Genomic DNA, 72,089 nt, shown 5'->3' with positions numbered 1-72,089 from the left:
ATAACGTCCTACAATGGACAATTCACCTAACGAAGCTTCTCATTTGTTCCGCTTATTTTTCTAGTCTGCCATGGTTGAATGATGGAAGAAATAGTTTACACCTTGCGGGGAGTCGTTTCAGAGGAACTGCTGGTCGAGTCACCTGCTGCCAGATTGAGCGAGGGACCACCCAGACGAGAACCATTTCCGCTTTCTTCTTGAGACACAACTGGTATCTTAACAGCTGCTCTTTCCATCTCTTTCTCAAGCTCTTCTTCCCTACGCAGAGCAGTAAACTGAGTATCCAGAGACCTGGCTGCAGCTAACCATGCAAGCACAATCACCAGAAGGGTTCCACCAAGGTAAGGAGTTGAATTGGCAAGTGACCCAAAGGACAAGATCATAAATTGTTGAATCAAAGCTCCTCCAGACTTGCCCAATGGATTGCATACGACATCAATGGCTGCCTTCCCTTTAACCTACAGCATTAATTGGAGAAAAGATGAGTGAACAGCAGACTTCAAAAGCAATATAAAATTGGTCAACTAAATGAAACTTTGAAGATCTCAACTCCTTGAACTTTGCTGTACTAAGTTACAAAAGCATCAATAGCAAGGAAACAAACCTTGGTCTCCTCATCCAAGGGAATATAGGCCATCTCTTTACATGGGTCAAACAAGCTGTACTTGGCACTCTTGCTGAATATGTTTTGCATGGCACCCACATATACAGCAGCAAGAAGAGGAGTCATCCCAAACTGTGCAAGAGCTGGTGCAAGAGGACCTCCAAATAAAATCAGTGAGAAGAAACCAACTCCTGTCAGAAGTAGGACTGTGGGTGTGATTTTGGCTGCAACTCCCCATCCATATTTGTCAAATATAAATTGGCTAAGAAGCATCATAGTGAATGTTGCTATTCCAGTGGCAGTTGAAAAGTCACCCATAAAGGAAGAATACTCATTTGGGCTGGGGAACTGCAAAATGAATGGCATAAGTCGTAAGAGAGAATCAATTATTAATGGGGAACATATAGACATAAACCAAATTCACTTTACCTGTGCTTTGAGCTTAGATTTCCAGGTAACCTCAACCAGATTGATGCTAATACCATATGCAACCACCAAAGTGGCGAGATCTCTAATGTATTTCGAAGAAACCAGGAATTTCAAGCTCTCCATTGTACCCATCTTTAGCTTTTCCTGCAAGAGGATTTTTCAGTAAGGGTAAACCAATTTGATTGAAGATCTTGATTTATTATGTAATTACCACAGAGTCTCCAATACCCAAGCACATATATTGAATCTCATTAGTCAGTCTTTGCTAATATAAAAGAGTCGTTTTTGCACATTCCTCTCTAAGTTATTGAACTGATGCAGCACGTTTATTGACACAGGCAAGATACCTTTGGTAAAATGATACAGGATTATTTCCATGCCCTTTTAGTTTCTATTCACAAGGTACCCTTAATGTTAATAAAAATAGCCATTTCAGCATCTTAACTAAATATTAAGACAGTAAGAAAAAAGAAAAGGTAATTTTAGGAGAAGAAAGATGCCTTTTCACCTATACTGAAATGGTAAGCCAAAGAAGTAGTGAACCATAATCAGCATTGCATGAAAAAGGTTCAAATAGCTTAATAATCAGTAGCAATTGTCACATGATGATCTTACTCATCACGTATCTTAGTAAGCAGTTCCATGTAAAACATAATTAAATATATAGGTGCCTCTGTGTGTGTCCATGTGTGTTCATGCATGTTGAACAGAGCAGGGAAATGTGCTAATTGAAAGATTTAGCTTCAAATCAACAGATACAGGTAGCCGAAGGATATATATGGTTTAGGCATCTACAGTACAACATACAATGAGTGCGGCAGAAGTGTGGATGTTAAAATAAATGTTTCACAACATAATAATGAATAATATTATGAATAACTACAACCACCAAAGGGTGCACATAGCACACATTGTGGATAAAATGAGGGAGGGTCGATTAAGTTGGTTTGGTCATATCCAACATAAAGTGTGATAAGTTAGTGATGGAAGGAGTGATAAGGAAAAGGGGGAGACCTAAAATAATGTGGAGTAGATGATATCAAAAGATATAAAATTTTTGGATATTGATGTGGAATTGGTCCAAACATAGTTAAACAGAGAAAAACGATCTACATAGCCGACTCTAACTAGTTTGAGATTAAGGTTTAATTGTTGTTGTTGTTGTGGTTTGGTGACAAAAAAAGGGGGAAATGAAATAGTAACTGCACATAAGATTACCTTCTTCTTCTTGCTGCGGGTTGGGAGAGCAACAAACTTATTCACCCACCAGTAAAGGAAACAGATAGCAAGTCCCATCAACACCACAATGCTCATCATTCCTTTGAGGGAGATGGCCCAGCCATCGACTCCGGGACCCAAATTTTTTCTCAAATTAGAGAAATACTTCACTGTTCGGCCAGAGAAAACTAGGGCAACGTTTGCCCCAAGTCCAAACAAAGGGTAGAATCTTTTTGCTTCATCTACAGTAGTGATCTGAACAAATGCATGCACATATTTAGTTGCAGCTTTTATGACCAAGAATCAGAGGTGGATTAGAGATTTAATAAGAAACACTTATTAGAAAATAATGGTAATTTAATTAAGCCAACATGGGAAAGAAAATTTGAATCATAATACCTTTTGAACATATTTGTCACATCCTGGAAACTCTTATGACAAAAACAAATTGTAACAAAACATTGTAACTAAAGAAGAAGCAGAACATCTATTCATGACCACTCCAGCACTGAATGTGGCAAGATCATTCTAATATTTACATCATCCTTTGATGTTCACAATGTCCATTACATTCATCCTCAAAGATTATTCAGCAATGACATTTTTTCCATAAAAGTGGAAGGAAGAAAAAAAAAAAAGTGCTATAAGCAGGAGACTAGTTCCTTGTTCAAAGGAAAAAGGATTCATATTCACAACCCTTTGGGCAGATTCAAGGCAATGAATCTAGGCACCTACAAGTTCATGGAAGCACTAAAAAAAACTAGGTGCAATGAGACACATTGTAAGAAAAGTAGAATGACCACCACCAAAGTAGGACAACTTCACATCAACATCAGCAAAATCAAAAGTATTATTGCATGTTCAAATCAATCAATCATTAACAATGTACAACTGAAATCACTATAAAAAGCAAATTTAACAACACAAAATCAAAAAAAATTCCAAACACACATTGTTGATGGTTACCCCACCCCCCATGTCCCTACTAAAATTTAACCCTGTTTCAAGAGATGAGGGAATTACACCTCCGCCATATGATGTGAGCCCTACAACATGCTAAAGACCAGAAAACAAACACTTCAAGCAACTGAAGCAGTCAATTCCAATTCAGCTTAGTTAAACACTAAATACCAGAAGTGTCACAACAAAGTGCAATGTTTATTCCTTCATCAAGAATTAACGATTTAAAACCAGGATCATTCTCATAAGAAAAATCCAATTATGCATTCTACAGACTTCTAGAAAAAGAGCAGCACTTCTAAAATAAAGATATTACCATTATGGCGGTCATCATCCTAACAACCTGACATATGATATTTCTTTTAGTGTGCCATATAGATAAGACAATAACTCCTCTAAAATAACACCAACCTAATGTCTAGCATCATTTCGCACCTATCCACATAAACAAAAGCACGAAAGGTAAATGGACAACTCATGCATCAGTTGGGAAAATATTGATCCAAACAAGAAAATCATTGTTTGAACTAATATTCAAAATCAAAATAGGCTTGACCACAGAGCTTTATCTTTTTTTTTTTTTTACCAAAACAAAAAAGAAGAAAAAGGAAGAGAAGCGCCCTGGGGGGGGAGGAGGAAGGATCCAATCCTTTACCATAATTCTTATAGATTAAACCCAAAAATAGCTCCAGACGTCCAGTTAAATATAAAACTATAGACAACCGAATCAAGTAGAAGACTAGCATTAGATAATATGCCAAGCAATTGCAAATGATAATTTGGACAAAATAGGCGTTAGTTTCTAAGCAGCATAAAATAAAGCATAAAATTACAAATTCAAATTAGAAATCTGTAACAGAAGATATTTATAAAACTCAACTCAACCCAAAAATTTAGGTTAAATCCTCTATATAATGTTTCTAGGTTACGTTGTATTACTCTCTTCCAAGTCAATTTAGATCTGCACCTAGCATGCTCTACTTGTCTAACTAGAGACTCGAAGCCTCCGTAATTACGGACTTTAACTTTATCTAATATAGTATATTTATATCTTATCTTCAAGAGAAGATATTTATAAATTACATTAAAAATTTAAAAATACAAATTCTGATACCAGAATCAAAATCAACATCTGAGACCAAGATAATAGACAATCAAGCAGTTAAATTTAAATCCTAAACTGAATTTAAATTTAAATCCTAAACTGAATCCATATCAAAGAATATATACCTGATTGGCAAATCCCCAGAAGAGTACTGAAATCACCACACTCCCCCACAATTCAGCCATGACATAGAACAAACAGAAAGTCCAAATTCTCATAATTGCAATTGGACCGAGAAACCTTGGACCGAGTACATTGAGAAGCTTATCAGCAAATGCTTGAGGGTGGATGTGATTGCTAAGAGGATACAAAAGAAACCCAAAAGCACCGAAGAAGGCAATAAATGGAACAATTACGGTGTAAAAGAGAGCCTGCTTAGACAAAACGTTAGCCAATTGTGTGTACAACAACATAAATCCAATAGCCATAGGCAAATTCACCCAAGTTTTCAGAAATGGTATAATCTCTGCACTACTCCCTTTAGCCGTCACGACCAACACATCTTTTGTGTCTCTGAGAATTGTGTAATTAAAAAGAATACAAAAGAACATTAATCCCAGTGGGATAATTTTCTTAAGAGTCGAAAGCTCAATACCCAAGAGCTTAGGCTTCTCAGCTTCGCCAAATAAAGGTTGCCCATCAGCAGCAGCCGCAGCCTCTGCCCTGCAAATATGCAAATTTCCGTCTTTTGTGGGAAACCCATTTGGTTTCGACACAACGCTGGGAAATCTAGGAAAACCATTTGAAGATAAAGAAAGCCCAGAAAGGGTTTTAGGTTTAGCAGCAAAAAGCCTGCGCTTTAAGCCCTGTGAGGGATACAAAGAAGCTCTGATTTTGGGATTTGGTGGCAGGGAAAGAAGCCCTTTGGTCTGTAGCACAGCCTCCATGTTTCTCCTTCCTATCTCTCTATCTCTCTATAGGCCCCTTAAAGAAAACCCAGAACTTGGTTTTTCAAGAGGAAAGCATGAGAGACAGACACCAGGATAGATAGAGAGATAAGGTGGCTAAAGGAGAGAGTTTTCGCAGAGAGAAGAATCTGAACGAATATAAATATCCTTTTATACCGAACTCCAAAAAGCCTCAACAGTTTTTAAATACAAAAACAACCCCACCCATAAAACGACAGACTTCAAAACCAGAAAAAAATTTTCACAGAACGAACTCAACTTAGGGGGTTTTTTTCAATTTTTACAGTGCCATTTAAGAGGAAGCTGTTTGGTGGCAGAGTAGTTGATAAAGGTTTCCAATCTGTTTGGTAAGAAGACAAATTGTGGCCGAAAATTTGTTGAAAAGGAAAGGTTCGAAGCAATGCAGTGAGAAGTGGAGAAAGTGTGGGTGGGGATGCAGTCAAGGAGAGGAAATGTATCTTCGGAGGGATCTTCGCAAGTGTCCAAAGAAGAATCAATTCACCATGTGCAAGGTAAATATTTTTATGACCAAAATGCCCTTTGGTCAATTACTATATGACTTAAAAACCGTTGAGATATTTTCCTTTTTTTTTTTTTTTATAAAATGAGTTGCATGGAATTGGGGATTGAAAATTACACGAGCTGTGAAGGTGGCCAAGTATCATGCTTTGTCTGTGGGGTGTGCTTGCACTTACAGGCTGCAGCTGGGTGTCCATTTGTGTAATGAAGCTTTTTTTAATTATTAATTTTTTTAAGTCATTCTGGTATTATTTTAAATATGTGTTACCATTTATAAAATATTAATTTTTTAAAAAATTTATAATTATCCCTCTTAATAATATTTTTTTAAAAATCAAATTTAAATTCCCCTTTTAGAAATATAATTGATCTTATCACTATAATCATTATTTATTGATCTTTTTTCTATTGAGAATATGTAATTGTGACATTTTTACATTAAAAAAAAATAAGGATGAGTGAGAGACACTGAAAATGATCAAAAATTTGTATCCTTAAAGTTTTTTTATTATATGTGGTATCAAGCCAATGAGTATGTTCTTTCATAAGGTCCAATAAAATATGATCTTTAACGAGTAGTTTCAGAGGGCCGATGTTTCAATAAGAACGAGTATGAAAACGGTGGTTGATGATTCCTGTAATTGTTTGACACATGGATGGAAGAGTCAGGAGACTCCTGATAGACCCAATGGAGCAAGAAACTCTTAGTAGACCCAATGGAGCAAGAAGACACTCGTCTAGAAAAGAGCATACTGATACAGTGGGAATAGGAAGACACTTTTATGGAAAAGAGCAAACCAATAGAGCGAGGACTCTCTATACAGGTGATGGCATAACACTTTGATGACTTTGATATGGCCATTAGAAGTGTATGTTCTAGTGGATTTAATGGAGTAATTGAGTTAGATGCTGTATCAAGCCCATTAATGTATTATTTCATAAGGCACATTAAGAATAATTCTCTCTACGTGCTTTAGACTTCCCATATCGCTAACATTTTCATTATTATTTATAGATAGCTCAATTGTATATTATTAAGATATGGTACTTACCTTTTTCCCTAATTACAATATATCTCCGCAAGATTAAAATCTTTCCACAGCTCTAAAAGTTCAAGTTTAGCTAGTTGGAGTTGAACAAATGGTATCTCTTCACCACCAAATCATTTATCACCTCCAGGATCATGCTGTTGATTTGTCTTAATCAGAGTCTCTTCAGTGTATATCCTTTCAGACACGAAGTCCACTCCTACTGTTATCTAGATATAAGAGATTCTTCTCCAAATTCTAGTCCATGGATCAACATTAGAAAAGAAATATCAATTTATGTTATTATTTTTATAATTAATATATTTTAAATTAATTTTTAATATTTTTAATTAATATAATTAATTAAATATTTACATATATACAAGACATAGTTAATTAATTTTAACACCATTAAATAAATTATTATTTAATTTTTTTATTCAATTAAAAGTTATAGTTTTAATATTAAATAATTAAATCTTAATATTCTAATTCCATAGATAAATTTTAAGCGAGCAATGACCATCAATGAACTCCAAATAATAATATGGTTCTAGTAATATGATCAATTAATATAAATAATTAAATTTACTCTTAATAATCTAACTAGAGGAACTGTTAATTAAAAATAAAAATTAAAAACTTTTAATTAATAAATTTAAAATTTCTTGATAAAATAAAAAATTACCTAAATTCAAAACTTTTATTTTTATTATTTTTTTTTTTTGCAATTAGCCGTTTATAGATTTATAGTCTGTTAGCATAATTACAGCAATTAGCATGATTATAGGAGATTTATATAGCATAATTACAGTAATTAGCATGATTACAGGAGATTTGTGTAGCATAATTACAGCAATTATTATTCTTGTCTAAATTAGCTCATATTCTCATGTATAAATAGAGGTAATATCTCTGTAAATAAGACACAGATAAATACACAATCATTTCCTTCATTATTTGTATTCTTTCTTCTAACATGGTATCAGAGCCGTAAAGTTTTTATTTCTAGTTTCTGGGGTCTCTCTTCTCTCTCTACAACCTGTTTTGGTACATTTTTTCATTCTTATTATTATACCATTTTTTTTTCTCCTCATCTTGTTATCAATGGAGAAATCTGATATTTCAAAACCTATTACAACAGTTCTAACTGGTTCCAACTATAATATTTGGGTTCAAGGAATGAAAAGTTCTTTGATAGATCGCAAGCTTTGGCAGTTACCGGAGATATCATTACGCCGACAAGAGAGAACGATGAAACTGATGCAAAATTTGTTGACCGTCTTGAGGACTGGGATAGTAAAAATCATCAGATCATCACCTGGTTTCGCAATACCTCTGTCTCATCCATCCACATCCAATTTGCTAATTATGACTCTGCAAAAGAAATCTGAGATTTTTTGGCTAATCGATATCAGACCACTGGACTTGCCCACTATTATCAATTGTGAACTACTCTTCATAATCTGAAACAAGAAACAGCTCAATCTGTGAATGATTTTCTTGCCCAGGTCCAACCCATTTGGAATCAAATATCTCAAGCCAAAATCAGTGAATATCATCTTCATCTCATTCAAGTTCTAATGGCTCTTCGATCAGAATATGAGGCCGTTCGAGCGTCCCTGTTACATCGAAATTCACTCCCATCATTGGATACTGCTATTCAAGAGATTATTTTTAAAGAGACTCGTCTCAGTTTGGATAAAACTTCTCAATTTGAAACTGCTCTTGCAACTACTCAATCCTCACATCAGAAATCTGGCAATCAACTCTGTAAGAATTGTAATCAAATTGGTCATGCTTTTGTATATTGTCCTACTATAGAATGCAGATATTGTCATGGTTGTGGTCTTATTCTTGAACATTGTCCCACATGCCCTCCAAGACCAAAAAGAGGGCATTCTAAATTCAAGAATGTCTCAAAGCCTGGATCTTCCTCTGTCACTGCTGTTGCTGCTACTGAGGGTTCTACTGCAATCACCATGAGTGATCTTGAGGCACTATTCAAATAGGTTATCTCTTCTAATTCTCCTGCTGTCATGTCTGCCACTCCGGGTAATTCTTATTGACTTTTTTACTCTGCATGTTGTAATCATGTGACCACTAATCTTAAATTCTTGTCTTCTGCAAAACCTGTATCTTCCTTACCACTAATCCATACTGCAAATGGTACTAAAATGAATATCACACATACTGGTCATGTGTCTACCTCAAATCTTTATCTCCCTGATACCTATTATATCCCTAATTTGGCACTCAATCTTATTTCTGTTGGTCAGTTGTGTGAAAAAGGACTAAATGTTTTTTTTTCTCCCCATGGTGTCTAGGTACAGGATCCACAAATGGGACAAATTCTTGGGGAGGGTCACAGAGTGGGTCGATTATTTGAGCTTGCATCTTTACATCTTCCTCAGAGATTTGTGTCTGCAGCTAAAATTCCTAATTACTCCATTCACCAATGGCATCTTCGTCTTGGTCATGCTTCTGCCAGTAAAATTCAACCTTTAATTTCTCGTGGATTATTAGGATCCACTAAGTTTGAGTCATTTAATTGTTTAAATTGTCAGCTTGCAAAACAACCTGCATTATCTTTTACTCATAATAATACTACTTCAGACACTCCTTTTTGTTTAATTCATTCTGACATTTGGGGTCCTTCTCCTATTTCTTCAATAAATGATTTTCGTTATTTTGTGATATTTATTGATGATTATTCTCGGTTTACTTGGATATATTTTTTGAAACATCGATCTGAGTTATCACAAATTTACATCACATTTGCAAAAATGATTAAAACTCAGTTCTCTTGTGATATTAAAATTCTCCAAACAGACAATGCCATGGAATATCGGGATTCTTCTTTACTTCAGTTTCTTAGTCAACAAGGCACCGTTGTTCAACGTTCTTGTCCTTATACCTCTCAACAGAATGGGTGAGCCGAACGCAAGCATCGCTATATTCTTGATTCTGTACGTACTCTTCTTCTTTCTGCCTCATGTCCAGAAAAATTTTGGGGAGAAGCAGCTCTTCATACTGTTTATATTATTAACTGTCTTCCTACCTTGGTTCTTCATAATTTATCTCCTTTTGAAAAGTTGTTTGGACAACCTCCTGACTATTCCATCCTCAAACCTTTTGGATGTGTTTTTTTTGTTCTGTTACAACCTCATGAACATACCAAATTAGAACCCCGTGCCCGTCTATGTTGTTTTCTTAGTTATGGCATTGAACACAAAGGGTATCGTTGTTGGGATCCTGTTTCTAATAAGTTATGTATCTCTCGTCATGTTACCTTTTGGGACAATACTATGTTCTCTTCTCTTTTTAAATTTCATCACTCTGTCAATACTGACTCTCTATTTTTCACTGACTCCTTCAAAGAGCTGTTTCAAAGTCCTGATCCAGGTGATTGTGATGTGCTCAATATTAGCCCAACTACACCTGCCCTTGTTGAATCTACACCAGTTGTTGATCTAGTACCTGCGCCTGCATCTCCTCCTAGCATTACTCTTTGTCGTTCTACTCGTGTAAGAGAAACTCCTCATTATCTTTCTGATTTTCACTGTTACTCTAATATTGCAACCCTTCATGAGCCTCGTTCTTATCATGAGGCAAGTACTGACCCTCTTTGGCAGCAAGCTATGACCGATTTAACTTGGACTTTAGAGAAAACTCATACTTGGGATTTAGTTGATCTTCCACCAAACAAGACCCCTATAGGTTGCAAATGGATTTACAAAATCAAGACCCGTTCTGATGGAACTATTGAACGCTACAAAGCTCGCTTAGTAGCCAAAAGGTACACTCAAGAGTATGGTATCGACTATGAAGAAAATTTTGCTCCAGTGGCCCGATTAACTTCTATTCGCAGTCTCTTAGCTATTGCTGCAGTTCGTAAATGGAAACTTTTTCATATAGATATCAAAAATGCTTTTCTTCATGGTGATTTAACAGAAGAGATTTATATGCATCCTCCTCCTGGTTATCATTCTCCTCATAAGGTTTGCAAACTTCGGCAAACCTTATATGGATTAAAATAAGCTCCCAGGGCCTGGTTTGCCAAATTTAGTTTCACTCTTGCTCAACTTGATTTTTTCTCCAGTCCACATGATTCTGCATTATTCACTCACCGAACTGACAATGGTATTGTTCTTCTGTTGCTTTATGTTGATGATATGATAATAACAGGAGATGATTCATCTGGTATTTCAGAGTTACAACATTATCTCAATCAGCATTTCTCTCAGCTATTTTTTGGGTCTTGAAGTTTCTCAAAATTCTGATGGCTATTATCTATCTCAAGCCAAGTATGCATCCGACTTACTTTCTCGAGTAGGCATCACTGATAGCAAAATAGTATCAACCCCATTGGAGCTCAATTGCAAACTTACACCTCTTAATGGCACTCCTCTTGATGATCCTACTTTATATCAACAGCTTGTCGGGAGTCTTGTTTATCTCACAGTTACTCGACCTGATATTTCATATCTTTGTTCATCCGTCACCGGTTTATGTCTGCTCCTCGCTCAACTCATTTCTCTGCAGTACTTCGAATCCTTCGTTATATCAAAAGCACTCTTTTTCATGGTTTGCACTTTTCTGCTATCTCCTCCCTAGTATTATCTGGCTACTCTGATGCTGATTGGGCTGGTGATCTGATAGATCGTCGCTGTAAAATTGGTTATTGTTTCTTCTTGGGTAATTCTCTTATCTCTTGGCGTAGCAAAAAGCAAACTGTTGTTGCACATTCTAGCACAGAATCTGAATATTGTGCTCTTGCTAATGCTACATCTGAATTACTTTGGTTACGGTGGTTATTAACTGATTTGGGTGTCACTCATTCTTCTGCCACAATGCTTCATTGCGATAATAGAAGTGCCATACAGATTTCTCATAATGATGTATTTCATGAGCGTACCAAACACATCGAAATTGATTGTCATTTTGTACGTTATCATGTTGCTCATGGCACCATATGTTTGATTCCTGTCTTCTCTGTCAGCCAAACCGCTGATATATTCACCAAAATGAAGGAACAGAAGCGTGAAAAACACAAGTTTATATCATTGAATTCAAAATTTTTCACCTAGGGTCACATGCATCATGCAAGATTTATTTTTATCTATTTTATTTTAATGATAAACAACATATTAAAACTCTTTTAATATGTTTTTGGATCTGTATTTGCCATTTAAGATTTTAAAATTAATCAGATTAATTTTAGAACCCTAGATTAAATCAAGAACGATTACACTAACCTCTCGATGCACTGCAGCGTGTCTGCGCCTTTGAGATTCGTTTTCAGGACACCAGATGTTGTCCCTCTAGCTTGTCCACACCAAGAACACCTATGGCAGCCCTTGAACAGCTTCTAAAGCTTTTTCTATTAATTAGAAATTCAAGTTCTGCCTTTTAAGAGATTAGAGATGTAAACAGGACACTAGAAACAATTTCTAGTGTTCTTAATTCAAGAGATTGATGGCTAATCTCTTTGAATTGATGAGAGATGAAGAAGAATAGATGAAAAGCCTCAAAGTGGCGTGACAAAGGAGAGGAGTGGCTGCTGGTTGCTTTTCTTTTCATAACAACACTTAAATAGCTAGGTTAACACATTAAACCCTTGCCACATGTCACCCTTTGATTAGCTCTAGGTTTAAGTGACCCAATCATATTGTGCCAAGTGTCAAACCTATATTTAATCTTGATTTTAATCATCTTACATGATTAAAAAATATTTGGCAAGCTTATGTGTAATCCCATGTGTCACCATCTCATGGTGCCACGTGTCACACTGTGAAATGACCAAAATGCCCCTGTGTCTTAATTTTAAGTTCTTAACCCAAAATAATTATTTTTCTTCTTCTAATTAATTTATATCAAATATAAATTAATTAATTAATCTCTATTAATTAATTTCTCATTAATTAAATTCATATTTAAACACTTTAAATATAAATTTAATTTATACTACACATCCAATAATCTAGATTTGGTTTCAAGTCATGCTAGGGACTTTGCAATTTAATTGCAAACCAAACCTATTTAATTAATCAATTAAACTCTTTAATTAATTAATTAAATCATATTTAAATAGGTGATAACTTGTGCATGTGTGTGACTTACTAGGCTCATCACTAATTGGCAATGAGACATGATATCAACTCTTAATATCATCAGAACTCTTTTTTACCATAAATAATTTCTCTAAATCATTTTATGCACCTCATAGACCATGGTTAACACCTAGTATAGCATGCCATGGCCACCCAATTAGTAATAAGGTTTACCTTAAATGAACCTATAATCATATGTTACCATGCACTAGAATCTCTCTGTTACAAAATCCCAATTCAAGCTGGAGTCATGGTTTATGTCAAATTCCATTTGCTATGAATATTATGTTCTCTTTTAATTCCAGTTCTTGATTAAAAGATTTTCTCATCAGAAACTCTTTTCTGAATAAATCTATCTGTCCTGGCCAGGAACTTGAAACATCAAGAACAATTAAATGAACATAGGATTTTATCTCTATTTACTTAGAGGAACAGATTCCATCTTGATCAACACCTACCTCCATATATAACTAGTAGGAGCCAACACATGCCCATATACCCATACATAGTACAAGTATGAAAGCAGTATCAAACTCAAACTACCCATATATAAGATAACTGTGCTATCTCAGGTCTAAAGATTATATGCACTGATATGATTTATGACAAAACATTGACAAGAGTAAACTCCATGTGCTTGTCATAAGTGTCACCGTTCGACCTACTTATCATTTATAAGTGCCTATCATGTTTTTTATATGGCATGAGACTCACCATTCCATCTTATTTATATCTCATATAAATAACTTGGGAACAAACATGAATACAATCTTTCTGGATAAGTCATGTCCTTATTATGAAGTATCCTCGATTGTGAACCTATTTATGATACTTTGTGCTAGAAATATTGTCACTCATGTTCTTAACAACTTAAGAATAATATTTCTAACAAAATATCAATGGACCTTTTCTATTACACATAAATATATTATGTAAACGGAAAAGTGGAAATGCCTTTTATTAATAAAAATATGTACAAGATACATACTAAATGATATGCTCTAGGGCATACTACTAACAATCTCCCACTAGAACTAGAGCCATTCATTACAATATCTTAGACCTATCTTCTCAAGATGTCGGTCTAACTGAGTCTGTGACATAGGCTTAGTGAATGGATCAGCTGGATTTTCAGCTGATGCTATTTTCTGCATGGCTATATCGCCTTGCCCAACTATATCTCTGATAATGTGGTAGTGCCTTTCTATATGTTTGGATTTTGGGTGATACCTTAGTTCCTTAGCTCAGAGGATCGCTCTCCATTGTAGTCACGTGTAGTGGAACCGCTGACTCAATGGAAGGAACTACTGTAAGTTCATCACGAACTTCTTTATCCAACGACTTCCTTTGCAAAGATTCGATGCAAAGAATATACTCGACCTACGTAGTGGAATCTGCAGTCGTGCTCTGTTTGGAACTCTTCCAATTGACTGCACCTCCATTACAAATGAACACATCTAGAAGTAGACTTTCTATCATCAACATCTGATTGGAAATCAGAATCAGTATAACCATCCAATTGCAAGTCTCCACCTCCATAAATCAAGAATAAATCCTTAGTTCTTCTCAAGTACTTAAGGATATTCTTGATGACTATCGATGTTCCAAACCTGGATTGGATTGATACCTGCTAGTCAAACTAACAGCATATGCGATATCCGGCCTAGTACACAACATTGCATACATTAAACTTTCAATAGCCGAAGCATATGGAATCCTGGCCATCTTATCTCTTTCTTCAGGTGTCTTTGGAGATATCTCTTTAGAAAGGTGGATACCATGTCTCACTGGTAACAATCCTCTCTTGGAATCAAGCATGTTAAACCTCTTTAACACCTTTTCCAAGTATAGACTTTGATATAAACCAATTTTTTTTTTTTTTTTGCTCTATCTCTATAGATGCAAATCCCAAGAATATAGGTTGCCTCCCCTAAGTCTTTCATGGAGAATGTATTTGACAACCATACCTTTATAGTCGTCAACATACCTGTGTCATTACCCATCAACAGTATGTCATCCACTTATAAGACAAGGAAAGTGATAGCACTGTCACTAACCTTCTTATATACACATGGCTTATCCTCATTTTTTATAAAACCAAAGGATTTAATGGCTTCATCAAAATGGATGTTCCAACTCCTCGCAGCTTGTTTCAACCCATAAATGAATCGCTTTAGCTTGCATACCTTGGAACCATCTTGGGATTCAAATCCCCTAGGTTGTTCCATGAAAATGTTTTCTTCAATGTATCCATTGAGAAAAGCTGTTTTGACATCTATCTGCCAAATCTCATAACCATAGTATGCAGCTATTGCTAATAAAATCCTAATTGATTTAAGCATGGCAACAGACAAGAAAGTCTCCTCATAGTCGATTCCTTGCCTTTGGCGAAACCCTTTCGCTACTAGCCTTGCCTTATAGGTCTCTACCTTTCTATCAAAACCAATTTTCTTCTTGAAAACCCATTTGTTCCCTATAGGTACAATACCTTCAGGTGGGTCAACAAGATCCCAAACTTGATTCTTATACATGGAATCAATCTCAGATTTCATAGCATCAATCCATTTTGAAGAGTCTATATCTGATATAGCTTCTTCATAGATAAGTGGATCATCTCCATGATCTACTTCTTCATGAGTAGACAACTCTTGTTCTTCTTCATGAAGAAAACCATATCTCACTGATGGGTGAGATACCCTGGTTGTTCTACGAGGAACAGCTGTAGATGTTGAATCAACGGGTATAGGTTGACTAGATGGATCTATATCCATCTGATCTGTTGGTTGGTCAGAATTCTTCAATTCTAACTCTATTTGCCTTCCTTTGCCTCCTTCCTGAATAAACTATTGTTCAAGAAATGTGGCATCTCTACTTATCACAACTTTTTGTGAAGTAGGCAAATAAAAATAATATCCAAAACTATCTTTTGGATATCCAACAAATCGACCTTTTTCTGATCTGGTCTTCATTTTATCAGTGTTCAGCTTTTTGATATAAGCTGGACAACCCCAAATCTTAACATGCTTAAGACTTGGTTTTCTTCCATGCCATATCTCATAAGGTGTGGAAGAAACTGATTTGATGGAATCCTATTCAGAATATACAAAGCTGATTCTAATGCAAATCCCCAAAAGAAGATTGGCATATCAGTATAGCTCATCATACTACGTACCATATCCAATAGGGTACGATTTCTCCTTTTAGATACACCATTCAGCTGTGGCGTTCTTGAAGGAGTCAGCTGAGAAACAATGCCATGCTCTCTCAAGTATTCATCAAATTCAGTACTCAAATATTCACCTCCACGATCTGATCGAAGAGCTTTAATACTCTTTCCTGTTTGATTTTCTACTTCAGATTTAAATTCTTTGAACTTTTCAAAAGATTCATGTTTGTATTTCATCAAATACAAATACCCAAACCTTGATTTATCATCAGTAAAGGTAATAAAATAATGAAAACCCCCTCTAGCCATTTCTTTAAATGGACCACATACATCACTATGTATTAGCTCAAAAATATTTTTAGCTCTTAGCCCTTGTCCAACAAAGGGTGATCTAGTCATTTTGCCCTGAAGGCAAGATTCACAAGTTGGAGTAGGCTCAGAGCCCAATGAGGATAGAATCCCCATTTTCTCCAGTTTTGCAATCCTATCTTCTGCAACATGACATAACCTTAAGTGCCAAATATATTTTGAACTTGAGTTGGTTTTCACCATGGCATTGCATTCTTTTAGATCACTTGCATTCAATTTGTGTTTGTCATTATTATCCAAATAATAAAGACCATCATTCATATAATCTGAACCAACATATTTATTTCCAAAATAAATATTGTAAACATCATCTGTGAACTGAAATTCATAGCCATTTCTAGTCAAACTAGATATAGAAATGATGTTCTTAAAAGCATCAGGTACATATAAAATATTATCCAAACACAAAACATGTCCAAACATGTAAAAAGATTTAGATCCTATGGCTAAAGCTTCAACAGTTGAGCCATTGCCAATCCAGACTCTAATATCTTGAGAACGCAAGTCGCCATCGCTTGCTAGTTTCTCGCATATCATTAGAAATGTGAGAACGCACCAGATCTAAAACCCAAGTCAGATGAACTATGAGTATCATCAAAATCTAAATAACAAGATATGGACATACCTTCCGAGGTGTATCCTTCTTGTCCTTCAGAGAAGCAAGGTACTGCAGGCGCGCCTTTTCCAGTGCCCATCCTTTTGGCAGTGGAAACACTTTCCTTTGCCTCCATCAGCTTTAGTCTTCCTTTTCTGTTTAGCTATTTTCTTGGAAGGACCAGGAATCTGAGGTTTCTTTTTCTTATTGCCCTTCTTCTTGTTGGACTTTCCAGCATAAGAAGATGCAACCAAAGCTACCTCTTTTCCTTTATTGCCTGGCATATTCTTTTGGGCAATAACCAGCATGTTGAGTAAACCAGCTAAGGTGCATTCCTGTTTAGTCATATGGAAATTTGTCACAAAATTCCCAAAAGACTCAGGAAGGGACTGAAGGATCAAATCCGTTTGTAGTTGGAAATCCATGTTGAAGTCAAGATGTTCCAACTGCTCAATCAGCCGAATCATCTTGTGGACATGATCCCCAACATTCTGTCCCTCAGACATCCTCAGACGGAATAGCTGTCTAGATATCTCATACCTAGCATTCCTGCTGTGCTCACCATACAACTCTTGTAGGTGAAGGAGGATCTCACTCGCACTCTGCATGTTCTCATGTTGCTTTTGTAACTCATTACTCATGGAAGCAAGCATGTAACACTTAGCTCTCATATCATGCTCCTTCCATTTGTCCAAAGTTTCATATTCCTCTTGTGTGGCCTCTGGAGGTAAGGGACCAGGAACATTTGAATCTAGAACATATCCTATATGTTCAAGGTTCAGGACAAGTTTCAAATTTCTTGGCCAATCAGACAGATTAGGTCCTGTCAACCTATTGTGATCAAGTATGCTTGCAAGGATATTGGATGGTGGTGGTTGTTTTGTGCTCATTTTTATCAGAAAATTAACTGCAGAAAATAAACAGATTAATTAGTAAATGTATCATGTAATTAACCAAAATGATTATGGTCTTTTAATCGAATTGGTCCTCCCACTAACTTAGCGAATCCTACACTTCTAAAGTAGAAAATGGAAATCCTAGTTGGATGGATTTCTAGTGGGTGATTGAATTCTTATAATTCTATTGATCATCCTCAGGTACATAAATTATTGGAATTACAATAAACTATAAGTGAGCAACTCCTTGCCCATCACATCTCATGTGAGGTTCAATCCTTTACCTAGCCCCTAATGCTCAAAATCTCAGGTACATCCATTATTGACTTATCTTGCATTAGTTAAGTTGATCCCATTGAGCCAGTAATTATGCAAATAATTTTAATGTCCTCAGGTACATCCAATATTGGCCACTAAACCATTTACATATTTACAACATCTCATGGTTAACAATTATTCTTAAGAAAATCTCTTAAATTAATTGCATCTTATGCAACTATTTAAAATTTCTTAAAATAATTGCCCCAATGGAGGGCCTATGTTATAATTACTTTAATTATAACATTTCCAACTTAATCATTTGTTTGGAAGATTTTATGGTCATTCTAATTACTATTAAGGTCTCACTTTGCACATTATCCAATTAGCATGCATATATCATATGATAGCATACATTCCCATACATCTCATGCATTCATGGATAAGCAATAAATATGGTATGATCATGGACTTTCTAAGGGATTCAATTCTGAGCCACCAAGAATTGAATCAGGGTATTCCTAGGTGCATTTCATTCATTCATTTTACAAGAGTTGCTGAAGGAGTACATAATCAACACTTGATTTTGAATTCCTCCCACTGGTCCCACCAATGCTCTTGACCTCCTTGAACTTCTTGCAATCCAATATTACATGGTAATCCTTGGCATACCAAGGCGAATTTACAAGAACTTAAATAAATGAAATTGCAACCCAAAAATTATTACAAACTTAATAATACATGCCCAAAATAAATTAAAATAAATAAATTAATTTACAATCTCAAAGAAACATAAAAGAAATAAATCCAATCACATTGGTCTTTTATAGTCCATGATCATCCATCATGCATATCACTATTTAACAATTAAATAAAACATGCATACTTAAATTAAATTGAATATCTCATATTCAACTTAAAAATCCAGATTTGAATATGATTCAAATAAATTTAAAAATTCAGATTTGAATCTCATTCAAACAAATTTAAAAATTCAGATTTGAATCACATTCAAACAACTTTAAAAATTCAGATTTGAATCACATTCAAATATTTTTTAAAAAATCATATTTGAATCACATTCAAACATTTTTTTAAAAAATCAGATCTGAATTTTATTCAATCAATTTTTAAAAATCAGATTTAAATATGATTCAAACAACTTTAAAAATTCAGATTTGAATCACATTCAAACAACTTTTAAAATTCAGATTTGAATCACATTCAAACAATTTTTAAAATGTTGATTTGAAACATAATTTAATTGTGTGATTAAAATTCTAATTAAACAATTTAATTAGACATAGGATGAGCTTTTAGATCATACAACAATTGTAAATTAAAAAGCAAACATTGTGCCACCTTGAAGAACCTTTGTTGCCGCCACCATCGGTGGCTTCACCATGTGTGCCGCCACACATCCATTGCAACCAGCAATGGATCAATCATCTCATGATCAAATCACACAATTAAATCATATAATCAACAATCTAAATGGCAAATATAGTGGCTCTGATACCAATTGAAGGAACAGAAGCGTGAAAAACACAAGTTTATACCATTGAATTCAAAATTTTTCACCTAGAGTCACATGTATAATGCAAGATTTATTTTTATCTATTTTATTTCAATGATAAACAACATATTAAAACTCTTTTAATATGTTTTTGGATCTGTATTTGCCATTTAAGATTTTAAAATTAATCAGATTAATTTTAGAACCCTAGATTAAATCAAGAACGATTACACTAACCTCTTGATGCCGCTGGCGTGTCTGCCTTTGAGATTCGTCTTCAGGACACCAGATGTTGTCCCTCTAGCTTGTCCACACCAAGAACACCTATGGCAGCCCTTGAACAGCTTCTAAAGCTTTTTTTATTAATTAGAAATTCAAGTTCCGCCTTTTAAGAGATTAGAGATGTAAACAGGACACTAGAAACAATTTCTAGTGTTCTTAATTCAAGAGATTGATGGCTAATCTCTTTGAATTGATGAGAGATGAAGAAGAATAGATGAAAAGCCTCAAAGTGGCGTGACAAAGGAGAGGAGTGGCTGCTGGTTGCTTTTCTTTTCATAACAACACTTAAATACCTAGGTTAACACATTAAACCCTTGCCACATGTCACCCTTTGATTAGCTCTAGGTTTAAGTGACCCAATCACATTGTGCCAATTGTCAAACCTATATTAATCTTGATTTTAATCATCTTACATGATTAAAAAACATTTGGCAAGCTTATGTGTAATCCCATGTGTCACCATCTCATGGTGCCACGTGTCACACTATGAAATGACCAAAATGCCCCTGTGTCTTAATTTTGAGTTCTTAACCCAAAATAATTATTTTTCTTCTTCTAATTAATTTATATCAAATATAAATTAATTAATTAATCTTTATTAATTAATTTCTCATTAATTAAATTCATATTTAAACACTTTAAATATAAATTTAATTTATACTACACATCCAATAATCTAGATTTGGTTTCAAGTCATGCTAGGGACTTTGCAATTTAATTGCAAACCAAACCTATTTAATTAATCAATTAAACTATTTAATTAATTAATTAAATCATATTTAAATAGGTGATAACTTGTGTATGTGTGTGACTTACTAGGCTCATCACTAATTGGCAATGAGACATGATATCAACTCTTAATATCATCAGAACTCTTTCTTATCATAAATGATTTCTCTAAATCATTTTATGCACCTCATAGACCATGGTTAACACCTAGCATAGCATGCCATGGCCACCCAATTAGTAATAAGGTTTACCTTAAATGAACCTATAATCATATGTTACCATGCACTAGAATCTCTCTGTTACAAAATCCCAACTCAAGCTGAAGTCATGGTTTATGTCAAATTCCATTTGCTATGAATATTATGTTCTCTTTTAATTCCAGTTCTTGATTAAAAGATTTTCTCATCAGAAACTCTTTTCTGAATAAATCTATCTGTCCTAGCCAGGAACTTGAAACATCAAGAACAATTAAATAAACATAGGATTTTATCTCTATTTACTTAGAGGAACAGATTCCATCTTGATCAACACCTACCTCTATATATAACTAGTAGGAGCCAACACATGCCCATATACCCATACATAGTACAAGTATGAAAGCAATATCAAACTCAAACTACCCATATACAAGATAATTGTGCTATCTCAGGTCTAAAAATTATATGCACTGATATGATTTATGACAAAACATTGACAAGAGTAAACTCCATGTGCTTGTCATAAGTGTCACTGGTTCGGCCTACTTATCATTTATAAGTACCTATCATGTTTTTTATATGGCATGAGACTCACCATTCCATCTTATTTATGTCTCATATAAATAACTTGGGAACAAACATGAATACAATCTTTCTGGATAAGTCATGTCCTTATTATGAAGTATCATCGATTGTGAACTTATTTATGATACTTTGTGCTAGAAATATTGTCACTCATGTTCTTAACAACTTAAGAATAATATTTCTAACAAAATATCAATGGACCTTTTCTATTACATATAAATATATTATGTAAACGGAAAAGTGGAAATGCCTTTTATTAATAAAAATATGTACAAGATACATACTAAATGATATGCTCTAGGGTATACTACTAACACAAAATGCATCATCCCGCTTGCTTTCAGGATCTCTTAAGCAAACTCAAGTTGGCACCGGTGCTACCACCTTGAGTTTGAGGGGAGGGGGCTGTTAGCATAATTACAGCAATTATCATGATTATAGGAGATTTGTGTAGCATAATTATAACAATTAGCATAATTATAGGAGATTTATGTAGCATAATTACAGCAATTATTATTCTTATCTAAATTAGCTCATATTCTCATGTATAAATAGAGGTAATATCTCTGTAAATAATACATAGATAAATACACAATCATTTTCTTCATTACTTGTATTCTTTCTTCTAACATAGTCAATGGTAAAAATTGAGGGCCGATTTTCATGTAATCATGTGAATATCTTACTTAAATATAATATATCTATTATTTTTTAGATAAATTAAGTTTAAATTTAAAATTTTGAATTAATTTAGACAAAAAATTAAAAATAGCTAAATTGAACTTTAAGCTTTTAAAATATCATAACTAAAGTTAAAATTTATTAAATATAGTCCTTTGACAATTTAAAAAATAAATCAATAAGTATTGAGTGTAATAATAAGACTTATTGTGTTTTTAAATAGATAACTGGGATTCGATTCTAAAAAATATATTATTGAGAGAGATAGTCATAAATTTTAAATGAATTAATTCATTGTGAACTGTAAAATGAATAAAGAAATTAAAAATATCTCATGGAAGGAATTAATTTTGTTTAGCATTAGTAATATGGTTATAATAATAATAATAGTAATATAATAATAATAATAATAATAATAATAATGGGAGTGGGGCCAAATCAATTTGATGAAGAAACATATACCATTCACTATGTCCAAGTCTTGGTTGTTCCTTAAAAAGCCTTATTTGTGTATTGTTTTGGCAGTCAGAATTTGTTTATAATCGAGTTTAGTCTCAAAATCAAATGTCAATTATGAAACATCCTTTTCAATTTTCATCAAATAATTCTAATTAAAACAATCATTCTGCTAAAAAACAACATGGCTGCATCTTTCTTGCAAGCTTCTTTGCTAAAATTAGACCAAAAGATTCTAACAAAGAGTCTAAGACCATTTCTTTTAAAGTCAAATCAGGTGGCCTTCCAACACAAAATACTTTTTGTTCACCAAAATTACTTCAAAAAAATAAAAACCAATATAAGAAATGTTTCTAAATTAGAGATTTCAAATATGAAATCTCATTTAATATTAGAATATTTTAACTTGGTAATAGAGTAAGGATAATGGCTAGTCTGAAAAAACAAATCATTTCCAACGCATGTTAAGAAATCAAGAATCATATAGGGAGTTGTTAAAAATATTGGAACAACCATGTTAAATTAGCAGACCAATCAGGCTGGCAGTGCTTTTATACATATTATATATGAATTTTGGAGCCATAGTCTAAGTCAAATTTTGTTTGCCATAATCCCATTTCAATAACATGGGAAATTGACCATAGTTTGCCATCCAAGACCCCTAGATCCAAAGAATGGTACTCAAGTCCACGGTTGGGAATAGACTACACTCCTCATTTATAATACTTGATTATGAGAATTCATCAATCAATATTATAATAAAATGCAAACAAAGAGATATATCAATGAACACACACCCAAAAAAATATTTTTTTCACGATTAAATAGCAATTAGTTGAGAAAATAAGAGCAATATTGCTTGAGTAATATGAAATTAGTCAAGTCAAGCTTGGCTAAAGACTATTTTAAGATTTTCAAAAACTGAGTTATAAGTTAGCGATGGAGTCAGAATTTTTGATAAGTGGGGCAAAAATTTATCTTCATGTATAATTTTTATTTATAAAATATTGTATCGTTAAAAAATAAAATAAATATATTTTTTAACAAAATATGTCAAAATTTCAATTTATTAAATTTTATTTTAAGATAAAATGTAAAATACTCAATTTTATCATTCATTATATATTTCATTCGTAAAAAATATAAAAAAAAATAATTAAATATTTATTTTATATATATATTTTTAATTATATATTAAATATAAATATTAGTATTTAATTACCGATCAATTGAAATATACAAGTAAATTATTCATATTAAATATTTTTTTTACTTTAATTCATACCTTATAATTATGTAATTATTAAATGTAAGAATTTCCTTAAAGATTATCAAGTTATTTCTTCGCTAAATAATTAAATAACCACTAAACTTTAATTTACACTAATCAAATTTTGACTCTCACAAATCAAATCTCATATAGAATATGGTAAATATCACACATAGTTACTAATTTTTATGAGTATTTTTATAAAAAATCATTGAATTTTAATTTATCTTATATAACTCACTGAACCTTAATTTGATTCATAAAAGTTATTGTAATAAAAAATTAAAAATATTCAGTTAATCTGCTAATATATCAATTATTTTATAAATAAAATTATTTTATTTTATTATTTATAAAATATGATACATAAAATACATTCAATTATCTTCTATCATTATTAAACCCTTCTCCTTTCTCTATTTCTTTTTCACTAACTACTATTAATTAGATAATTTTATATATAAAATAGTTGACAAAACTACAAGTTAATGTAAAAATATTTAATTTTTAATTACAGTAATTTTTATGAAATTAAATTGAAATTTAATAATTTTTATAAAAGAAATTAAAATTTAGTTATTTTTATAAAATTAATTATAAAATTAAATTACTGCAAAAATTAATAATATTTAAAAAAAAAATTAGTGGGTCAATTGGAGCTGTAGGTGCGCCCTTGGTTATAGTGAATTTGTTTTTGTTTTTCTAGTATGTCCAATAATCATTAAATTAATATTTCTAAAAAAAATGAATAATATTACTATAATCGTTTTAAAGTGAACTTATCATGCCATTTAAGACAAACAAGCCTTAACTTCATCATGACATAACATATAAGAGTTCCCCCTACGAAAATGGGAGATCTATTTTGTTTGGTATCTCATTTTCAATCATTCAAATCAATGAATAATTTTTTTAAAAAAATTAAATATTTAGAATTCTCATTGTATAATTAAAATGAGGCATTTTCATTGAAATTAATTGATTTCAACCAAAATTCATGGGTTTGGAATAACAAATTATAAAAACAAGCTGTCTCAAGGCGAATGCAATTAATCACGAGAAAGAGCAATTGGCAATGCCAGCAAGTTGCCATAACCCCGCATATTCCGTGGCCCCCACTACTTTGAGATGATTTGTTGTCTACGTGTCAAAAAGACAATGAGCTGGATATCTATCCGTCTACCTCGAAAGTGAGAGGAAAATGAAAAAAAGTGCACGAGTCTTAACGACCCGTAATCGCCACGTAAGCGAACTGGCCAAACCGGTTTGTTTAGGACGCGTCAACCGCACTTTTCCCTCCTTGAGGTCCGTTATGTCATCAAACAGATCTTTGGTATAACGCGTACTCCCCTTGGCTGCATCAGGCCTCAACCCGTCATCTACGTGGCCCACCTCGTAGGTTTTTTCCCCCCAGACGCATTGCTGAGAGAAAACGGCAGAGAGCCCATTACAGTGGAACCTAATCTTAATCAGTCCAACGTCCAGCCATTGAAAAAACCAGGCCTACGCCGAGATACATCAGGCCCAAGCTCAGCTACAAGAAACCCTAGCTAGGATCAGGAGAGGCAATCAATCCAGACAACAACAAATACCCCTGCAAACCAAATGGATTAATGGTCGTTTGGTTAAAATTTGCTTAAATTATTCTTGATTAAAAAAAATACTAAACAGAATGAAACGCAAATTCTTGCAGAATGTTTTGATGAAGCAGCCCACTTTAAAATGTGAAGGCTAATGACTATTGGACATGACAATCAAAGCCCCCAAAGAATTGGGGTTGGGTGAGTTCAAAGGTTGTCCAATATGATCATGTGATGGGTCTAACAGCCATTTTAAGTTTATCTACTGTAATAACTCTTTGGACCATATCAAAGTCATGAGCCCAATAAGAAAATCCAGAAAACAACATCATTAATATTTAATTTTCATTACAAGAGGGGGAATTAATAAGTTGTCTATGATTATTTATAAATAATATAATTTATCTACTAATACTAATAAAACTACTTTTGAAAGAGTCTCACTTTACACGTCTAATATCGGATAAAGATTAATTTTCCATCAATCGTAAAATAAAAATAACAAATACCCTAATAAATGCATCTAAAAAAAAAAAGTAAATAAAACTACTTTTGTATGGGACACAATGAAAATGACAAAATGAAGAATGAATTAAAAATTATGACAACAAGCTTTGTACCTTAGGACAAAACCCTTTGCATCACTTCAAAGTTCAAATCCATCTCAACTACTTGTCCTCTTATTTTATTTTGTTCAATCTGATTTCATAGGCCCTCTGCTTTTGCTTGGTGGATGCTACACTCAAATCTTTAGTGAAAAGAAAATGACATCACTACTATAGGATTAAGGAACACCTTTTACCAATAAGATTGAGTTTTGATTTGGGGTTTTGATTAGTGGTCTATAATCTATTTCACATCCTTAATAGGAAATATTATGTGCATTGCAACCTTTTTTAACTCTGTAATTAGATGTTCCTTTAAAGACATTACACACATTTTTTTTTAATATATTTGACTCTGTCAAGTGAGCGGTATATTTTTGTGAAATTTTGACTTAAAAATATTGATATGATTCAATTGTTGAGCTCAAGGTTGTCTCTACCAAAATGGCTTAAGCCAATTAGGTTTAACTTTTTCTTACTTATATTATACTTTAATTTCTTGTAACTTTTCAATGTGAGGTTCCAACACTCTTCTCTCAAGTGCAACTGGATTGAATTCAAATTTTTTTGGTCTAGTCACTTGAACTATATACGACGGCTCATCTAATCTAGAGTTTGGCCTCTTCTTCTTTGTTTTTTAGGTTTGTCACTATAAATTTAATTCTTGTTATTGGCCTATGAATCTACTTAAGTCTGACTCGTTGTGACACTGTCCACCATATTTTTACAGATCTCAAATTATGAGTTGCTCTAGTACCATGTGAAATTTTGATTGGAGAGTGTTCAAGATTGTTAGCATGGATTGATTGTTGAATTTAAGATTGCTTTTATCAAAATGGTTTAAATCAATTAGACTTAGTTTCTTTTTATTTATATTTTCTTTTTAACTTTTTATAACTTTTTAATGTAAGATTCTAATGATCTTCAACTACTTAGATTAAGTCAAGCTAAATTGCACCTTAAATCCTTAGTGGGCTACCAAATTATTTATCATATGCTTTTTTTTCCTGTATCTTATTAAATTATACATATAACAATATTTTAATTGAAGCCATCATCTTGAACCCAAAAATTCAATTATAACAGCTAAATTGATCAAACACCCATGTATTGTTTTCAACTGAAAAGGACAAAATTGAAAATTTTGTATAGAAAGATGATCCCTTGACAGTTTTAAACAAGAAATTGTCAACAATGCAGTACAGTTAAGTAACACTTAAAAAAAAAAAGTGAATTTTATAATCCCATAAAATTATAAAGTGAGAGATTGAAATATATTAATGATTTCTGTCTCTTGCTGTAGAAATTTGGACTTATTTGGCATTTGATAAAAATATTTGAATCTTGAAGCTAAAATTCCCTTATTTCTGCAAGAATGATATTATTATTCTTATTGTTAGTTGAATAGAAAAATTCCAAATGAGGTAATGACACTACTTCACAGATAAGTTTCTGTAAGGTTGTTCTCATGGTAGGTTGTTGCCTGCAATCTTTACTAAATGTTCAAGGGACCACTGCAAGAAATTTCTAAAATTTTGTTTTTTCTTCTGCAAATAAAAACAAGAGCAAAAACAAAAAATTTAAATTTGGGAGAGGGTTATGGTTGGTATAGAGTTTATTTGTTTAAACTTCAAAGTATAGAGATTATAATAATTTACCATAATTAATGGCTTCAATTTTGTTTATTTCTCATTGTCACATACTTACATGGCAAAAAGTTTAGTCATATTAAAATAAAAAAATAAAAATTTTCAAATTATTTTTTTATGACATCTAAAATGGTGTTTTTTTTAAAAGCAAATTTGATTATCTGATCTCAATTAAATAATCTTAAAAAAATAATTAAATAAAGTAAATAAGTTTAATTTACTGAATATCTTCAATTATTTCATTGAATAGTTAATGGAATAGTGCAAAATAATTTAGTCAGCTCAAGCATTATCAAGAATCTATAATTTCCACTAGATGATGCACAAATTGGTAGATAAGCTTAGACTATCAATTTGAAGTGGCCTCATAAGTCAACAAGAGAGTAAATACATCTTTAAAATCAAATCATCCATTATTAAGAAAGAAAATAACAGTATTATTAATTAATAACAACAAATCTGAAAAAGAAAATGAAAACAAGCATAGACCATTCTTCTTTCTGCAACTTTCTTCAAACAGATCAACCAATTTTCAGTAATTTCAAAATATTAACCAAAAAAAAAAAATCCATTAAAATGATTTTGGACCATCTATACATAATTTATTTAGGTTTGTATATCTAATTAAGCATATAATAATAATAATTGAATTCACCTTAAGTGATTGATAACCACTAAAAATAATTGTTTAGAAGATTAATTTTAAGGAAAATGAAAGCAAAATTTTCTTACTTTCTTATATATATAATTAAGATTTTTTTCATATAACAACATTTTTAAAAGAATAAATATCATAATTTAAATTTCAGACTTCTATATTATGAGATGAGGAATTTGATTCATTGGTATTTATTTTTATATTAAAAAAAACTATTTATTTGTACATTAAAAATTGAATTTTTTTAACTATTATCATCCAGAGCTATTCACAATTAATATGACATACAGATAGTTTAAAGATAATGAAAATAACGAATAATTAGGTAAAATTTAAAATAACATATGAGACTATAAATTGAAATATGTTGATTTTTAGACGCTAATCTTACAGAGAAAATAGTCTGTTTGCATCAGATCATTCAAGTTAATCAGCTCTTATGTACAGTCAAGAGTTCCCAAACAAGAGATGTCCACTTACTCACAATAGTGTTTCAATGGGGAGAAAATTTATGAATAGGAAGAAAACAAACTCTTCCTAGAGATCAGCCATTAAGTAAAAATCCCTAAAAATTTGCTTTAGGATAACGTTAAAAACCAACAGTTCATACGATAATACCTTGCAAGTAGGATAATCTCTTGAGTAAGCAATGGATTTATGATGGTAAAATATATTTCTGTTGGTGCAAGTTGAAGTTGCAGCGTTTGGACGTAAGGCTTATCCCCTGTTTTGCCAGCAGCACATAATGGGATTAGCATCATTGCAAGTTTCAAAATGCAAGCGAAGCCCAAGGAATCTGTTTGTAGAAAGAAATGATCGACTTGGAAAGGGACAAAAGGAGGGCCCCAATTGCAACATCAGCACCTTTCGAAATTGGAGAAAAGATAATACTGCTGCGTCTGGTTTTATGTCACACATTCATCTTTTTTGTCTCTTCCTTCTCTGCCTCGCTAAAGCTTCTTTTCTTTTCACCATAACTATACTGTTTCTCTCTTATTGCTTTCTCACTGTTTTCTCTCCCTTCATCGTCAATATAAATATTTATTTTAAATATTATTAAAATTATTTGTGCTCTCGTTTAAGCAATGGCCAGATCTACCGTCCATTGTCCAATTTCATTAACAAGGATTGTTAACGTTGTATGTGCAAATCCTCTGCTTTTAAAAATTATTAAAACATTTAAACTTGTTTAATTATGATTAATAAGGCTATTTAAAAAAAAATATTATAAGATTTGAACAAGAAAAGTTCGTACCGTTTAACATGTATTTGAAAATTTCTCATCGTTAATTGTTGTACTAGCCTGGCCCGCTGTCAACTTTGCAACGTGGCAGAAACCCCAGTATACAGGCTGGAGACACGTGGGACCCGACGAGTGCAGGTGCTGGATGTTGACGTGACCCTGCTTCAGTGGGAGATGTTTTTAAGATTTCTGGTCTCCACCTTATTAACGGTCACGTTCTCCCTCTCTCTTCACTGTTTTACCTTAACCGCCCCCATCTAAATTTGGTTAATTATTAAAAAAATATATATAAAAAAATATTTACAAATTTTATGTGATTTTGAAATTATTTATAAAAAATAATATTTATTTTAGAAAACATAATTAAGAAATTTTTTTTAGATTAAATTAATTACTTTTTATTAGAATGTAAAATTATATAATTTCAAAAATACTATTTTTAATAATATTTTTAAAAATATATAATTACATATTTTTAAAAAGATCACTCCTAATAATATTTTCATAAATATATAGTCATATATTTTAAAAAATGTCACTTTTAATAATATTTTTAAATGTATCTAAAGTAAAAAATAAAATTATTTTAAAGTATATAATTATTATTTTTGTTTATATTTTTTTATTATTTTTTATTCAATTATTTTTTTATTGAGTGTACAATAAAAATATATTTTAAACTTAATTAAATAAAATAACTTTTACAATTTTAAAATTTTTTAAAACTAAAATTAAATATAAATGTAAAACAATTATAATGTCATAACAACGGATAAATTGTGAATTTTATTTTATTTTTAGTGTGTTATAGATTTTTTTTAGGGTAAACCCTAATAAAATTTTTTAAATTTGATAAAATTAATAAATTAGTTCTTATATTTTAAAAATCAAAGAAGTTAGTTTGTCACTTTTAATTTTATTAATATATTGATTTATTTCCTTAATTTTTATCTAATTTACTATTAATTATAGCAAAAATATAAAAAACTCTTAATTCTATTTTCAATATTAAACAATTAAGTTTTGAGATTTTGTTTTATTAACAAAATAATATCTTAGATTTAAACTTTACATTCAATTAGCTAGTAAATTTTATGTTTAAATAATAATATTAAATTTATATTTAAATATATTAAATTTAAAATATAATATATACACATGTTTTATATAATACTCATTAAAGGAAAAATGATTGAATAAAAATTAAAAAAAGCACATGTTATAATTTTATTTTTTTGTAACGTGCATTTGAAAATATTATTAAGGGTGACATTTTCAGAAGTATATGTTATATGTTTTTGAAAATATTATTAAGAGTAGTATTTTTAAAAGTATGATTATATACTTTTAAAAAAAATTAAAATTGATATTTTTAAAAATATATTATTACATTTTTTAATAAAAAATTATTAATTTGACTTGTTAATTTGTTTTTCAATAATATTTTTTTAAATAAATATTACTCTTATAAATAATTTTAAGTTTACATTAAATTTATGAATAATTTTTATTTTTAGATTTTTTTAATAATAAATCTCTAAATTTAATTTAAGTTCTATCTTTCAAGAATATATTATTAAAAAGACAGTCAGGAATTTTAGAGAAATTAATATGAGAATACTTTGATTAAAAAAAATTTTTTTAAACGAGGGCATTTCAGTCTGCGCGCAAAAAGATGCCGGCACATATTGTCAGACAAAAAAAAATTACTATTATTTATTTATCTAATTAATCATGATTTCGCAGCACTTTAAAAATAAATAAATAATTAAACGATACAAGCAACGAAATTCAGAAAAGAAAAGGCAACGAAATTCAGAAAAGAAAAATACACGCCCACAACACGAGGAAGGAAGTAGAAGAAGAAAGAAGAGAGAGAAAAGGGAAGGACGGGAACCGCAGAGAGAGTAGAAAACATTCAAATAAAACAACAGAGAGAGAGAGAGAATAGAACACAAAACAACACAACAGATACACATTCACACAATAACACATCAACACAACAGCAAATAAAGCGTTCATTTTCAAATAGAAGAAAAGAAACCGAAGAAATATACAAAGCTTTCTCTTTCTCTTTCTCTCTTCCTGCCATTGAAACCCTAACGTCAAGCCCTCCATCAATCAATTATCAATTTCCTTATGCTGCCATTGAGTCTCAATTTACTGAATTCATCCAACTCAAATGGACAGTAAACCGCCGCCTGATCGGAATCTTCCGTATCTTCAATTCTTTTGTTGCAATTTAGAGTTCGAAATTAATCTGTCTTTTTTTTAATCGTTACTTTGTTTGAATCGGAAGGGCTGTGCGAATAGAACTGCGCCCATGGCGCCGGCTAAAGGATGTGTGTTGGTGTTGGACAAGGTGAGGAGATGTGTACGGACGGTGATTTTCATGGTGGCGATGGTAGCGTCGCTGCTTGTGTCGTCTATGCCAGTGCTGGTGGCGATTGGAGATGCTTTGGTGCCGTGCGTGTTGGTTTCGAGTTTTACGTGTTTGAGTTGCTATGGATTTAAGATGCATTTGCATAGATACGCCTTCAGAAGCTCCTTGACGGATATTCCTCTTGTTTCCGTTGTCAGATCTCTTATCATCATCTGTATGTTTTTAATTTTTATTTTTTTTAAAAAATAGAGATTTGATGTTGCTGCTTGGTTTTGCATGAATTTGAATCGAATTTATGTTTTTTTTTCCCCTCTTTTCTTTATTTATTTTCGCTTGCTCATTTAGATTTTTTTTTCCCTTTAAAATGCTCTCTTTTGAAATTTTTTATGCTCATAATTGAGAGAAGAAAGGTTTCAAGTATCATTATTAGCTCTTGTTTTGATCGTGAGTGTAACTAAAATAAAAAAGCTTGCCGTGCAGTCACCTAAAGCTAAGCTTAATCACTATTTTTTGCCCCTTGCATATGTGCATCAAATGTAATTATTATCTGTGTACATATATATTTATCTCCGATATTTCCATGTTATAGAATTTCATGTTTAGTTGCAGACAAATTAAGTAGAATTTTTTTTTTTTGGTAGGTTCTATATGGTGGGACAGAACGGATTCTTGGGTTTAAGTTTTTGTAATTTCTTAATAATTTCTGTATGGGATGGAAGTTAATATGGTTTCTATGCTTTCAAAAGCTGACGACTTTTGCTTTTCTGGAGTTGTTAAGAAAATGTAAGGACACAAACTGGGTTTATGTCTTTCGATTGGGATAATGATAGTATGGCGGGAAGTATGAAACAAACACTTAAACTGCCAAATAGAATTGTTGTGATTTTCTCATCTAATTCTTTGTCCAGAAACTTTACAGTAGAGTTTTTACTGATCATGTTTTATGCAAATAGGAAACATGTTTGGACAGATGATTTTGTGCATGCCAATCTTTTAAGTTTTTTGATATGTTTGTAGTGGCAGTATTGATTATTTATGGTCTCTTTTATGTGCTCAACTGCTTATTTGTATTCTGATGATCAAAGGTGCTTATTGGATGTGCGATGCCCCTGCTCTCTCACATGGTCCCTATCTTGGAACTGTGACACTCTGTTCTATTGTTTCGGTTCTTCTTCTTTCAGTTAAGGCTTGTGTTTTCACTGTGAATTCTCAAATTGAGGCTGAAGCTTCAACTTCCCTTTCAAGGCAAAGGCTTCATTTGAAAAAATCATGGGGAATGCCTGTCTTGTTTCTTTCATCAGTAGTCTTTGCTCTTGGTCATGCTGTAGTTGCTTATAGAACAAGTTGTAGAGCACGGAGAAAGCTTTTGTTTCACCGAGTTGATCCAGAGGCTGTAAGTAATGCGCTTGTTTGTTTTTTTTTTTTAAGCAGTTATGCAATAGTTCTATTTTACTTTTTTCAACTCTTTAATGTCCCTATGCTGTATTTTACTTTATTTTTGCACGAAGTTTTTGCTTATTTGGAATTTCAAATTTTGCCAAATTGTCTATGTCAAAAGGAAATTCATCGTGTTTCCTTCCCATCAGGTTTTCTGGTTGTTGACTAGATTTTCTTTTCAGTCAAATTTTTTTATGCAGCTGCATTATCCGAATTTCTTTTGTTTGATGATAGCTTATTACCAAAATTCAACATGTAAAAGTTTGATTCTCTTACAGCTATTTAACTGAAATTACAGGTGCTATCTTGCAAAAATGTTTTCTCTGGTTACCAGAAGGTGCCACGTTCTCCCACTCCCAATTCAGGAAGAACCCCAAAAAGTGACAGTGAAATGAGGCGAAAGCTCTTTGGAACTGTTCATGATGAAGAGGAACTCCCAATCAGATTGCTTGCTGACATAGATAGCTTATTCATTGCATGCCAAGGGCTTACTGTCCACTACAAGCTCTGCTTGCCTGGTTCACCCCCTCGTTCTTTATCTTCCACTGTTTTTCTTGAACCCTCTCCTAGCTGTAGCTCACCAAAGATTACAGCAGGAAGGCTTAAACTCGAGAGGTCGCCATTCAATGCGTTATTGAAAACCCAGCATAATCTCCACAGGAGTTACAGTAATCAATTTCACGGCTCTTCCCTATATGCTCCCCTATTGGATGTTTCTCCAACTTCTCCTGCTCTTTCTGAAGAGATTCCTGTTTTGAACCTAGATGATGCTATTGTGGAGAATGAAATGAGTAATGTGAACTCTGGATCTCCTGAGCAAGATTTGGAGGAAAATAGCCGGTTTGGTATTGTTCTAATTCATGGCTTTGGGGGAGGAGTTTTCTCATGGAGGCATGTGATGGGGGTTCTTGCTCGGCAGGTTGGTTGCACAGTTGCTGCTTTTGATCGGCCTGGTTGGGGATTAACTTCTCGGCCTCGCCGGAAGGATTGGGAAGATAAAGAATTGCCAAATCCTTACAAGCTTGAAACTCAGGTAATTCACTATACTATATAGAGAGTCTATAGCAGGTACTAGGTAAGGACAGAAGATGATGTCAAAGTTCTGTAAGCATTTTGGATTAAGGGAGCCAATTGAACTGTTGTCATGCTATATTGTATAATGAATAAAAAAACAAATAAACATATTAAAATGGAGGAAAATGAAAGAGGCACCTATAGACTACTGAATCAGAGTTCATCATGTTAGAAATGTTTCTTGAGCTTGAATGCTTGATTTATCATCACCTTTCATAGCTTTCAATTTGAACATAGTTTTTTTATCCTTTCTATGAGGACATTTTTTCTTGAATTTATTTATTTATTTAAATTTGAAGTTTGTATCTGTTTTAATGTTTCTCAGGTTGATCTGCTTCTTGCTTTCTGTTCTGAGATGGGATTTTCTTCAGTGGTGCTTGTTGGTCATGATGATGGAGGCTTGCTTGCTCTGATGGCTGCGCGTAGGCTTCAAACATCCGTGAATTCTTTCAATGTCAGTAAGATATTTTTGGTTTTCTTTTCTATTATAGACATTTTTCAGCAATTGAAATTATGTTGTGTGGCTTATATTTAATAATAAAATTAGAAGAAGGGAAGAAAGTCAGCAAGTCAAATAACCAAAAAAGTAGGATGATCTTGTCAATTTAGTATGTGCTGGGTTATACCAGAAATGGTTAATTAGATGATGATGAGTTCAAGGGCTGCAGTGGCTGCTACTAGTATTGCTTTAAGGATGGAGTCGATGAGACCTTGCGTGGTGTTAATTTATGCCATTTTAATTTTTGTCGTGTATGCGCAGGTTCATGCAATCTCTTTTATGCTGCTTATTGGATGCTTCCTTTTTCTCATTCAATAAGCATTACCTCCTGAGAATTTTTTGAAATGAATACTAAGAATAGTATTACTGGCCCTTTGTCCTGTTGATAATTAAAAAAGTTTCTAGTAGTGCATAATAAACTTGGATGGCCAGTCTGATTTTATACTTTTACATTTGAACTTAAATTAGCTTCACAAATGTGGACTATTGTGGACTATTAAATAAAACAGAAGCCTAGCCTAATTTGGTCCAATGGCTAAAGGCATATCACTCACCTCGTAGATCCAAGTTTGAGTCCCCACTTTCCTAACCTCTTACTAAATAAAAATAAAAATAAAACAGAAAGCACTTTACAGTTTTGGTATCTTATCAAAATGTCTGAAACATTTTCTCAATTCCCATGTGTTTGTGCATTACTCAGGTTACAATAAAGGCATTGGTATTGCTAAATGTCAGTTTGTCAAGAGAAGTGGTTCCTGCCTTTGCTAGGATACTCTTGCGCACTTCACTTGGGAAGAAGCACCTGGTTCGCCCCCTACTTCGAACAGAAATTGTTCAAGTGGTGAACAGGCGTGCATGGTATGATTCTACCAAGCTAACAGCAGAGACTTTAAGCCTCTATAAGGTATTATGGCTTCTTTAATGGAAATATAGTTCTTTGCACTCGCAATCAGCACTAAGCCTATCATTTATTGATCTGGGGTAATTTTTTTTTTTTGTTGTAAAGTAGTTGTGCATGCTGCACCATATTTGAAGGATTTATCATATAGTGCTTTACTCCAATATGTTGATCTTTGCATTGACTTGGCTGTTCTTCTCTGCAATCAGGCTCCGCTATATGTGGAAGGTTGGGATGAAGCACTCCATGAAATAGGTAAACTTTCATGTGAGACTGTCCTTTCACCACAATTACATGCATTGTTGCTGAAGGCAGTGGAAGAGATGCCAGTGTTAGTAATTGCAGGTGCCGAAGATGCCCTTGTCCCTCTTAAGTCCTCTCAAGCCATGGCTTTGAAACTTGTAAATTCTGTAAGTTTCTCTCCTCTTTTTCATAGCTTCATAGGTTGGAGTCTTTAAGTTGGATTAAATGCTGGATACATTCCCTAGGACGACTAAGTTCACCAAGATGGGAAATTTATTTATCATGTTGTTGTGTTGAATACTTGGAGGTCATTCCAGAGATCCTAAGCTATCCAATTAGACCACATAATTTCAAAATCTCAGGGCTTATTGGTGCTCTAATCACATGAAATGAAAACCAACAGTTTCCCATGAGAAGTCTTGCTGGGATAATAACTGGTTTTACTTGGTTCTAGGAGAAGTTATAAATGGAGGAATATTACTTGATTGATTATTGCTGGTTTTTTTTCCCCTTAATATTGCAGAGACTGGTTGCCATATCTGGATGTGGCCATCTTCCACATGAGGAGTGCCCCAAGGCATTACTTGCCGCTATCTCACCCTTCATAAGCAGACTATTGTTAAGAACAGATTTGGAAAGCCAATAGGACGCCTTTCTTTTTAACTTATCAATAGGCTTTTTATGTGTTGTAGGGGTTTTTCTTGCTCCACTCTTTTTTACTCTCCCTTTCTTCCCCTTATCCTTTCTGTTTTTTCAAGCCATTTACCCTGAAGGGAGACAAATGCCGTCTCTGCTTTGGGGTATTTTTGGTGTTCTGTTTTCAAAAGCCTTTGTCCAAACCCTGATTCCCCAGGGTCTTTTATGTAGCTTCTAACTTGTATTTTTAATATGCTCTCCATTAAATTTTCCTCACGAAAATCCGAGTAATTGAAAGCTTATTTGGAAAGTTCTAGCTGTTTCCCACTTAAGAAGTGGGAAGCATATTTTGTACATTCGTCTGAATGGAATGCATGCATTCGAGAATGGTGTTTCGGAAAGTCCCTTCGAACCTTTCTTGCCTCCTATGTAAATAGATGCTCTATTTTCTCTCCTTTTATTTTTTGGGATCATACAGAGAGGAATAATAGACAAGGCAGTGAAGAATGATCTCTGAATATAAAAGTGATGTAATGCTGTGTTAGATGGACTCTAGAATTCGTATGCATCCTAAAGGCTCTTCACATCAAATAATTTAGGTAACTCATAGAAGGAACAAAATTAACATCGTTATCCTAAAATTATTGAGATCCAAGTGAGTTTTCAACCAACAGATGGGTACTATTTTCCTCTACGCTTAGCATACAGGAGAAAAATCCACAATACCATAGAGGAAGAAAAGAAACTAAGGGCCAACGAATTCGAATGCAGAGACATCAACGCAAAAACTAAAATGCTTTTCAAACAAACATTCAAGTCTCACTTCACTACTGAAAATGGATTATCAAGGGCTTCTCGCATATCAGTGTTTCTCATACATTTTAATCAGCTTTTACTAGGATACAAACATATAGAAATGAGAGATTACTCTTTGGAAGATTTGTTGATTAGGGATTTATGAATATGTGGGATAACCCCACCTCCAGCAATGGTTCCTTTGATGAGGGTGTCAAGTTCTTCGTCCCCTCGTATAGCAAGCTGCAAATGCCTTGGTGTTATGCGTTTCACCTTCAGATCCTTGCTTGCATTTCCTGCTAACTCCAACACTTCAGCAGTAAGATACTCCAGTATAGCTGCTGTATAAACAGCAGCTGTTGCCCCAACCCTTCCATTTGCGGAAGCCCTGGTCTTCAATAAACGATGAACCCGCCCCACAGGAAACTGCAGGAAATATTTGGAAAATGGTTACAAAAAGAAAAAAAAAAATTATAATTTTACTAAAACAGTAAACTGAGTTCCTATTTGTTCAAGAAAAGATATTACATCAGAGAAGAGAGAGTTGAGCCAAACTGTTTGAAAGGTATAATCAAACGTATAGATTCAGATTCAAAAAGTTCATAAGCTACAAGTTTCCACAAAGCAACTTCTGATGTGAATAGAAAATATTGAAACCATCTCACCTGCACTTCAAGCATTAAATTCTTTCTAAGAATTACATCAACACCCTCCAGCAGTATTCTTAATTCTTGCAAATTTGCAATGGACAAAACCAAGTATCTAATTTATTCTTGCACCAGTGCTATTTTACTTGACATGTGCAGTCATGAATAGGGAAGATCAGTGTCTGAATCGGAAGTCCTTACTCTGCCTGAACTTATTCTATTGGTGTTAAACTAAAAGCTCTATACCTGCGTTTCTGCTCCCTCAACTTTTTTAACCAACAACTTGGTTCATACCCCTTGAAATTCTCACTTTTCACTTCTCACTCCCATTAAGTTATATAAAAAACCATGCTGCAATCAAACCCATAGATTAAATGAGAATGACTGTCATACATTACAATGGAGGAAGAGAGATGCAAAGCCATAGCCTCATTCTTGTAAAGTATATCAAGGGAACTATTCATTTATTACACATGCATAAACATATAATTCTCCACTATCCACCTTCTGCAGTAACTGCATAACTCTTTGTGATGGAAACACTCAACTCCATATATTCCTTCTTGATATTGCACAAAGAAATCTTGCCTATGATAGGTAGAGCATGCATGTTTTTATCTTGTCACTCAATCATTTCTTGCAATGCTGATGTTCCAAAGTTCCTCCCACTTGTATAGCTCTGTCTATTAACTACACACATTCCCAGTTCCAAGTTCTCTTATAAAGCTTTCAGGTTTACAGCCCTAAACCTCAGATGATATTCCCCCTGTGTAACCATGGGCTACTCATTCAGAGCCTGGGAGCTTCTTGTTTAAGTCCTCCAAAAGATTATGGGAATGAAGCATGGTAGAGAGAGTAAAGTGAGCACACACACAAAATAACCATTTTTTCCAAAATCTTCATACTGTAAATTATAGACATTTTTCACTTTGCTTTTTTTTTTTTTTTTTTTTTAATTATCCTACTACTGGAAGTCAGGAACCAAAAATATGTTCTGCATATAGATGCTCAAGAGAGCAACGAGGACAGCTGTTAAAAGCATCCCTTTCTTGGACACATTCATACAAAGAAAAGGTGAAAGAAACAAAGCACCACGTCAAAGCCTTTTTCAAACCTTTCATTTTCTAACTGAAGTCCTCAAGCCACTAAATTGTGACCAAAATCTTTCCAGAAAGATTGTTTGGACATGTGATGCAAACATACACATGAAAGGCTAACAAAAAGCTTAAAAAAAATCCATGCACTTCTTTAGTTCTTTTAGAAGGCCAAGTACAACCTTGACTTTGAGGAGAATGGCAATTAATTTTGGAAGGTGCGTATATCAGATATCAGCAACCAGGGCATTTCTGAAAACAGTAATACTTGAGAATTAAATGAATGAAAGCATGCCAATTGTTGAAGAGATACTAACAAGAACCTTAAGGAGAGACTAGTACAGGATTGCTGATGATCCAAAATGGGGATGAAGACAGACTTCAATCTCAACTTAAAATTTATGCGTTTGTAATCATAATTATCCAAGACCCAGGAAGGTGGTCTATATGTATAAGACGATTTTCTCGCAAGTAACTTCGATGTCAAGAAAACTTGTAAAGCTTTCCCATCCTACGAGCTAAAATAGTGTAATAAAACAGTGGAGCTTATGGTAAGGAAGAAAATTAGTGATTCAAAAATTTCACATAGAAAAGAAAAGAAAAAGAAAGTAGAAAAAGAATAAACCCAGCTATTTTCCCACCCTTCCAAGATAATGTAACAGTTTTTCACTACAAGAATATTCAACAACTAAAGATCTTACCCATCACGTACAGCATACCACCTACTAAAAAACAAAATACACTTTTCTAGGGAATTTCTAGCTTTATTTTTTTCCCCAAGTTTTCAATTTCCATTTTCAGTTCCCTCTCTCCTCCATTGCTTATCATCTCAGTAAACTCACTGTTGCGAGTTGCAACTTGCTAAAGATAGATGAGCAAACAAACTTTAACCAAAACAAAAATTTAAACTCTTATCCTTAAAAAAACAAAGGTAATAAAAATCACATTGCTTTCCAATTAAAATTTCCTACAAAAACAAATCAACACCAAGCATCGAAAAGAAATTCAATATCGTTCATTTCAAGGTGCATACATAGAGAGAGAGAGAGAGAGAGAGAAAGAAGAGGAGTGGACCTGAAGACCAGCGCGAGAGGAGCGAGAGACAGGCTTCTTCTTGTCCTTGTCTTTGTTATTAAGAGTGGATTTACCAGTAATCAAGCCTTTGGCTCCTTTGCCAGACATTTTTCCACCCAAAATCTAGGGTTTCTTATGCGAAATCCAGAAGAAAAATGCCAGAAACGGGGCAGAGAGAGTCTCGAGGGAAAGGGAAAAAGAAAGAGCTGCTCAGACCCGCAAGCACAACAAATTACTTTGAGAAAGAAAAAGACGATCTGGCACGGAGATGGTGAATTTACATTACCGGTTTGACGAAATTACCCTTAAAATTTGTTGAAAATAACGCATCGTCGTAACGGACGTGGATTTAAGCGGATAATGTACTGGTACGAAGGTGTGGGCCTACACTCTCTAAATAATAATATCTGTAATACTTTTTATTTATTTATTTCAATCTAGGAAAAATTTAAAAATAGTCCATTTCAATTAGACTAATCTGATAGATGGAAAAGGAAAAAAAAATAAAATTAGAATAAAATAACTTTAAAGACATTTTTTTCCCTTATTTAGATAAAAAATTAATAAATCTTACATCTGATCTTTAGGATTTAATTAATATTTGGATTTAGTTTTATATTTTAAAAGTTAAAAAATTTAATCTCTCACTTATATTTTTTTTAATTAAAATAAATTTTATCTAATGAATTATTTTATTTAAGGAAAAATTTTAATAAGAACAAAATTAATAAAAGAAATTTTTAATAATTTCAGTAATTATCAAATATAGGAATTAAATTATAATATTAATCAAAATTTAGTAGTCAAATAATAATTTTTTAAATTAAATAAAAAATATATTTATTTTTTTATTTAAACTAACAATAATATTTAATAAAAAAATCTTTAATTTTTACGAAAATATAAACAAAGTACTAAATTGTTCAATTATAGTATCAATTAAAATCAAGAACTAAATAATAAATTATTTTTATTTTTATTTTTTATCCGTCTAATATAAAAATAAAAAATAAAAAAATTTCTTAAAAAAAAATTTTTCTTCTTTTATTTTCTTCTTTTTATCCAAACACATTATGACAGTAGTCAACATTTAGACAGTATTTAATTATTTAAATTTTAAACAAGATTTCAAAATACATGATTTTCATTCTCCAGAACTATTAAAAACTATTGGACTCAGTTTTCAAATTTCTCGAATTTGAATTTCAATTAAAAAAAAGCAAAAAAAAAATCTTTTGAGCAGGAGTAGGAGTAGGCATGTAAAAAATGAAAATAAAGAAAATTTATAAGTCGATTTCATTTTCCACAGATGAACAACCCTTAAAAGCTCACATGCACATGTCTACAACTTCAAACTTCAGCAAAGACCAAAACAAACAACTTGAATGCCATAGACAATCTAAAGCGGGCCTAATCAGTCATCGGTTGCCTTCTCTTTTCTCAGAACTGTTCCCTTCTTTGCTTATATGGAAGCCTTCCAACTTATGGGCAATTTCATGAGCTGATGCCTTCAGCTTTCCAGTTGGCGCATTCTCTTCGAGGTTTGCGGGACCTGTCTGCCATATCCTGTAGTCCCATCTTCAGATCCTGAAGCGTAGGATTCACCTCCAGGCGAGAATCGCACACAGTGAACTGGACCATGGTGACCCTTATTGCATCCTATATAAGAAACCCACATGCAAGATGCTGGTTAAAACCTGAAACCCCTAAAGAAGCAAGATTTAACTACTCGACAAATCCCTTGTTATGGATGATGCATTTATGTGCAGCTCATCTGTGTAACGCCCCAACATAAATCCCTTGTTTCAAAGGCAAGATAAAATGGAACGGAAAGGAAGCAGACCTACCAGATAGGGTTGGCCAAACGACTACTGATCAAACCAATAAATACAGTTATCTGCCACTCAGCTAAGTATGCAGTGGTTAACTAGAAGCAAACAGCCCATTCAGCACAATGTGAAAATGCTGAGCACAACATTCATACCTCACACCTCCCATATCAGTACAAGAACTTAATATGGTCTGGTCACTGTGAAGCCATGCAACAGTTCTAATTGAACCAGGTGAACTGTCAACTTCTCTTGGTGGTACATCTGGACGATTCAAGTCAAGTATACGAAGAATTTTCTCCACTCCACCAGTAAGTAGAAGGTGTGTGTCCTGCACAAGAATAAATTAAAAACTGTATGCATCAACTAAGGAAAGAGCAATGAGACTACATATTTTCACCCATGAATTCCACAATCACTACACACACTACACACACACACAGAGTGAATCAACCATGTGATTACATGCATAATAAAAATAATTCATAAATCTCGGACCAGAGCATAATGTTATTTATGAGTAGCAAACCAGACATAATAAAACAAAAGCCAAATCCAGAACAAGCTCTAGACTACAAGCGTGATGCAGCAAGACCCAATATATTTCGTATTTGTCAATCAGAACTTTCCATATAATTCCCAATTAAACTTGGCGATCAAGATTATGAAACTAAATAAATAAATTTAGCCATTCAATTCTACAAAATGATTGGTGGTGTACTGTACAGAAACATCAGATTCACTTAAGGCAAATTGAAACAATCATAAACGTAGAATGTGGTAATAACTCTTCCAATCATTCTGAATTTTGGTACAAAAATTTCTTCAATGATACCATCATTTGAACTTCTGTTACTTCAATCATACTCCTCGGTTCTATAAATATACAAGACTCATGAGCATTTAAAGACACTCTCAAATCAACTCAACTAAGCCTCAATCCCAGACTAGTCGGGATTGGCCTTTAAAAACACACACAAAAGAAAATTTTTCCTTTTATGCTGAGGACAAAGGTTCCCTGTCTTGAAGTCATGAAAATAACATCTGAATAGACATGTGGAACAGATTTCTTAATACCTCTGAAAATGCACAAGCCCGAACGATGTGCTTATGCTCAAAAGAGTCTAATTCATCCCCAGTCAATGCATCCCACAATTTCCTACAAGCAATAAAACATCATAACTTATTATATAACTTCTATAAAATAATTACTTTCTTTATCAAAAAGTACATTACTTTGATAGGAACAAGCTTAACTACATACGCAGTAAAATCTGCAGAGGCAGATGCTGCACGTAATGCATTAGTATCGAGGCAACAACTCCACACTGCACCTTTATGACCTTCAAAGGTCCCAATCCAATCTCCAGTCTCCCCATTTCTCAACATTGGGCAAGAATCTGAATTGCAAAGAACAATATTGCTTCACAGCAAAGAATTTCCACTAATGAAGAGCAAGAATTAGTAGTCCCAATATGAGATACAGCCATTAAGTACCAAATGAAGCTGTAAAGAAACCTTCAAATTGAGTAACGTGGTTGAATCTCAATTTTTGGCTAATGAAAATCCAAACAAAATAGTCCAAAGACTTCCAAGTTCTTTCAGGAAAGTTCCAACTACTCAACCAATCAACCAAATCAAACTCCGACAATCAATCTATCTTTTATTTTATCAGTGTTTTATTTATCAGCTATTGCATTTTATTTCTCTAAACCTTGTTATTTAATTTCCCTTTAGCAATATAATTAATTTTCAAGCAATTAATACCAGCTCTCTTTTAATTTTCAATTAAATTTACTGTAAGATTTGATAAAACCGCATTTAATAGAGTTAATTTCTTGCAATCGTTTATTTTAGAAATCAGTTGCAATATACTCAATATCTGACATGCCTAAAATACAAACTGGCAGCCAATATGTTATGTGCTTTATATAGATTGACTTTTCTTTTTATTTATTTAGTTTCCATTGAGATACTAGTGAGCTATAACGTCTATGGATTGATTTTTTTTTTTTTTAAAAAAGATGTATATGGGTTGAATTTAATATTTGTTGGCACGTTGATCCACAAGGAAGTGTCAAATTTGGTAACACGAAGCCTTCTCCTCTACCTTCCACGCAAGGACCCAAATCACTTCCTCAAATTCCTCTTCTTTGCCCACGTTTTCACATCCTCTTTCGCCACCCTTTAGCTTTCCCATTTCTACTCTATAAAAATACTCATCAACGCTGCAAAACCCATATGTAGACACACAGCACTTCATGGAGACGCTACAAAGAAGAAAAATTAGTGTATTAATGTTTCCATGGCTGGCTCATGGACACTTATCTCCCTTCCTAGAGCTATCCAAGAAGCTAACCAAAAGAAATTTCCATGTCTACTTCTGTTCTACTCCTGTAAATCTTGATTCCATCAAGCCAAAACTATCTGCTGAGTACTCTTTTTCTATCCAACTTGTGGAGCTCCATCTTCCATCTTCGCCAGAGCTTCCACTTCACTACCATACCACAAATGGCCTGCCACCCCATCTCATGAAAACTCTCAAGAAAGCCTTTGATATGGCAAGCTCTAGCTTCTTCAATATTCTCAAGACTCTAAAGCCAGATTTGCTTATCTATGACTTTATTCAACCATGGGCACCTGCCCTAGCTTCGTCTCTAAATATACCTGCTGTCAACTTCCTGTGCACTTCCATGGCCATGTCTTGTTTTGGACTGCATCTAAACAACCAGGAGGTAAAATTCCCTTTTCCAGGGATATATCCAAGAGATTATATGAGAATGAAGGTTTTCAGAGCCCTGGAATCTTCTTCTAACGACATAAAAGATGGAGAGAGGGCTGGTCGATGCATGGATCAATCTTTTCATTTGATATTGGCGAAGACTTTCAGAGAACTCGAGGGAAAATACATTGATTATCTCTCTGTTAAGTTGATGAAGAAGATAGTTCCTGTTGGTCCTCTTGTTCAAGACCCTATCTTCGAAGATGATGAGAAAATAATGGATCATCATCAGGTCATTAAATGGCTGGAGAAGAAGGAAAGATCATCTACCGTTTTTGTTTCATTTGGTACCGAGTATTTTCTTTCCACGGAAGAGATGGAAGAGATAGCTTATGGGTTAGAGCTCAGCAAAGCACACTTCATTTGGGTTGTCAGGTTTCCTACAGGAGAGAAAATAAACCTGGAAGAGTCGCTGCCTAAGAGGTACCTTGAGAGGGTTCAGGAGAGAGGAAAGATTGTTGAGGGTTGGGCTCCACAGCAAAAAATACTAAGGCATTCAAGCATTGGAGGATTTGTGAGTCACTGTGGATGGAGTTCTATAATGGAAAGCATGAAATTTGGGGTGCCAATAATAGCCATGCCCATGAATCTTGATCAGCCTGTAAATTCAAGAATGGTAGAGGACGCTGGGGTGGGTATAGAGGTGAGAAGAAATAAGAGTGGAGAGCTTGAAAGAGAAGAGATAGCAAAGACAATAAGGAAGGTAGTGGTGGAGAAAGATGGTAAGAATGTGAGTAGGAAAGCAAGAGAAATGAGTGATACCATTAGAAAGAAGGGAGAGGAAGAGATTGATGGGGTGGTGGATGAATTGCTTCAACTTTGCGATGTGAAAACAAACTATTTGCAGTAGTTTTTTATAGAATTGTTTGCAATCTTGCTATTGGGATTTCCTCGTTAATTAATTCCGAAGTGGAGGTAAATGCATATGTATATTGTCTTATTAGAGCCATCTCCAAAATATGAGAACTCTATCTACTCGGTTTGATTTGTACTTTTGTAATAGGGATAGACACATAAATTATATATATATATATATATATATATATATATATATATATATATATAAAACTAGATTCTATTTATTTCAAAAAAAAATAATTTTTATATTAAAAATATTTTCCATTTAATGATTTAATTATAATATTAAATTAATTTGTGATAGACACATAAATTTTATAATTTAATATTACAATTAAATCATTAAATGGAAAATATTTTTAATATAAAATTTATTTTTTTTTCGAAATAAATAGAATCTAGTTTTATATATATATATATATATATATATATATATATATAACTAGATTCTATTTATTTCAAAAAAAAATTATATTAAAAATATTTTCCATTTAATTATTTAATTATAATATTAAATTAATTTGTGATATATTTTTTTTTCTCATGTTGATTGTTCTTTTTGTTATCTTTAACTTGTTCTTCTAAATTGAATCATTTATATTTTTAAACAATTATAAATTTTTGTTATTTTTTTATGCAGTATTTTATATTTTTTAAAACATTTATTTAGCCATAAAAATTATGCAGTTAATGGTATATATCTTTGTTCTAATTATTTGATTTTCAAACGCTACATCTTTTATAAGAATAATTATTTTTTAAAATATAATATATAATTATGCACACAAACAGAAAAAATTTAAAAAACAGTCTGTTATTGTGAATATAAATATAATGAATTCAAAAAACATAACATAATAAATAATTAAAAATATAATTTTGCATGTTTAAAAGAAGAGAACAATTAAATTACGATGAAAAAGAGAGATTTTAATAAGTCTTATAGTGAGAATGAGTTTATTTTCAATTATTAATAAATAAATTATTTGTATTATTTTTTAATTTATTTCATATATATCAATCAAATGATAAAAAATAGGAAAAAAATAAAAATAAAAATTTTACAATATTTGAAAAAAAAAAATAAAACCAAATAAAGAAAAAGTAGAAGAAAGATCCAAATTTTGAAAATTAAAAACCATTAACTGAATTTTAAATTAGTTAATATGCAATGACTAAGTGGGTATCATTTGACAAATCATTAAGCCAAGTGTCTTAGATAATATGATACATGGCAATTTTTTAAATCTAGTACTATGCCAAATTGCTTGATTTTGTGAGCTCATTTTTTAGTTTAGTTATATATATATAAAAAATGAAAAACAAAAAATACGATTAATCTATAATTTATATCTATCTACCTATATTATATATAAATGTGGAAGGAGGAGAGAACATTATGATTTCTATAAATATTTTTTATGATTTATATTATTTATAATATTTTTTATTACTTAAATTAATATTTAACTAAATTTAATTGGTTTTACTCAACTGCTCAACTCAACTAAGCCTTTATTCCAAAAATTTGGGATCGGCTGTATAAATTCTCTTTCTCCAGTCTAAACGATTTTGGATTAAATCCTCGAAAATGTGTAATGCTTCTAGGTCATGTTGTACTATTCTCCTCCAAGTCAGTTTAGGTCTACTCCTTCTTTCTTTCTATCATCTACCCTAATGTGCTCTACTTATCTAACTGGAGCCTCCGTATGTCTACGCTTCACATGATCAAACCATCTCAATCTATCTTCTCTCAACTTATCTTCAATTGGTACCACTCCTACCTTTTCTCTAATACTCTTATTATAAAGTTTATCTAGTCTAGTATGACCACTCATTCGCCTTAACATTCTCATCTCCGCAACTCTCACTACGATTTCTTCAGTACCCAACACTTACTACCATATAACAAGGCCGGTCGTATGGCTATACGGTAAAATTTTCCTTTCAACTTATTGGGAATTTTGCGATCACATTAAACTCCCATGGCACGTCTCCACTTCAACCATTCGGCTTTAATCTTATGACTAACATCTTCCTCACATCCCCCATCTAACTAAATTTAATTGGTTATTAAAAATAATATATTTTTTAAGAAAAAGTTAAAATTATAATTTAATTCAATTATAACTCGAAACAATATTAAAATTTTAAATATAACACTATAAAATTATATCATATAAAAAAATAACGTGAATGTAAAAAAAAAAAAGAAAGCCTTAAATTTTTAATAATTCTATTAAAATATAAATAAAACTCTTGTAATGAATCTTAGGTTAAACGAAAAAAACCAACTCGATGAAGATGATTTCACATGTAAATTGGCAACACATATTATTTCATGTTAAACATATAATTAATTAATAATTTAATATATAAAATATTATGCATATATAAAAAATTAAAATAAAATATATTAAATAATAAAAATCACATAAAAAAATTAAGATATCAATATAATTATCTATAAGATATAAAAACGTGGGAGGGAGACATTAACTTTATCAAAAATACCATAGTGAATTATTAATATGATAATAAAAAATAAAATTTAATTGACTATTAAAAATTAATTTATTTTAAATTTTTGTTATTTAAATTAATTTTAGAATTTATATAAATTTAAAATTCTTAATTCTATTTATAGTTAAATTCTATTTAATTAAATTTTTTATTATAATTCTATTTAATTAAATTTTTTATTATAATTCTATTTAATTAAATTTTTTATTAAAATTAAAAATAAAATTTATATTTTTTTATTATAATGATTATGGGTATATTATTCATTGATTATAAAGCTATACATTTTTTAAAATATATTATACTTACTTAATGAATTAAATTAGCTAGATCATTAAATTTATTAAAAAAATAATACAAAAATTTATTATTATTTAAAAAGTTTTAAATTTAATTGATTAAACAGGTTTCTTATACAAATTTGATTATATTCATATATTTATATAATAAAATTTCATATTAATAAATTATAACTTAAATAAAATTCTATTTAAATAAAAAAAATTTAAATTATATGACTGTGCAAACATTTGGAATTTAAACTCTAATTTTATTGAATTTAAAAAGTTATTGTGAGATAGAAGTCTTTCAAGTTTAGGAATATTAACAAAGACCATATAAATTTAGGAATATTATGATATAAAGAAAAGTATAAAATATAATATAATTTTATTTAAATTAAATTAAATACTAATTCTTAAAATGTTTAAAAAATTTATAAACAACCAATAATAATAATAATAATTAGGAGTTATAAATTAAAAACATAATTATTTTGTCTTATAATATTGAAGAATTAAATTTAATTGATTATTGAAAATTAATATATTTTAAGAAAGATAAAAATGTTATAAAATAAGAAATTAACTTTCTGTTATAAATCTATCTCAATTTAAAATTTTAACATCATAAAATATAACTTTTATTATTAAAATATAATTTTAATTTATATTTATTATATATATATATAATATTGTCAAATTTTAATTAATAAAAGAATTTCAATATTTTTTGTATTATTTCATTTCATTTACAAATCTTATTCTTAGCTAATATATAAGAATTATTTTTTATTCATTATTTTATTATAATTATCATGCCTTTTAGTTTGTCTATATAATAGATAAAATAGGATTACTTAATATATAAAATTTTAATTAAATATGAAAACCTAAAAAAAAAAAAAATTGAATATATCACCGCAGCTCACTCAAATTTTTTTTATCTTTTATGCTTTTTCTTAGATCCTATAGTCTAATAATCCTATTTTAGTTTAAATTTGAGTTTAATTATATTTTAATTCTATTTTAATTTACATATTCCTAAGCTAACAATGTGAGAATAGCTAATTTGTTAAGTTTTTTTATTTTTTTTTTTCTGCTTTTCATTACTCTATACTTGGTACTTTCATAGTCATAGGAGATGGTATCCTTACTCCTTCTATTTCATGTTCATTTTTATTAAATAATTACATAAGGTTAAAAATTTCAAGATAAAGGAAGCTATTCATGTGTATTTCGTCTAATTATATGGTTTATTTAAATATTAATTAAATGACAAAAAAAAATCAAAACTTTAATATCGATTATCAATTTTAATGAAATCTTTTAATTTTATCAATTTAATCATAAATTTTTCATATTGTTTTCAATTTTAATAATTAATTTAATTAAAACTATTAAACTCATCAATTTGATAAATTATTCAAATCTTTCCATTTATATATTGTTAATTTAACCAATCTATTTAATTTTATTAATTTATTAAAAAATTTTAATATTTTCATTAATTTTAAAAACTTCATATTGATAAAAAAAATATAATAAGAAAATAATATATTTAATATTATTATTTTAATTTTAATTTTTTTCTTTTTTTCTATTATACCTTTAATTTAAACATTTCTCATTATTTTATCTCGAATTTTTAAAGCATAACATATGAAAAAAAAATGTTTAAACATAATTGTTTTTGCTAATTTTTAAACATAAAATATTAATAAATAAAATAATCAAAATAACTCTAATTATAACTTTCAAAATAATAAGTATTTGATTTAGTAAAATAATATTGTTTATTTGATTTATTGAGAATAATTTCTAAGATAATAAAAAAATTAAAATAATTGACTAATATTAATAATATTGGCAAATATTTGAATTATTTTTATCAATTAAATCATCTAATTAAGTTAAATGTAAAAATTGAAATTAATATAAAAGTTTGGATTTTTGCAAACTTTAATAAAATTAAATGATTTTGCTAAAATTGAAAATATTTATAAAGGTTTGGATTTTTTTAATTATTTAGCCTTAAATATTTTAATATGAGTGAAAACTTTATTTTTATTTGAATATAAGTCTCTATTTTCTTTTTAAAAAAAGTCTCTTTTTCATATTTATTCCTATAATCATTTTTAAATATAACTAATCCTCTATTTAATTATTAATATAGAGAAATAATTTGATAATTTACTTTCTCGGTGCAAAGAAATTATCTTTTATATTTTTAGTAATATATCCTAGATAATATCTACTATTTCAATTTATGTTGGTTTTTATTATATATATTATACGTAATGAATAAAAAATTGAAGGTAGATACATATATCATATATATTATTAAAATCTAAAGTACTTACATTTGAGTATATATATTTGTATTCTCAATTTAAAATTAATGAGCCTCTTAATATATATTTTTGAAAAAATAAAGAAATAAAAATATCTATTAGTCTTTTTAAATTTCCATAAAAAAAAAATTAAATCACAAGTATAAATAATATATATATATATATATATATATATATATATATATATATATATATATATATATATATATTAGTTACTATTTTATTTATTTTATTATATTATTTATAGTTCTTTTATTTATTTAATTTTTTATGTTTTTTTTTGGCTACCTTACTTAGGCCTACCTCTAGCGCCTTGATATGCCTTGGGCTCCCAATGTGCAAAATATCACAATTCATTCCTCTTCCATTTTGTTTTTTTAAAAAAAGAATCACCGAAAATTCTACATCACAATTCACATCATTTCTAATGTTTTATAAATGAATCAGTATCAACTTGCAATAAACAACAATAATGTCATTTGTTAAGGGCATTATTTTCCTGGTCATTATTATTATTATTTTTTTTTGACAAAAACTACTAGGTATCTAAAATTTATTAGTCCGACTAATCTAAATTCGTGCCGCATAGACCTATAAAAGGGAGCAAAGGGCTTTTCTAAGTTTTAAAGGTGCTCCATACTCAAGACTCGAACTTGATATCACTGATTAAGGGAAAAAAGGACCCTTAAAAGCTCATGGTCTTTGATTTTTGTTGTACAATTGCCAGAAAAAAAGTTTCATAAATAAGATATTTATTTTTACTTTTTATTTTTTTTGTGCTTTAAAATTGATTATTGCAGCATAGTAATGGTTTCATCAACTTGTCTTCAAGAAAACAATTTTCAAAAGAAAAAAAAGTAAATAGTTATGAAACTCAGACCGAACTGGCCGATTAAATTAATGAACTGATAAATTAGCTTTCAAATTAATCTGAATTTATAATTGAATCAGATAAAAAAGTGATCCAACATATTTCGGTCGATCCAGTGATTATATCGGTGTGATCCAGTTAAAGCCACCGATTCAATTATTCAATAGAATCTTTTTTAAAAAAAAAATTTTGATATAAAAAGTTAAACTCAAAACCTCATAAAAAAATATTTAAAATCAAAATTAATTGAATTAATTTAATAGCTTTGTTTTTCATTAAGCATTATATTATTTAAATATTTTTATATAAAATTTAAGAACACTATGAAAATTTATTAAATATAACTTAATAAATATTAAAATTTTATTTTAAATAATTAAAATTTCATTAATTATATTTATTATAGAACTTAGTTATGAAACCCAGACCAAACTGGCCGATTAAATTAATGAACTGATAAATTAGCTTTCAAATCAGTCCGAATTTATAATTGAATTAGATAAATAAGCGACCCAACATACTTCGATCGATCCAGTGATTATACCGATGTGATCCAATTAAAGCCATCGACTCAATTATTCAATAGAATCTCTTTTTTTTTTTAAATTTTTTATATAAAAAATTAAACTCAAAACCTTATAAAAAATATTTAAAATTAAAATTAATTGAATTAATTTAATAGCTGTGTTTTTCATTAAGCATTATATTATTTAAATATTTTTATATAAAATTTAAGAACACTATGAAAATTTATTAAATATAACTTAATAATTATTAAAATTTTATTTTAAATAATTAAAATTTCATTAATTATATTTATTTACATTAATAAGTGTTATATTTAATTAATTTTAATTAATTTATATGTTTAATTAATTTTTAGTGATCCACTGATTCAACTATTGACCCATTCACTCGCTCCCTTCATCAGGTCAACCTCCGAACTGAGTTTAATAACACCATATAAAACCACTTAGAAACATACATATTTAAACCCGCAATTTAACAATACATGTTGCAGTCTAAACGAGTAAAGCATCTCTATCTAATTATCTAACGAAACCAAGCCAATGAACAAATATTTTTGAAAAACAATCAAATATCATAAAAAAAGGTGGCTTTGATGTAAAATAAAGTTACTCCATGGTCACATATTCAAGATACAGAAATAGTCCCTCTATAACAAAGGAGTAAGACTGGTTAGGAGGTTTCATGCACTGAAACACCCGTTTATATAATTGATAAACATGAGATTAAGGGCCTGTTTGATTTAACTGTTGAATATAACTGATAACGGTTAGCTGATAGCCGTTACTGTTAGCTGATAGCTGATGATAGCTGATTTATGTTAAGTATTTGATAAAACTATGTTTAGCTGTTGCTGTTAATATGTGAAATGACCAATAAGAGCATATATTATATAATTTATTTTATTATTGAAATAAGAAAATAATTAAAATTTTTAAAAAATAATAAAATAATTTAAAAAATATAGATAAAATAATAAAGTAATTATTATTATTAATAAAGAAAAAACTTATAATTAATTTTAAGTTTTTAGATATGAATAAATATTTTACATTTTATGTTATTAATAAAAAATATTTTAACAAAGTTGAAATATGTTAATTAAAATATTAAAATTATAAATAAAAAAATATAAAAATATTAATAATATTAATTTTCGAATTAAATAAAAAAGGATAATTTGGTCAAAATAAAAAATAAAGTCAAATCAGCTATTAGCTGACGAGAAACAGCTCTAAAAATAGAGCTGATACAAACTGCAGCTGATGGGTACCATATCAGCTACCCATCAGCTATCAGTTTTATTTTTTAAAACTTACCAAACACTCTGATTCACCTGTTTGGGGGGTCTATCACCTATCAGCTGCACCCAACAGGTGAACCAAACACCCTAAATCAGTATTAACATCAAGGGCATAAGTCTAATTCTTTCCTTAAAATTTATATTTTTTACAATTTAGTCCTCAAAACAATTATTTTACACAATCAGTTAATAAACAAATACAATTTATGATAATTTATACCTTCTGCTCACTTAAACAAATTTTGAATATTAAACCATTAACATCATTCTCATTAACACTCGGTTTTGCCATGATTTAGTTATTGCAAGCTTGTTATGCTCGTAGATTATTAGTTTGTTGCTCTAATAAGACTCATAATGCTCATTAGCGATTCAATTATTATTTCTAGGTTTTTATTGGCTAAAGATTTTTTTAAGAATTCTTTAATGAGAGATCCTGTATATGCTACAACAACAACTTTTAAATTACTTTAGCATATAACAACATTTTTTTAACGTTTTAAGTACTTAAACGCTATTGCTAATAAGGAAATCCAATTTCAGAACAATATGCCACAATCCAACTCCAAGTTTACAATTTCAGAACAAAATAAACAACTATAAAACTAATCGATGTCCAAATTTAAGTCTAAATTTGCAGTTCCATCAAAGTGATTGAGGAAAAAGGATAGAACACACTAAATTCACAATTTAAATAATTGAATCCCAATTCAGACTTAACAAACAGCAAAATTACCAGTATAAATTGAAAAATTCATATCCAAATTTGAATTTTCAGATAACAGAATTATCACTGGAAGCCCAACTAAATCCAATTCAAAGTTGAAAAAAAACCAAAGGTAATACAACTAAATCCATCTGAACTAAGCATCACTACACTAAAGGAAGACCAAATTTAAAACTCAAAGGCAACAGAATGAGACAATACCTTTACCAAAGTAAAAAAAGACTATTCTAACAAAACCCAATAGTAACTAGGCTTGACCTTAAACGTAATACTACACTACTACCTAAAGAAAACACTATAATTCAGTCAAGATCAGAGGTTGAACAAAACATAATCTAGAAAAAAAAAATACATACCTTTGCTGGCACTTATGAGAAAAAAGCCATCAGAAGTAACAGGACTGTAAAACAAATCCACAACAGGACGCGAATGCCCGTGGCACACTAAAGGCACTGCCGCCTTCTTCTTGTCCATGCCCTCTCAATAAATAACAATCAATTCAACAACAATCAAAAAAACCCTAATAGATGAAAACTTCAGAGAAATGCATATATTATTTCCTTTCTTCTTTTTGAACAAAACCCTCATCCAAAATCCAATTCACAATTGAAATGCACAACAAAGTCTAATATCAAAATAAAATAAAGTTGATTTCCTTTTTTTTTTTGAATTTATATATATAGATATTTATGTCTTGCTGAAACTATGATTCATTCTTGCTAAAGCTATGAAAATGCTGTCCATGAAAAATAAATAATTACTAGTAAATTAAAAATGAAAAAAAGAAAAAGAAAAATAGAAAGATACAAAGCCTGCAAAAGGGGCTAAACGCAGGAACGAAGATACAGATGGGACTGGCTTTATAGTGTTGAATTTGGAAATTTTTTTATTTTATTTGTTTTTGCCATGATGGTGCTGCTGCTTTTGAAATTTGAAACTTGGCCCATATTTTATTGAAAATTCTGATTTTGGCACTGAGAAGCATTTGTTCTTACTAGGATACCCCTGAGCCTTCATTAATCATCATTGTGAAAAATAAAGGGTAATATATAAATTTGTAAATAAAATAATTTGTAAATTTATATTTGTTCATTATTAATACATGGTTAAATAAAAAATATTATATTTTAAAAATAATTTTTGTCATGTCAAAAAATAAATAAATAAAAATTGTCGGTCCCTTAAGATAATGTAAATTAGTCCCATGGAATCATGTAGTCCCTCATATGCCTTAGTATATGAAAAGAAATTTGATAATGTTCTCAATGATTAATTGTGAAATCTCAATTAAAATATTTTAGATTCAAATTCCATTAGCAAGAGATTTTATATGCTCTAATGGTCAAATATCGCCCATATCTTTAAAATTATTGTTAAAATTAATTTAATTATTAAAAAAAACAACATCGATCTTATTGAAATAAAATTAAAATTCAGTGATCAAATAGTAAATTAAGGTGACACTAAATTATGATTTAAAGTCACCAATAAGTGTTGGGTTGGAGAAACAGCTATAAACCCTAAAAGAATTGGTTTTCTGTGAATTATAAAATGAACATAAATCATACTCTAATAAAAAAAAATTAAGACAAGAAAATATTAAAGAGTAAAATAAATAAATATAAAAAGCTCCATATGTCTAAAAAATAGAAAAATATAATAACTAATTGAAAAAATAAAAAAGAGATTATTGATGGTGTTGAGTTATAGAGAGGAAAAAAGTAGAGTCTCATTCATTTTTTATTATAGAGACAGCTCATATGTCATTCATGACCTACTTGTCCCCATTAGACTTGTCAAGGTTCAAAGAATCCAGGCTTTTTTTTTTCTGAGATAAATTGGGAGGCTAAGATGATGAGAGTTATGGGAAAAAAAAAATTAATTGGTTTAGTTAATTTGAACTCACCATTACTTCCATTACCTTTCAGATCAATGATGATTTTCATTCCACATCCGTCTGAGATAAGGTAAGAGCTCTAAAAATAAGAACTTAGGCACTCGCATCGAACTCACTTTTGAGATTGAGTTAGGCTAGACACGGAGCTCGCTTTTGAAATTGAGTTAGGTCAGATCAATTTTCTTTATACATACTTATTTTGAGTAATTTCTATTATGATCCCTCTTCAATTACAGATATTTAGGCATTGTTTGAGTACTTTTTTTGTTTGCCATTAATAGACTGAGCAAACCTAATCAAGGTAACATAATGCAGCCATAGGCTGCTAAATTTGACAATAAACCTTGAATTGTATGGATCCCCCTTAGCACTTTTGTTTACCTAAATTTTTGAAATGTTTAAACTTTACAGGGTTCTGGGTTTATGATGCCTGAATTTTTCTGGGTTTTACAGTGATGAATGATCTGGACAGTAAAAAGTAGGATTCTAGCAGCAAGGTATCTGATACAAGCAACAACCCAATTGAGACCTCATACAAATATTTGAGAGTTTGAATATTGAAGCATGAAATTCACAAGTTCACATAAACCAAATGGAAAGAAGAGACTATTTCATTCCCATGAGTTACATTATATGGAATGATTCTGTCAAACATTGCAGGAATGAATTAAAATAAATAAATAAATAAAACATCAGAGACAATTCAATGTGTATACTGAAGCTATCTATGATCCATAAAGCAATGTATGGCAATTCAGTCTTTATGAATATCCATCCATCATGATGTATACTTGACCATATTGCATTGATGTTCTCCTGCAAATTCAAGAAGAAAGATTTGATAACTGGAACAGGACTATTCAAATCTCCTTATATAAGACCTTTATGGTTGTGGTTCAAAACAAAGGATTTCTCATCAGTTTGTTCTGTGAACTAACAAAAATTTTTATGAAAAAATAATGTTAGGTCTATTTGGATGGATGAGAGTTTGAAAAGGAGTGTTTGAAATTGACATTATGTTGATGTTTTACAAGTTTTACTCTTGAAATACAAATTCAAGTCCACTTTCATTTCAAATTCATTTTACAGTATTTGATAATCTCAAAAATAAGGCTCCTTTCAACATATATAATTTGAATTTGGATGCTATCACAAAAATGCTTCTAGGGTTAGAATGCAAGTACCTTTTATATTGGATATAACCAGCAACACTAACACAACTAGCTACCAACCCGAGAGAAATGAGAAGTCCAAGCATCCAGGTAGGTGTCCTACTATGCTTTCTTTTGTGTGAGTCTCCATCATTGAGCTGAAGGCAGCTTCTTAAATGACAGGGCTCTTCTCTGACTGGCTGCCATTCAATGAAGGTGACAAGGAAAGACTTTCAAAGTTTAATACTTAGTAGTTAGCTTGCATATTAGGATTTCCATCATTAAATAGATATCGATGAAACAAACAAAATCTAGTGGGTTTCTCAAAAAAAGATGCTTAGTTTTCTTCAGCATAATAGAATTCAAGAACAAATAATTACATTCTCTTTTTGGGATTTTTTCCACCCACCATTTGTTCCTTGGAGCACTTATGGTCATATACTGGATAATCCGGGGCCAGTGTATCTTCAAACGCTGCATAACATTCCACATCCCGGTACCTAATCCCACCATCACAAGGAGATGAGCAAGGCTTCCATGATCCAGCAACCCATTTATAAATTTCTGAAGGACAAGCAAGATATATAATGAATGTCAAAATAAATGATAAAATCATTAATTTATACCTACGCACTAATAAAGGTTAAAATTCCATTGAGAGACGGCAAGTACCCTTTGGTTTTAGCTCTACAAGTAGCTCCGCACCACTTCTGCAATAACCCAATCTTGGATCATAAGAAAAAATGTGAGGATCAGAGCAATCTTTACAGCAAATATATCCATCACCATCATCCACCTTGTAATCACATCTTGTACACCAATCTTTTGTCACTTTAGGAGTTTCTGCACAATAATATAGCAGCAGAAGTGGGAAAATTAATCTTGTAAGATTGAAAGAATATTAGACTGAATAATTACGCACATCAATCCCCATATGAATTCTGCAGTTAAATTTGGCAACAAGAATATAAAGTCCAGAGCATAAACATTCAAATAGTGAACTATACATGATCATCTAGCAATTGTTCTTTTACCCTTCTTTCCTAAAATTTTACGTATGCATTCACACCAAACCAAATTTCTGTATTATATAGGCTTACCATGAGAAGGGATTCTGAGATCGAGTGAAAAAGCTGGTGCAAGAGCAGTGCAAAGAAGGAGCAGACACATCTTCCAATACCATTTCTCCTTCCGCATTGTCAGTTTCCCAGAAAATCTTTTTCGCAGGAAAGTCATGCATCCTCACGTCATTGAATTATAGGTCTAAAGCCAGTCTGGCAATAGGAATCATCATCACAGTTGAGCGTTGACATTCCGATAAGAACTGATCGATTATAATATGCCATTAATGAGAGTTCTTCAACTATGGAGGGGAACAGAAAAATTGAACATGTATTGGGTTGACTTCTAGTAGTCAAGCTGTTTGATACTAAACGAGTAGTCATGAGTGCGGACACGACAAGCCGCTTCATAATGTGGTAGACCATTTTTAATTAAATGACTTGTCGTGTTTAATTAGATTTTCTAATGACCGAGTCCTTGAACTACGAATGTACGATCTATATGGGAAGTCGTTTAAGGACACTTGACCATCTTTTCCCGAAGATCTTCCCCTCTCAGATATGCCATATTAATTTCTGCAGTGCTTCTGAAGGATGCATATTACAGAGTCTGCAGAGTTTCATCTGAGCTGGGTTGTGTTACAGATGTTCGTGTGTGTTTCCATTATAGCCAACAGTTAGACGAATATTTAATCTTTATGATTTTTGCAATCTGGTGGCTATATTATGCTTTTCTGTTTATGGTGCAGCTGTTTGAAGTATGCACTCTCAAATAATTATATGTTAAAAGGATTAAATAAGTTAGTCTGGCTATGTTTGGAAAGCTTATCAGGGATAAAAGAAAACGAAGAGATTGATGGAGTTTAGTTTGATTATTTATTTTTAATTTTTGACTTAAAATATATTTTTTAATTTATGAGTTAAATTAAATATAAATAATTAATTATTTAATAAAATTATTTAAAAATAACTTTTAAATAATTTAAGTGTTTAATTAAAAAATACTTAAAAATAATTTAATTTATTGAAATTAATAAAAAAAGATACGTAATTAAGTGTCCTAATTGTTAAAATAAAATGTTAAAATGAGAAGAATATTAATATTTTTACAAATTGTTAAAATAATATAATATTTTAATAGATTAAAGAATAATCTTAAAATAAATAAATTATAAATAAAATATCCTTAATTATAATTTTTTACTTATTTTAAGTTTAACTTTTTACTTATTTTAATTTTTTTTAAATTCATAAATCAAATTAAATACTAATTTATTTATAATTTTTTATTTATATATAAATTTAATCCATTTATAAGTTATAAGTCAAATTAAATACCTGAGAGAAGATAAAATTGTTTCCCTCTTTCATATTTTTCAACCTACCAAAGATTAGGCCCAAAACAACATAATCCAAAATTGCAAATGGGTCAACTATCCAAACCCCTAACCCGATAGAGAAAAGGAGCAACTTCCTACTTACCGTCGCCCCCTCCCCTCAGGGACGCTTAAGAAGACACCAGAGCCATTTTGCGAAGAGAAATAATAAATCTCCTAAATATTGATGTAAAAAATGACATAAAACCACCACTGAAATTCAAAAGATTGTTGCTATCACATTACTTTCACAAGCTTTAAGGAAAATAAGTAGTTGACATAACCCCAAGCCCAGGAGGCAAGCTCCCCAGAAGTTTTGCATCAACAATCCAGCAAGCAAGGACCATTGGCGATGGGCCTCTTTAGTGTCCCATTCGCACTTGCTAGGCTGATCTACTATACTGCACCCCACAAGTTGCCACACTAGACTACTGGTTCCATGCTAGATTGGAGAAAAAGCAACCACACCTACGCAAAAAGCAATGAAGCTCTAGACCTCACAATTGAGCAGATCTACAAAATCTTCCCTTGCATGTCAAAAATCTGCAACAGACATATCAAACAACAAACTTAGACAAAGCACAAACATGCAATCGAAAAGAAACACAAAATCACTGTACAAGAACACAAGGACAACTTAAGAAAACGCTCGCCATTCACCACTTGCTACCCTACCATCAAAATTATTTATAACTCTCTTTGCCGGTAAGAAGGGAAATCCATTGACTAGGGAGGGGGAAGGCAGCCTCCCTCCACCCGGATGGGAAGAAGGAGACCGCCACACAAGGCAGAAGACTAAGACCAAGCCTTATATATAAACCTTCAAATGAGAAAAAATGAGAGATAAAACTTAGGAGACTCAACTAAGAAGGTTACTCTCACTGTCTGGTCTGCCGATTATTATCATACCTATATAAGGTCCATTGAATTAAAAAAACTCAAAAATTTAAACCCAACAACAATTTAAAAAAAAAAAAAATTGTTTCCTTTGTTTTTACGCCCCCTCAAACCAGCTCAATCACATACTCAAGGAAACCAAGATGGACAAGTTGAGATATCACAAAATTTATTCCTCAACCATAAAATGCCAAAAATGAATTAATTTGGCAGTAAAAAAATAAAGTTCTATTTGCCATTATTATTAGAATTGTTACTTAGAAAAATATTTTTTAAAATATATTAATTAAAATATATTAAAAAATATTTAAAAGTAAATTTAATAAATCTTAATCATTAAAATATTAAAACAACAAAACATTATTTTATCAAACTGTTTTTTTAAATAATATTTAAAATAATTTTTTAAAAGAAAGTAATTTGACCTTTTAAACCAGAGTGTCAAACATGTACTTAAGTTTTCCGGCTTATTTAGATTTGAGAACAATAAAAAAGAAATTTAACAATCTCCATTCCATTTTTATATCAAGCTTTTGGCCAATTATTAGGAAATTAAAAAACTTATGGGCCAACCATATCCTATCAAAATTTAAACATAAATAGACAAAAAAATGTTGACATAATACTTTATGTATGAGAAACTAATGGCCCTAAATTAACATTCAAAATTTATTAAATTAGAAGCCATTGAAGAAATGATGACCCTGAAAGGGGATATGCAGAGAATGTTTTTCAATTTCAAAATGGGCTGATGTAACTAGGAGACCATATTAAAAAAATTTCAGAAAATCTATTTTTTTATTTAATAAATTGCCTATATATATATATATATATATATATATATATATTAACAATTTATTATTTTTATTATATAAAAGGCATTGAGAATCAAAATCTAGTATGTTGGACTGTAACACATGCATTAATTTAATTAATTACTAATCTATTTAATCAATATTAAGTATAACAATTTATCTTTTTCTATAATTCATTTTATTCAATTAGGGTTACTTATTAAACCTTTTATGTACTAATTGAAGCAATTCAGTTTTATAATTTGCAATTATTCTGCAAATTTATGGTCCATACTTCATTCTTCAATAATATTGATCATTAATTGCAAAATATTCTTGAATCACTATTACAATATTTTCTTATATACATATTTTAAAATAAATAAGAAATTTATGACTATAACTATTTATTTAAGATAAAAAATTTTTAATTTCTAAATATTATATTATTTATTTCTAAAAATGAAGTTTTTAAGGTAAAAAATTATTAGGTCTTGTTCGACAACAAATTTTATGATAAAGTTTATTATTTTGATCATAGTTAAAATACTATCTCTTTTATTTATATTTTTCGGTAGCATAATGTATATGTTAGTGTTTAGAAGTTGAAAAAGTAGTTTATAAACATAACTTTTAGAGGTTGAGGGAGTGTCTTGACTAATATAAAAAATATAATGTCTAAATTTTAAATTTATTATTTTATGGATAGATATTAATATTTTATTTTATTTAAATTTTAGGAAATTATTTGAAATTTTTCGAATTTTTGAAATCGTGTTCGATTTTTCGAAAATATAAAACTTTGATGATCTTTAAAAAATTTATTTAAAAACCACGTGGCAAAACTAAAAATATATTTAGACTCTACGAATTTTTCTGAGTTTTTTGAAATTTTTTCTAAATTTTTGAGCCTCGTATTTTATCAAAGGGCAGAGTAAAAATTTAATTTCGGGATCTTAATCAAACCGGGCTAATCGAACCGGACCGGATCAGACCAGTCGAATTGGATCGGCTCATTTTCCTTTTCTCCTTCCTCTTCCACGCGCCCCCGACACTCTACCTCGTTTTCTCTCTCCTCTCTCCTCCTCTCGCTGCCCCACCGCCGCCCCAACCTTCCCAACTCGCCGGTGCACACCTTCAGGCCACCTCCCTGAGGCCGACCGACGCTCCAGGCTGCTGGAAAAGTCGCGTGAAGTTCCCCCTGCGCGCGCGAGACATTTCAACTTCCCGGGCCTATTTCGGCCAATCCGACCACCAATCGGACCGGATCCTATTCCAAAACACTTCTACACCTCGAGAGCTTTCCATAGACACCAAGAACACCAAAATCCATCAAGCGATTTGCCCAATTTTTGTCCGAAAAGTTTTAGCCCATTATGACTTTAAGGCTAGATTTCTCGAAAATCGTAAACCCCACAAAAAATTTGAGAGTACCGGAGTGCTCCACTCTCGAGAGCTTCGAGGCAATACCCATTTCAAATTTTTCCGACACAGTTTTTCGGTGGGTCCTATGAGACTTCGCAGTATTTTTTCAAGCATTAAATGAGTTTAGAAAATTCCATAAAAATTATATACTAACTCCCGTGTTATGGGCTTCATGTAGGTACGTTCAATTTGTAGAAATTCGACGATTGCTCGGGTTTGCAATTTCAGGCCGGTCAAACAGACTACCGGGAAAGCTTCAGAACTGGGCTGAGAGTAGAGGCTACCCCACCATTTTCAGACGTCCCGGACGCGTCTCCAGGGTTGGAATTGGTGTAGGTAAACCCAAACCCTCATTTTTCTTAATTATCTAGTGTATGATTTCGATTAAAAATCTATAAAATATTCATGGTAGGTTAGAAAAATATAATTCCTTTTGCGTTAGCTCTATAATATTGCTAAGGACCACGGGGCAAAGTTTTAGAATTTTTGGAGCTCAAATGGGTAGTTTTTGCAAAAGGGATAATTGTAAGGACTAAATTATAATTTTCCAAATTGTGGTTGTTGACTGTTTGGGTGGGCCCAGGAGGGGCCATGTGATGTGATTGAGTTGTGGATGTGTGACTTGTGGATATAGAAGTGCATTTTAAACCCTTTTGCAGGTTGGGTAGGTCCTAGGTATAGGGAAGACTCTGCTGGATTTTTGACACAACTTAGGGTGTCTTTGGTTTTTTCTAAGCTTGTATTGAGTCAAATATATTAAATAATTACAATGAAATTTGTCAAGTGAGCCCAGACAGCCTTCCTCCTCTGCCCAGCTGCCGCAGTGACCTCAGTTTAAGCCTGTGAGTAAAATATTAATTGTAATTATAATTTCGATATTATTATATGTTCAAACATGTCCATGCATCACTTATAAATATGTATCTATGTAGTTAAATACTAGGCACGGTTTATATTGCATTCATAATTGATGAGTGCCATGGATATTGTTGGTGGTAATTTGGAGCAGTGTGCGTGTGGTATGGTATTGGATATGGATAAAATGAGTAGACACAGCTTGAGAGACACTCGCTGGAACCCGATCCTTTATGGATAAGTCGGGGTAGGCATGGCTTGAGAGACACTCGCTGGCCCCCACATTTGGTTTACTAAGCAAAAGTCCTGCTTGAGAGATACTTACTGGCAGAGGTTGGTTTAAGAGAGCTGTATAAGGGATCAACTCCCATATATGTACTGTCTGAATAGTGTTGGCTGTGTGAGTGCTCTAAATTGCCTTTTTACTGTTATGATGTGGTTTGTATGAAATTTATGATGATGTTGCATTCTATTCTTTAGGATGTATTAGCTTTAGATAGCTATAGAAATTGTGGTTAAAATTAGTATTTTACTCTCTGAGTCAAACGCTCACTCTTATTCATCTATTTTTCCAGGCTATGGGAGGATTATTTGTTGTGGCTAACCTGCTCTTCTTCTTCACAGGTCAATTAGTAATATCTAATGTATTTTGTATAATTGAGTTTAATTTTAGACTTCGCATGTGTTAGGAGTATTTTAATTAATTTGTGTCTGTAATATAATATGGTATTGAATTTGTAAGATTATTAATTGCATGCATGACTGGATTGAATAAGGGAGTTGAGCTCCCATTGGATTTTATGATATTATGAGTATGTGGAGGGTGAGCTGAGCTCCCCAATTTATTATATATTGTGTTTATAGGTCGGGCAAGTCAAAAACTTTCCGTTGAATGGTCCATTTTATGGCCAGACTCTGTTCAGTTGAATTCTTGAAATTGGGCCCCAATGGGCCTTAGGATTGGGTTAAGGAATAGTTAGGCTTACTACGGGCCTCGGGGGCTTTAGGCTGGCCCAGGTCATAGTGCCAGTCTAGCCCATAAGTTGGGTCATGACAAATGTGGTATCAGAGCTTAGGCTCCAGATTCGTAAGGAATATATGTCTAAAGTTTTGGGAAGAGTCTAGTAGAAGTCGCATGCGGAGAATAGGGTCCACATTCGTCCTTGCATTGTTATCTTTGCTTCTAGTTTCTGATTTATATAATTGTGTGTAAATATGAGTCCATAGAGCTATGTAACATATCGTTTTAAATTTTTGTGGGCTAATGCTGCTAAATTTTAGGAAAATGCGTAGAAGCAAAAGAGCTACCATTGCATCAGAATGAGATGCGAGGTGTCGACATAGGATGAGGCGCCTACCCCAAGGAGGCGGGGCAAGAGACCTAGAGCTGCTCAAGTAGAAGAGTAGCCGCCGCCAGTTTAGGAACAGTCTTTTATGGCTCAGGGTCCTATAGACCTAATGGTAGCTACCCTAGCCGGATTGCAGAGAACTATCGATATGTTGGCACAATATATGGTCCACCCTCCATAACAGTAGCAGCCCACCGCACCAAGAGGGGAATCTTATAAACAAAAAATTAATTTTAAGAAGTTGGTGCCTGGTACTTATGATGTGTCAGATGATGCCTATCGGTTTTTGGACTCCTGCAAACAGGCAGGGATGGAATTATAGTTAACTGATAGGAGACTTATAGAGTGTGTGCAGCATGTATTGGGGCCAGTGCCAAGCCAGTGGATGACAAATTACATACTACCTCGTATTGAGGGATTATCTTGGACCTAGTTTGTGGAACTATTCATCAATAGGTTTGTGCCAGAAAGCTTCAGAGATTAAAAGCAGTGGGCCTTTGAGGCCTTAAGGTAGAATGGCAGATCCGTAGATGAATATGCTACAGAATTTTTGGAACTGAGTAGATATGCCCTCACAGCAGTGGCTACAGAAAGTATGAAGGTAAAGAGGTTTCTAAAGGGGCTGGACAGGAGGTATGCAAATCTGGCCATGATGTGCGATCAGTCTTTTGATGTGAAAGTTGATCGAGCCCAACAGATTGAAATTAGCTATACAAGAGATGATAGTAGAAGGACAAAGAAGAACAGAGCAGAGGGTTCTTCAGGTGTTCCCAAGATGGGTACCACTGCTAGTGGAGGCCAAAGCCACTACAGAGGAAGGGGTAGAAACAACAAGAAGGGTGGTTTTAAACACAAATCTCGAGGATTCAAACCAAGGTACAGATCCAACAGTTGTCACAGTTCGGGTTATAGCAGTTCTGGGTTTGGTTCAGGATCCTCCTTGGCACCTTGCACGCAGTGTGGAAGAGGACATTCAGGATCTTGTATGATGGGTTCAGGAGTATGTTTCTAGTATGGCCAGCAGGGTCACTTTGCTAGAGAATGTCCAGTGTTCAGAGAGCCACAGATGGGGTCACAGGGTTTTGTTGCAAATGTTCCTCGTCAATTGTATCCTAGTGCTTTCAGCATAGCAGGCAGTCAGTTCAGTGGCCAACAGGGCCGAGGATAAGGAGGACATGGATTTGGAGGCAGGTTAAGAGGTAGAAGTCAATTTCAGGGTTCTGCAATGCAGGGTAGGGGTCAAGCTCAGGTTTTCACCTTGACCCACCAGGATGCTCAGGCTTCCAATGCAGTTGTGGTAGGTATTCTTTTAGTCTATTCCTATGAGGCTCGTGTTTTGATAGATCCAGGTGCTACACACTCATTTGTCTCCCCTGTTTTTGCCATGAGATTAGGTAGGAACCCTACAACTTTAGAATGCCTCTTGTCTGTAGCTATCCCACTTAGTGACAACATAGATGTGGATATGGTTTTTCCAGGTAGCCCAGTGGTAATGGATGGAAGGATTCTCCCAACAGACTTGGTTCCTCTACTAGTAATGGATTTCGATATAATTTTGGAAATGGATTGGTTAGCAACTTATTATGCCACTTTAGACTGTAGGAATAAAAGGGTGTATTTTCATATACCTAGTGTGAAAGAGTTTAGCTTTGATGGTGACAGGAGCGTGGCTCTATATAACTTAGTGTCAGTAATTAGTGCTAGAAAAATATTGAGGCATGGGTGTCAAGGGTATTTGGCATTGGTAACAGATATATCTGTAGAAGGTGTTAACATTGAAAATGTTCCTGTTATCAGATAATTTATGGATGTCTTCCCTGAAGAGCTTCCAAGGTTGCCACCAGGAAGGGAAATAGAGTTCAGCATTGATGTTGTGCCAGGTACAAACCCCATATCAATGCCGCCTTACAGGATGGCACCAATAGAATTGAAAGAGCTAAAGGAGTAGCTACAGGAGCTTTTGGACAAGGGTTTCATACATCCGAGTACTTCACCCTAAGGCGCTCTTGTTTTATTTGTGAGAAAGAAATATGGGTCCTTGAGGTTGTGTATTGATTATAGATGATGGTTGTCAATTCCACCAGAAATTAAATTAACTGAAATTACCAGTTTATAAAATATTTTTTACAGTGAGTGATAAATCCAGGTCGAACCCTAGAGACTGAATTACTAAAATTTCGTGCACTTGTGTAATGGAAAAAGAAAGAAACAAAGGTTGGGGGGGGGGGGGTTGTAACACTAAATCAGAAGAAATCAGAAATTAAAGAACTAAATATAAAACTCTCAATTTAAACAAACTTTAGCCCAAGGTAATTCTCATCCCAATGCATTTATTTGATCATAGACAAAAGAAATACAATTATCCTTTATTGAATACTTAACGTAGATTTACCAAAACAGCGAAGTAAAACCCCTATCTTCCCTATACTCATCAATTTGAGCCTAGCACTCTTATTGACTCTAATTATTAATTGAATTGGTATTAAGCAATCTTCATCAAATTAATAACTGCTTTAAGAATAGGAAGTAGTTAAGCTAAATAACGATTTATAAAGCATAAACCATTTAATTCATCCTATTGTTTCCTTAGGTTATTATAAAAAACTTGGATCATAATCAATAAAACCTAATTGCTATTCACGTTCAATCTTACACAACAATTACGGATTATGAAGATGAATTAGCAATTGATCACATCAAACAATTAACTAATAGGCCTTTTTAGCAAATCATTCAATAGATCGAAGAAAATGAAATCAAGAAACAATAGATATTTAAAAAGACATAAATTTAAATTAAGAACCTGGTCTCACAAATCATGCAAAAGAACTTGAATCCCTTGAACTGAATTAAAAACTTAGCCACTCATGTTATTGGATTACAGAAAAATAAAGAAGAAATCTAAAAAGAGAGTGGAGAATGAAGGTTTTCTATGGTGTTTAAAGGTCTAAATGGATGTGTTTTAGCTGCTGCCCAAAGACGCATTTATAATAAAAAACCTAATCTCAAAGATAGGAACCAAACTAGGAAAAATTTTAAAATTCAAAAGACAGATTTTCAGCCTGCATTCACATCTCTGAAATCAAGGCCATTTTTCAGTGACTTCCTTTCTGAATCTGTCTCTACCCTCTTCAGGAAAGTTGTAGCCCTATTTCTTAGCTTTCCAACAGTTACTCATTTGCCCAAATCCGAAGTCTACAGCACAAGTTATGGCCCAAAAATCGAGACTAGTTTAGACAGATGGTCTAGCCTATAGTGACAACTTTATTGCCATTTTTGACAATTAAAATGGCCTTACCTTGCTTTTAGTCCTTCATAGAAATTGTAGAGGTGGCTCTTAAGGTTCAATTGGACTTGGGCTTGCTTCATTTGGACCTCTAGAACTCCAGATATAAAATAAATACTGAAATTAGTCGTGACAATCAAGTGTGAGCTTTTGCAATAGATCCATAGCTCATTTTGTTAACCTTGGAGACTGATTTGGGCTTTGTTCCCTCTTTATTATTTTAAGTGCTCTATCTTAGCTTTTCAATGGATTAGATAGCAATCAATTTGGAGACCCACAACTTTATAAACACCTGAAAAATACAGCAAATGTCAAATGCTGAAAATTTCTTCATTTAACACAATTATTCCAACAACTATCTAAATATATGCCTAAATGATAAATATACTTAACCAACTGAATTAAACATAAGAAAATACTAGAAACGCTAAATGTGATGGGAGTAAAATTAATAAATTATGCACTTATCAAATTTCTCCATACTTATTCCATGCTTGTCTTCAAGCATGACTTAAACTCTCAATCAACTCCACTTAGAATTTCACTTAACTTCACCATATAACAATATTTTCTAACAAAAGATTAAAAATTTGAAAGAAGAGGTAAGTAAGGTAATAACCATCACAATAAATTCTATCAACACCATACCAATATATCAACAATTCTCCAACACAAAATAAAAAGGCTTGAAATCAATTAAGCTCACACAATTAAAGTTTCATAAAATTTTAAATCAATATATACCAAAACACAAGGCTAATTTATCAAGGCACAATAATTATAACTCTTTGCAAATCTTAGGGGAGTTAGAAATGGGCTTTTTTTTATTTATTTGAAATTGGTTCTTCTCTCTCGTCACAGTTATTTTTTTTTTTTTCAAAAATTACAGCAACAAATTTCTCCTCTCCCACACTTAAAACTTACATTGTCCCCAATATAAAGCCCAAATGCAAAAGAAAAGGAAAAAAGAATGCTAGAAAATAAAATATGATAAGAGAAAGAAAATAAATCTGATTGTGGCTAACAAGCCACCCATGGATTGTCTCCTAAGTAGGGCCTTTGTTTATTGTCGTTAGCTCGACATGGCAAAGCTCCTTAATCCACTGAATGCTCCTGAAACCCCTCATAAAATGGCTTGAGTTCATGACCGAACACTTTATTAGTTCTTAAACTTTGAATTTCAACTGCACCATAAGGAAACACATTAGTAACAACAAAGGGTCCAATCCAACGAGAACGCAACTTACTAGGCATCAGCTTCAATATGGAATTATACAATAAAACTTTTTGCCCAATCACAAACTACTTCCTTATTTTGTCATGGAATGCCTTTGTCTTTTTTTTACAGATTCTAGAATTTCTATAAGCCTTAAGGCGAATTTCCTCTAATTTATGTAATTGTGATTTTCTTTCCACACCAGCAGTATCCAAATTCAAGTTACAATGTCTAACAGCCTTATATTCTAACTCATCTCCATGCTTAACTCAAATACTCTTGCACAAATGTATCAACAACATCAATAGAAAAGACAGAATGATCATCAGCAGAATACTTCATAGCATCAAAGATATTAAATTTGACAGTCTCTCCATCAAACTCTATAGTTAAGGTACCCTCATCCACATTAATTTTTATCTTGGCAGTTTTTAGGAAAGGTCTTCCAAACAAAATCAAAGCTGACTTTGATGAAAGAGCACTATCATCCATATCCAGAATGTAAAAATCTGCAGGAAAAATCAATTCTCCAACCTGCACCAACACATCCTCAACTACTCCTAATGGGTAAGCATTAGAATGATCAGCTAACTGAATAATGACACTGGATTCTTCAAAGAACCCAAATTTAAAGTTTGAAAAACTGAATTTGACATAACATTAATAGATGCTCCTAAATCTGTCATTGCACTTTCAAATCTAGAATCACCTATTTTGCAGGGAATAGAAAATGAACCTAGATCCTTACATTTAGGGGGTATTTTTCACTGAATTAATGCCGACACATTTTCCCCCACACTGATCTTCTCATTAGTACTCAACTTGCACCTTGTAGTGCATAATTCTTTAAGGAATTTGGCATACCTGGGAACCAGTTTGATCGCATCAAGTAAAGGTATATTAACCTCTACCTTCCTGAAAGTCTCTAAAATTTTTTTCTCTTGTTCTTCTTTTTTATTTTTAGCCAACCTGCATGGGAATGGAGGAAGAACAGAATTATTAACTTTATTCAGTTTAGGTTCAGTATTTACCTCAACTTCAGGAACTTCAGACTCTTTTGCTCCTTGCTTCTTCTTTTTTATTGGCTCATGTGGATTCTGATTATCAACTTCTTTCCCACTCCGCAACAGTATCGCACTCGCATTTTCTCTAGGATTCATGACTGTTTGTGATGGAAGCTTTCCAGAACCTTGAGCTTCAAGCTTGCTCACAGATGAAGCTAACTGATCAATCTACCTCTCTATGTTTTGAATGTTATTTCTGGTCTCCTGTTGAAACTGTTGTGTATTGTTAGCCAAAGCCTTAACAATTTCATCAAGTGACATACATTGATTTGAGGGAGGCAGAGGTGGTTGATTCACTTGTCTCTGCTGCTGGTATCGGTTTTGCACCGGTTGATTCCCATAACTCAGATTTGGATGATCTCGCCATCCTGGATTATAAGTATTGGAAAAGGGATCATACCTGTGTTGTGGCTGTCCATAATTTCCTACTGCATTAACATGTTGTATTGATTCATCCTCTTGTAATGCAGGACACATGTCAGTAGCATAACACAAACCCAAACAAATTCCACATACCTTAACAGTTTGCATGTTCCCTACAGCCAATTGCTTCACCAAAGAAGTTAAATCAGAAATCTATTTCTCAAGGTTAGATGTAATTACCTCGTTAACCTTCTTAGGCGTGTGATCCATTCTCATTCCAAACTACTGAGAGTTTGCTGCCATGTTAGCAATCAGCCTCCTTACTTCATCTGGTGTCTTGTTAACCAAAGCTCCTCCACTGGCAGCATCTATCATACTGTGGTCCATTGGTAGAAATCCCTCATAGAAATACTGAATCAACAACTGCTCACTTATTTGATGATGGGGACAGCTTGCACACAGCTTCTTAAATCGCTCCCCGTACTCATACAAGCTCTCTCCATTGTACTGCCGAATGCCACAAATTTCTTTTCTTATATTGGCAACACGGGAAATAGGAAAATACTTCTCCAAAAATATCTGCTTCATCCCATTCCATGAGTTGACAGATCCGGAAGGAAGATAATACAACCAATCCTTAGTTGCGCCTTCCAATGAGAAAGGGAAAGCTCGAAGCTTGATTTGATCCTCGAAAACTCCTTGAGGTTTCATGCTGGAACAGACAACATGAAATTCCTTTAAATGCTTATGTGGATCCTCACCTGCAAGGCCATGAAATATTTAGGCAACAAATGGATTAGTCTAGATTTTAACTCAAAAGCAACATTTAAAGCAGGGTATTGAATACACAAAGGCTATTGGTTTAGATCAGGAGCAACCAACTCTTTCAAAGTTCTAGCAGCC

The 72,089-nt window shown here is 32.0% G+C and overlaps 6 protein-coding genes, 1 long non-coding RNA gene and 1 other non-coding gene across 8 annotated transcripts in view; 3 read left to right on the top strand and 5 right to left on the bottom strand.

Annotated features, from left to right (window-relative positions):
- The window catches only part of LOC110643948 (plastidic ATP/ADP-transporter), a 5,814-nt gene extending 176 nt beyond the window's left edge, over positions 1 to 5,638 (bottom strand). Inside the window, exons 1-5 of the mRNA XM_021796484.2 lie at positions 4,442 to 5,638; positions 2,252 to 2,506; positions 1,034 to 1,177; positions 605 to 952; positions 1 to 458 (exon numbers count right to left, since the gene is read on the bottom strand). The exon at positions 1 to 458 is cut by the window's left edge and continues 176 nt beyond it. Of these exons, the coding sequence (XP_021652176.2) occupies positions 96 to 458; positions 605 to 952; positions 1,034 to 1,177; positions 2,252 to 2,506; positions 4,442 to 5,203 (1,872 nt within the window). The 5' untranslated portion in view covers positions 5,204 to 5,638 and the 3' untranslated portion in view covers positions 1 to 95. The remainder of the gene's footprint in view (positions 459 to 604; positions 953 to 1,033; positions 1,178 to 2,251; positions 2,507 to 4,441) is intronic.
- Positions 5,639 to 31,425: 25,787 nt separating this feature from the next.
- On the top strand, positions 31,426 to 37,190 carry LOC110643934 (uncharacterized). Its single transcript, XM_021796472.2, has 7 exons — positions 31,426 to 32,216; positions 33,088 to 33,395; positions 33,738 to 34,472; positions 34,839 to 34,967; positions 35,713 to 35,916; positions 36,120 to 36,320; positions 36,677 to 37,190. The coding sequence occupies exons 1-7, from the start codon at positions 31,943 to 31,945 to the stop codon at positions 36,797 to 36,799; spliced, it is 1,974 nt and encodes a 657-aa protein (XP_021652164.2). The 5' UTR covers positions 31,426 to 31,942; the 3' UTR covers positions 36,800 to 37,190.
- A 185-nt stretch (positions 37,191 to 37,375) lies between these two features.
- LOC110643935 (probable histone H2A variant 3) lies at positions 37,376 to 40,787 on the bottom strand. The gene is made up of 2 exons (XM_021796473.2): positions 40,400 to 40,787; positions 37,376 to 38,010 (listed from the first exon to the last, which is right to left on the bottom strand). The coding sequence occupies exons 1-2, from the start codon at positions 40,505 to 40,507 to the stop codon at positions 37,714 to 37,716; spliced, it is 405 nt and encodes a 134-aa protein (XP_021652165.1). The 5' UTR covers positions 40,508 to 40,787; the 3' UTR covers positions 37,376 to 37,713.
- Positions 40,788 to 41,893: 1,106 nt separating this feature from the next.
- Positions 41,894 to 54,926, bottom strand: LOC110643944 (uncharacterized). The gene is made up of 5 exons (XM_058148043.1): positions 54,809 to 54,926; positions 43,493 to 43,628; positions 43,306 to 43,387; positions 42,353 to 42,559; positions 41,894 to 42,058 (listed from the first exon to the last, which is right to left on the bottom strand). Exons 1-5 carry the CDS (start codon positions 54,924 to 54,926, stop codon positions 41,894 to 41,896), a joined length of 708 nt encoding a protein of 235 aa, XP_058004026.1.
- On the top strand, positions 44,456 to 45,988 carry LOC110643943 (UDP-glucosyltransferase 29-like). Its single transcript, XM_021796479.2, has one exon. The coding sequence runs from the start codon at positions 44,490 to 44,492 to the stop codon at positions 45,858 to 45,860; it is 1,371 nt and encodes a 456-aa protein (XP_021652171.2). The 5' UTR covers positions 44,456 to 44,489; the 3' UTR covers positions 45,861 to 45,988.
- A 2,037-nt stretch (positions 54,927 to 56,963) lies between the features above and the next one.
- On the bottom strand, positions 56,964 to 58,919 carry LOC110643938 (uncharacterized). Its single transcript, XM_021796476.2, has 5 exons — positions 58,601 to 58,919; positions 58,173 to 58,343; positions 57,910 to 58,064; positions 57,534 to 57,700; positions 56,964 to 57,165 (listed from the first exon to the last, which is right to left on the bottom strand). Exons 1-5 carry the CDS (start codon positions 58,734 to 58,736, stop codon positions 57,111 to 57,113), a joined length of 684 nt encoding a protein of 227 aa, XP_021652168.2. The 5' UTR covers positions 58,737 to 58,919; the 3' UTR covers positions 56,964 to 57,110.
- Positions 58,920 to 60,134: 1,215 nt separating this feature from the next.
- On the bottom strand, positions 60,135 to 60,947 carry LOC131181002 (uncharacterized). Its single transcript, XR_009149638.1, has 2 exons — positions 60,613 to 60,947; positions 60,135 to 60,480 (listed from the first exon to the last, which is right to left on the bottom strand). It is a non-coding gene; the product is annotated as an uncharacterized LOC131181002 (long non-coding RNA).
- A 10,672-nt stretch (positions 60,948 to 71,619) lies between these two features.
- LOC131181133 (small nucleolar RNA R71) lies at positions 71,620 to 71,726 on the top strand. The gene has a single exon (XR_009149761.1). It is a non-coding gene; the product is annotated as a small nucleolar RNA R71 (small nucleolar RNA).
- The last annotated feature ends 363 nt before the right edge of the window (positions 71,727 to 72,089 follow it).

This window comes from Hevea brasiliensis, chromosome 6, assembly GCF_030052815.1.
Source record: "Hevea brasiliensis isolate MT/VB/25A 57/8 chromosome 6, ASM3005281v1, whole genome shotgun sequence".
In the NCBI taxonomy this organism is placed as follows: domain Eukaryota; kingdom Viridiplantae; phylum Streptophyta; class Magnoliopsida; order Malpighiales; family Euphorbiaceae; genus Hevea; species Hevea brasiliensis.
This window is presented reverse-complemented; position numbering and strand designations above follow the sequence as displayed.

Coding starts and splice junctions, on each gene's coding strand:
- LOC110643934 (XM_021796472.2), top strand. CDS start 31,943: ATGGCGCCGGCTAAAGGATGTGTGTTGGTGTTGGACAAGGTGAGGAGA. Junction 32,217..33,087: donor CAGATCTCTTATCATCATCT/GTATGTTTTTAA, acceptor TGATGATCAAAG/GTGCTTATTGGATGTGCGAT. Junction 33,396..33,737: donor ACCGAGTTGATCCAGAGGCT/GTAAGTAATGCG, acceptor CTGAAATTACAG/GTGCTATCTTGCAAAAATGT.
- LOC110643935 (XM_021796473.2), bottom strand. CDS start 40,507: ATGTCTGGCAAAGGAGCCAAAGGCTTGATTACTGGTAAATCCACTCTT. Junction 38,011..40,399: donor CCTCTCGCGCTGGTCTTCAG/GTCCACTCCTCT, acceptor TATTTCCTGCAG/TTTCCTGTGGGGCGGGTTCA.
- LOC110643943 (XM_021796479.2), top strand. CDS start 44,490: ATGGAGACGCTACAAAGAAGAAAAATTAGTGTATTAATGTTTCCATGG.
- LOC110643944 (XM_058148043.1), bottom strand. CDS start 54,926: ATGGACAAGAAGAAGGCGGCAGTGCCTTTAGTGTGCCACGGGCATTCG. Junction 42,560..43,305: donor GGGCTTGTGCATTTTCAGAG/GTATTAAGAAAT, acceptor ATTCTTGTGCAG/GACACACACCTTCTACTTAC. Junction 42,059..42,352: donor GTGCTCAGCATTTTCACATT/GTGCTGAATGGG, acceptor TTTCTTATATAG/GATGCAATAAGGGTCACCAT.
- LOC110643938 (XM_021796476.2), bottom strand. CDS start 58,736: ATGACTTTCCTGCGAAAAAGATTTTCTGGGAAACTGACAATGCGGAAG. Junction 58,344..58,600: donor TCTCAGAATCCCTTCTCATG/GTAAGCCTATAT, acceptor ATTATTGTGCAG/AAACTCCTAAAGTGACAAAA. Junction 58,065..58,172: donor TGTAGAGCTAAAACCAAAGG/GTACTTGCCGTC, acceptor CTTGTCCTTCAG/AAATTTATAAATGGGTTGCT.